Source organism: Periplaneta americana, chromosome 13 (assembly GCF_040183065.1).
Source record: "Periplaneta americana isolate PAMFEO1 chromosome 13, P.americana_PAMFEO1_priV1, whole genome shotgun sequence".
In the NCBI taxonomy this organism is placed as follows: domain Eukaryota; kingdom Metazoa; phylum Arthropoda; class Insecta; order Blattodea; family Blattidae; genus Periplaneta; species Periplaneta americana.
Window position 1 is genome coordinate 111,363,290 of NC_091129.1, and position 72,089 is coordinate 111,435,378.

Below are 72,089 nucleotides of genomic sequence, written 5' to 3' on the forward strand. Positions count from 1 at the left end.
AGAATGATGTATGTCATTTGGAATACATTTTTCAGGAGAAGCAATTGAAAGTTTGAAATGCTTAGCGCTCAAAGCTTAACTTTGATTTTCCGATCATTACTGGACAATGACTATCAGTGTTAATGCTATGTAGGCCTAACTCTCTATGTACATTCTATGGGTGCTATTCATAGATATTTCGCAGCACGCGCTACGAGCGTACTAAGCTAGCCCCGGCTATCCACTGGTTACTTGTACAGAATTCAAATCATATCCTATCGCTAACACTGGTTTATGAATACGAAAAACGCTGATCATTCACCGGAAGCCCGCGCTAAAAATGTCTATGAATACGGCCCTGAATGTCTTAAGCTATGCATTGACAGTCTTGGTTCATTTTCGACAAGAAAGTGACATCCATCATTCTTGCAGTGGACTCTTCATTTGTTCTTTTATGTAGTTTTGTTTGTCTCGTATTTTTTTGGAGTAGTTTTCTCTTCGCTTCTCGTAAAATTGAGCGTTCAGTTTAGAGTGGAATGCCTCACAGCAGTTGGAGTCCGTTCAGAATAGTATTGACGTCGGCCGAAAGTGAGCGGAATCAACACTGATGTTATTGTTCGGTGAACAAGTCGTTCACCGTTCGATCGCAGGGGGACGCAAAACGGCAGCAGCGATTTTAGCAGCTTAAAATTAAAAACTTAGCATTTTATGGCACTTAAAATTTTAGAATTTAGCATTTGTAGCGTTTTGCAACGGAACATTTTTTGTGGAAAATTTGTTGGTGGTACAAATTCAATGTCGTCAATGTGTTAACAGATCCTAGGTTCTAGATTTTCCAGTTAAAATTCCTTTCAAATAAGAAATAAGTGACTGGGCGTATAAAATTATAGTTGAATTTTGAATACTAAGAAACATATAAAAAAATTTTATCCCGACCCATCGTATTAGCCTACTCGACCATAATCACCCACTGTCACATACCTACAATTTGTTTGTGAGTGAACACTGAACCTAAACAGATCGCATAGGCAGCCAGTATTCTATCACCAGCAACAAACAGATTAGTTGAAAACTCGAGATACAAGTAGCAAAGAGGGTATCAGATAGGTCACATTCCTGTGCTGTAAAAGCTGCATGGAGTGGTGACAACTATTTAAAAAAAGTTTAAGAATCTGTATGTGATGGGGCCTTCAGATACATTCTGATTTTTTTTTTCAAAACACAAAAAGTCTCACATAAAGTAATATCGCTCTCATTTCGCATGAATACGTAGGTCTACATTTCGCATTTTGTCGATGATTAAAGCACTATACAGAGTGTACCTATATATATATATATATATATATATATATATATACACATATATATGTATATATATATGTATGTATATATATATATATATATATATCCATAAATGTATTCCTGACACCAAATCATAACAAGAAGTTCATATGAACATGGGTTCGCAAACCCGTCGTCAGGGAATTATGGGTTTATTGGTAATAGTACATGTGATACATTTAACAACACACATTAAAAAAATTGCTCAAAGTGACCTCCTCCTGCTTCGATGCATGCCCTAAGCCTGCGTTCCATGCTTTGCCGTACTCTGTGCAAATGTCTTGGGGTGTTAGGGATTTGATCAAATTTGCTACCGTATTTCCATCTGCTAGGCCATAAATGTAGTGCATATCCGTCATTTCTCTCGCTGAATATAACTTGTGATGTGATGAATGTTACTGTGAATAACACAAAACAGAACAAAAGGCAATCAGACAAAACAAAACAAAACAAATGTCATGACCAACTGTAATGAAGAAAGTAGGAAAAATGCAAGTTTGAGGTGAGTTACATAATCAGGAGTCACTACAGGAAATTCCTTTCATAACACCCCAACGAAGGGTTTGCAGACCCATGTTCATATGAACTTTTTGTTATGTTTTGGTGTCAGGAATATGCCCCCACATTTATGGACACATATATAGATACACCCTGTATACTAGGGATAATATAGGCTAATCAGTGGCACACCCAGAAATATCGTTTGGAGATGCTATTTATAATCACTGTCATAGAGCAACATTTAAAATATACCCTTACGTATAACTTGAATGGTTTGAATAAACAATGCGTTATTGATAGTGAGATGTAATTGGCTGGCGTGAATGGCTGGAACTACAAGCTACCAGACACGCTCCGAATAAAAGTCACAGAGCCTTGAATATTATCGAAAGTTCGGACATTTTAAAATAAAAGTAGATACCGTATGTTGTAAAAAAAAAGTCCATTCACATACAGACATAGCGTATTTAAAAATAAATGTTTCAATGTTATAAAATAATATGATAGATACAGACACGGGAAGCTTTCTGCTTTCATTTTTTTTTTCTCATTTGTTGGGGGTTTGAGCCCTCTGAGCCCTACCCCACGGATGCGTCACTGAATATATTAAACAAGCTTTTAAACATAAAATTACTTATTTTGACATAATTTGAGCACATTTCGCATGCGAAAATCTACCAACTGTAATCATGAAGTATGTAAGGACCGACGACTGCCAATACAGAACACGGCATCGTCTGACCACAAAATTTGTTGCAAACTGTTTCCTCTTCTATTCACGATAGTAGGGACTGAGCAAACTCCATCCTGATAAAGTTCATTTCATATGATGGAATGCAGTTTCACAAAATGTACTTCTTCATCATCATCATCATCATCATCATTATCATCATCATCATCATCATCTATTAGGTCATATGGCCTGTTACTGTCTCAAAGAGGACATCATTTCTTTGGAAGAACTAGTGTTCTCTTCCCGAGTGGCTAATAATAGAGAATGGCTTTTGATATTCTGTGAGATCGCATACGCCGCAGTAAGTAAGCCTACTTATAACATGAGCCGCATCCAGGAAGTCAAAAGGAAGACAGCAATGGCAAAGGAAGCTTTTAAGGAAAAGGAAAAGAAACCTCAGGAAAAATAACTAAGGAAGAAATCAGTGGAGTGTTTAGTGTGGAGTGTGAAGAAAAAAGACTTGAATATAGGGAAGAATAGAGAGTATGAAATGGACAGACAGAATAAGTTGTGTTAGAAGGAGTGAGTGAAGAAAGAATAATGTTGGAACTAATCAGGAAGAGAAAAAGGAATTGGTTGGGTCACTGGCTGAGACGAAACTGTCTAGAGAATGCACTGGAAGGAATGGTGAACGGGGCAAAAGAAGATAGCAATAACATATGGGTCTATGGATCGCATATGGTAATGCGGAGAGAGGAAGGAGGAAAAGAGGGAAGATTGGAGAACGATGGGTTTTCAGTGAAAGATCTGCCCTTGGACAGGAAAATATGAATGAAATGAATGCATATGTCGTAGATGATCCTTCAATCTTCATCAAGTTATTTTGACAGGCCTATTGGTGTATATAATGCAGAAATGGTTCAACTGAAAGTTCTGTCATTTATATCTCATCTTGTCCTGCTGTTGCTCGCATGAACCTCATTTCGTTAGCTGTTGCTTTGCTTTCGTATTTTTTTTCCAATTGTCTATGCCTCAATTCCATAACAAACTAAGGATTTTGCCAAAGTGTTGTACAGGCGTATTCTCCGTATATGACGTTGTACTAAGGAAGCGCTTCTGAACATGTGCTGTAAAATGCTGCTACCAAGCTCTGCGATTTCATGTCTACAGATTCGAACGCTACCATTTTGTACCGCAGGCAGCATTCGCTCTTCCAAATCGAACGTTGCAGGAATCTTAGAAGTAATCATGATAACAAAGTAGTTTAACTTGTGTTGAGCAAAACGATCAATTACCTTAGATAAGAAATCACGTGTTCCACTTTAAAATATCATGTTGAAGTTGGTACTAAAAACAATTAGCAGTGCCTACTTGTATTGCCGGTCATAGATATATATTAAAAATCTGTAAACCGAAGCGGTCTACATACAGATAGGCCTAACTGATTTCTGTGCTTAACAAAAGTCTTCAAGGTACGCTGTATCACGTAAGACAACTGAATAAATAGGCTCACTCTACATTATTTGATTGAAAGGAGCATCAACATGCTTGACATTAATGATCCGTACTGAAATTTTTGAAAAAAAAAAAAAAAATTATTATTATTATTATTATTATTATTATTACACTGCTTCGTCGATTTAGTAGAAAGTCAATGCTCCCCTGCTTAGATATAACACGCAGAGCAAATCTCCTGCAATCGGCAAGTGTAATCTTTTGGTAGGTAGAATAAGAAATATTATGGACAGTAAAAAATCGACCATACGAGAATGGATATTTAAGAGTTGTTAATTCATTATAAAAAGCAAATCTGATTCAACATTAATAAAAATTAATTTTGTTTACCAGAATAGCCTATATCTTACACTTATCTCTGACACGCTAAGTATACCTCTTCATAGAACATCTTGTTATTCATCATCTTTTACAGTATCCACCTCGCGACAGTGGATTTCCTTGTCACAAAGTATTAGGGGCTGCAAGACAATCAACATTTTAAAAAATAGCTTAAAGGATAATCTTCTTAGCAATTCACTCTAATTATACTGACTTAACGGTCACAGACTATAAGGTAACTTCTTTCTTTAGACATGCATCCTGATAGCGCTGTATTTTCAAAATTGTCTCAATAATCTCTTCCTATTATTTAACATTATTTGAAATATGTTAACATTCTATGTATTTTAGTTTAATTGTGCTACACAGTTTGTATTTCATTGTTTAATTAATAGTTTATAGTATTTTACTGTTTAATTCATAAGTAAATCTTGTATAGGCTACACGTAACTTTTATCTAAATGAAATTGTTCTATTCTTTGTAACTTTTAAGTTCATACATATGTATGTACATACTTTTTGCTGGATCAGTGGAAGAGAAGGCCGTACGGCCTTAACTCTGCCAGCTAAAATAAATAATAATAATAATAATTATTATTATTATTATTATTATTATATCATCTCAAGAAAATACAATAAAAAATGAATGAATATATGAATAAATGAATGAAAGAATAGCCTACATCAATATATATAAGTAATAAATAAATGAGTAAAGAAAAAAAGGAAGGAGTGAGTGAGTGAAGGAAAGAAGGAATGAACGAATTAAGAATGAAGGAATAAATAAAGAAATAAGACAATAAAAAATAAATAAAGGATTAAATAAGGAAAGAAAAAATAAATAATTATTACCTTACTCTCTCCAGCAATATCCTTAACATTTGTGCCGTTTTCAAGGCGTTCAGACTTAAAAGTGTTCGTGACACGATGCCTTATCGGTATGCAGAGACTTGGATTCTCGTTACAACGGCAACCACGTTGTAGCCTACTGTTCTCTGTTTCTTTAAACTGAAACGCATTCTACTAAATCAACGGAGCAAAGTATTATTATTATTGTTGTTGTTGTTGTTGTTATTGTTATTGTTCCATTTGATCGCTCTTGACTACGTTAATACTATGCAATGATGACAAGTTGAAAAACAAGCTTGTCAAATTCATGTAAGCATCAAATAGACTTACTAAATTTGTTAGTAGGTCTACGATTTTAGTTTCCCTTTACAGAACATACAGAATGGAAGTGATATAAATGTGCAGATTGAAGGAGGTAATAGAAAACATTAAAATAAATAAAAAGCTATTATGCTTTTTGTTATCAACTGCATGGTTACTTATTAGGAAATTAGGCTGAAAGTCTGCGTAGTTTGATAACAGCGCATTGCCGTCTCGGCCACCAAGTCACTCAATTGAGTGCGCTCCTTGTATAATGGCAGTTGACTTAATATAATATGTCAACATATAGCCTATGTCGAACTTGAAATCAGGCCACAAAGGGAAAAACACTAGAGGGGAGGGATTCCATCCGGTGTTGTGGATTTAACTTCGACATAGCTCAGTGTTTAGAGCACTTGTTACAGTAAATAGGACCAAGGACCCGGGTTCGACCCCCGGTGCAGGGGAGAATTTTTCTCCTCTAATAGGCCTAATCATTGTTACCATAACAGATATATTATGTAGGACCAAAAATTAATATTTGCGTAGATAATACATTATTATTGAAAATAAAAATAAATTAAATAATATTAGGCCTAAATCTTTCCGAAATTAGATGCAGACCTAACTTTTCTGAAATTGAATTTCTTTTTCTGAAATTAACTTTGCATCTTCCGAAATTATATACACTTTTCCTGAATATAATTGAACTTTTTGCAAAATTGAGATTGAAGAGATATTATTGGAAACCATGGTAATCATTATGCGCAACATGTTTCTCTCAAGACTCGAACCAAGAGCGCCGTGGCTTCAGAGAATGCTAGAAAGAGCCTTATCTCTCGGCTACACCCTCATTCTGGGAACCTGTACACAGTAAATATACCTGTCGGCAGCCTCTAATGCTGAATCCCAGAGCCCAAAACAAGTGGCGGGAAGACAGGCTGCGGCTGAAGCGGAGGAATGCGAACGACGGACGTCTGGCCGGCATCTGGATAGTGTCTCACCTCGCTCCCGAGTGCCTGTTGACAACTGGAGCTGCGTGTGCTCCCTGCTTCCAGAAACCACTCGCGAGTAATGTGTGGTCCCTGAATCCGGCGCTCATTAGCCTGCACTGGATACTCATTGCCAGGACCGCTACTATCAGCAACACCAACATGATCACCTTTTTCAATCCTGACCAACCATCTCCATTCCAGTCGTCGTCGCCTTGTTCCTCTTCTTATTTCTCTTCCCATTATCCGTCTTGTTTCTCATTGCTGTACTTTGGATTTTTAGGGTAAAAAAATCAGATTTTGGATGTATAAAAGAGGCTCAATAAAACTATGCAATAAGCTCTAGAAAGAGACTCTAAAAAGCATATCTAAAATAGCTTTTCGTCGCATCTCACTCAACACTAATAAATAGAGACCGGCAAAAGATGTATAGAAGTCTGCCAAAACACAAATTTTATTTTGGTAAAATATGAAAATGTGAAATAAATATTCAGTGCTAAAATATCTTCGTTCTAAACCATTTGGAGCAGATTCACATAATTATTTATATGACGAAAACTAAGTCTAATTGGGTAAAGGAATTAGAAAATAACGTAAGCAGTTTATGACTATATTGGTTATGACAAGAAATTGATGCTATTAATATAAATTTGGTAGGTAAAATTATAATGGAGAGGAGTAATGAGATAGCGATACAGAAAATGTCTAGTAGTTTAATTAGTTCAAAATTATTAATAGATTACAAAGAAATGAACATCATTGGTAGTAAGAATAAAGCTTAAGTACTTTCTCAATGTTTATATTTATGAGTATGAGCACTTCCTGTGAGTATATACTGATAACCACTAGATTTAGAACATACTCATTTTCGTAAGGATAAAGACATTGCACAGCGATGCTCAGTTTCTTTTGATAGACTTTCACGTGCTATCGGCATGCTGTAGTGGTTTGTCTTTTGCTTTTTGTAAATTTTGATAATGGATAAAAAAAAAGTAAATAAATAAATAAATCGTGAAAGAGAGAGTAAATCAGATAGGTGACGTTAATAAAACAGGAAACAAGAAAATAATACTGGGAAATTGTCATTATGGGATGTTGGATGGAGATTAGGGCCTACAATCCATTTCTAGAATTCCAGCTATGCTGATTGTTTTTTATTAGGGAGCAGTTTTAGAGATACAAGTAATTGCATTTTGCAATTCAAATTTTACAAAATGAACTGTAATTGTTAATTACATTTAACAATACAATCTAACCTTAAAATTTGATAGCCATTCATATTTTATAGGTCATGTTTTTTATGAATAACAAATACGTGTTTAACCAATTTCACATTCACTTTTGTGAACCGTTAAAGGTTTCTGAAGTTCACATCTTTTTCTATATTTTTCCATGAGGCACTACGCCGTTCATAAATTCTGTCATTTTTTAAATTTAATTTTAAACTGAACACAAATCAACAAATACTCAGAATTGAGCCTGCTACAAACCATACTCAGAATAACATGAGAACACGAACTTACCCATAAAAATGAGAATATACTAGCTTTTATTCTTATCAAGCATGAGTATAATTATATTCTATACAAGATGGACACTTGAGTATATTCTACTATGCTTCCATGTTATGAGTATGTAATCAGAAATGAGTAGGTACTCAAATGTTTTTACTCTTACTAACAAGAGGATTTACTAAAAGGAATCCAATATATACTTTATACTAATGTTAATTCTTACCACCCCATGTGGGGACAGGAGGAGTATATAATGACATGTAACATTGAATAATTTAAGTTGCATAATAATATTATAACATTTTACACAAACCCTTGGGATTTTTGTTTGATTTTTACAAAATCTACTGCGTACGAAGGTAAAGAGAGCCATAAACCCGAGTGCATGTACAGGTTTGCAGTCCATCGGTTTCCTTGAATTACGGTAGCGTTTCTTTTCGCCCACTCTTTATAACCTTATTCTAATTTTGTATTTTTACATTTAAATAACTAGCAATATAAATTACTATTTTTGTCAATGTCATCAAATCGAATTTCAACTTTTTTAAATGTTGGTCACAGAATAGTGTCATGAAAAAATATGATATGTGTAGGGCGGTACGATCTCAAAAAGTTTGGGAACTCCTGTCCCTGCCAATTTTTAAGTATAAATGGTAGATGAAAGGAAAAAAAATGTGAAGAGAGTTGGTGGGATGTTAGAGGGAAACGGTAGTACCTGAGAAGAACCCTCTGCAACGCTTGCCTTTTCCACCTCATATTCGATCACAACCTGGGAATCGAACCCAGGCCGCCTGCTGGAGGACCAGCTTGAGATTCGGGCTCGGAGTAGAACTTACTATTCTACCCAGTGTCTTATTTTTCTCTCCACTTCAGTTATAACTATACCTGTAACGTCACATAGGCCCTAAGCACGCTTTTCATTTCAGCATTTATGAGTAATGAAGATCCCTCACATACACTCAGATTCCCAATACAGTAATTTGATCAATTAGACCGAAATACATTTGTCTACTTAAAAACATATTGCCTCAAAGACGAAAACGACACAGAAATAGGCTATACTGCGAAACAGTGACAAGGAACCGAGCGTCTCCACTCAGCCGACAGGTTCCGCGAAGATAATGTTTACCATTGTCCCCACAGTTTTCTTTGATCTTACCGCTTCTTTGTGAAAACACACAACTTGTATCAACAGTGTGTTTCTGTTTCTCGTGACAATGAAGGTCATGGAGTAAAATAAGGGAAAAATGGAATTTTAAGCCTCCAATGCGATTGTGTTTAGAAGAAAAGAAAGTCATGGGTTTTACACACTGTAGTTCACTTGGACTTAATATCTCCAACTCTGCTCAGTGCTTGGCTAAGATCATAAATCTGACGAACGCTTCTAAAACCGACAGATGATCGTAAAGACTGTAAGAACTATTAATTAGGTAGTACTTCCATTAAAAATTTGGAAATTAAAACTTTACCGGTAGCATGAGAAAATGTTCAAATACACGATGCTTTCATTGATTTCAAGAAAGCTTTTGATCGAGTCTAAATACGAACATATATACCGCTTCCAGCTTAAATTATCAATAATAGAAATGGTTATAACTGAAAATGTATACGATAAACAGAACTAAAGCTACAGAGATTTCTTAGTGCACCTGTTGCAACTTATGTAACAATGATGAGGTTGCCATGGAGTCGTAACTAGGTTTTAAAATAAACAAACTGTAAATTCTACGAAACTGTAGCTATGTGGACGCTCCAGGAGAAATTGTCATTTGTTCTTTGGATAGCAGAAACAAAGCTTCCTCGTTAGAGAAACACAGACGATCTAAGACAATAATCAGTGTATTCAATCTGTGGTACGCGTACCCCCAGGGTTACACGGGGTTGTCTCAAGGAGTGCGTATCCCACGGAGTAGGTATGTGAAAATGCTGACACATTAATTTTATTATACTTGTTGATAACACGTGCCTGCGATGAAAAAAACTTACTACATTTTAGCCTTCCTTTATGTAGGCTATTTTTATGTGCTGAAGCCAGAAATGGCACATCACGAACGACTTTTACACAAAACTATATTTTATGTTTTATAGTATTAATATATTGATGATTTTGCTGCATCCATAATCCAGTGCTCTAATGTAAAATTTTGTACTAACCTGTTGATGTGCATCAGAAATACAAACTAGAAGAAGTTTACCAGTTTTAACTCAGTGATTTACTGAGAGATTTAGGATTACTCAAGGAAAAAGCTGAGCTCTTAAGCTTCAGATTAAAAAAAATTGAATTTACTGCTCCAGGAACATTTATTCATTGGCACAGGAGTAGAGAAGAGAAATTTACTCTCTATTTTTCGCAAGGGAGTGTCTTAACATACTGAAATGATATTCCTGGTTTGATGTAAAAGTTTAATGTCTGGTATGAAGTGGATGAATGGAGACTTTTATTGATTCCTCCAAAAGAAGTCTGAAGGCAATGATCTGTGATTATGCACATTGGCAACAACTAGGCCTATGCTTCGCTACTTGTTGGTCATTCGGTACACCTTAAAGGCACTTATGAGAATCTTGAACTGGCTCTTAAAAAGATAAAATATAAAGATCATAACTAGATGATCTGTGTAGATCTGAGAGAGTTGTGCATGCTTCTTGGTCAGTAGGCTGGTTATAGCTACTAAGTTTCTATATTTCCTCTGTGAATGGAACATTAGACCAAGAAGCAGTTATTGGAAACAAAAACACTGGCACAAAGAACATATCTTGATCATCAGATAATTCATTTTTTTGTGCAGATGGAATTGTGTCCCCTGATAACACACAAGTTAAATTATATAAGTGAGCGTGCAAAAATCAAAAGAATACTAGCAGTTGATGTATTTTATTTGTGTAGAAAATTATTGGCAATAAGGGTCCGAAGTTTAATTTTAATTTATCTCGAAACTCATTTGTATGACCTATCTCCCTTTACCCAAAAAACACAGAATTATTGCAGTTTACATATATTTTCAATATCAAATCTTGTTTTTCCTTGCTTCAATAACATTTTACATAATTCATTACTATTATTATTCCATGAATAACTAATGTATGTATGTGTAATAATAATAATAATAATTATTATTATTATTATTATTATTATTATTATTATTATTATTACAAATGGCTTGTAAGGAACCCGGAGGCTCATTGCCGCCCTCACATAAGTCCACCATTGGGCCCTATCCTAAGCAAGACTTATCCAGTCCCTATCATTATATTCTACATCCCTCAAATCCATTTATATATATAATCCTCCCATCTACATCTCGACCTCCCCAAAAGTCTTTTTCCCTTCGGCCTCCCAACTAACGCTCCATATGCATTTCTGGATTCGTCCATATGTGCTACATGCCCTGCCCATCTCAAACGTCTGGATATAATATTACTAATTATGTCGGGTGAATAATACAATGAGTGCAGTTCTGTGTTGTGTAACTTTCTCCATTCTCCTGTAACTTCATCCGTCTTAGTTACAAATAATTCTCTAAGCACCTTATTCTCGAACAGCCTTAGCCTCTGTTCCTCTCCCAAAATGAGAGTCCAAATTTCACAGCCATTCAGAACAACCAGTAATATAACTGTTTTATTAATTCTAACTTTCAGCTCTTTTAAGAGCGGACTGGGTAACAAAAGCTCCTCAACCGAATAATAATAGGCAGTTCCCATATTTATTTTGCGTTTAATTTCCTCCCGAGTCCCATTTATATGTGCTACTGTTTCTCTAAAATATTTAAACTCTTCCACCTTTAATAATAATAATAATAATAATAATAATAATAATAATAATAATAATAATAATAATAATAATAATAATGCTTATATAGCTTACTTAAAAGCCCTTAAACATCGGTTATAATAAATACTTCCAGTCACAGATATTAATAATCAAATTAATATTTTTCTTTCATTTACGTGAATTTACATATGCCTACTATCGATGGTTATTCACTAACTAGTGTGGATGTGCAGGTACTGTGTATACTGGTATCTGTCTTTTTCTGAGAAGGAATTAAAACGTATTTGGTAATAGTGAAATGTTTGTTTTGACTCGCATGTCACTTGGGAAGCAAACATACGATTCGTCCGTGGGGACCAAGGCTATTCCGACAATGCACAGATCCGTCCGTCAATAGAAGAGAGAGCTCTTTGGTTTGCACTGTGACGAAAGTTAAGGGGAAAGCTGTTGGGGGCTTTAACAGTTATGTGCAGTAGTATAATTTACAGCTCCACGCTTATTAACTCATGAAGTTCAAGTAAATGACAATGGGGTATATTCTACGTAAAAAAACAGTAACGGATTTAAGAGCAGGTAGGGTATCGTGCAATATTAAGGCCCGCTTTCTTCAACGTTTGTTAAAATGCACCTAACATAGCGTTAATTAACTGTAAGTTAAAAGTATAAATTGCTATTAAAACATTGCGTTTCTTCAACTTTATATTCCACATTTTAACATTCTGTTTAACTCTCTGTTAGGACCAGAGATCTTAGAGTTTAACCACAACCTATTAGGTTACTAGTAGATGTGTTTAGACTGTCGTTACGTCATGAATGACGTGAAGCCTGAAGTATGGCCAGGTTAAAACTAAAATGTGTTATGTATCGCAGCAATTGAATGAGGACATGTTTCTCGTGCGTAGGGTTCAGCGTTGTTTGTTTACATTGCACCGCGATTCATTGATTGGTTAACCATATAAAGCTACAACCTCACTCTGCTTATACCACGGCAGAGTTTCCTAACAGGTACCCATGCACCTTCATTAGTAGCTACGCCCATTCTCTCTTTCAACAACGAACCTTATATGCATATCTAACCTTGTAGTTTCTGTGGGTAAATTCCTATCTTTACTTACAGTATGAGTAAAGTCCTGAGTTTGATTACCGTACCTAAAGCCTCCGAGCAACCCGTGACAGTGTAGGTACATATGCATGGAGTTTAGCGCGGCGTACACTCTTCAAGTCTGCTGTTCAGTGAACATGTCAAAACAAAACAAAACTAGACTGTTGAAAATGAGTGTTCCAACAGAAGAATTTTGTAGCGAACACTTCATTAGGAAAGAAGAGAACGTGTTTTATCAGAAAGAAGACAAACTTTATTTTGAAACACTTACTTTGTTTACAGTCACTCGTTGTAATGTGTAGAGACTCGCAAAGCAAGTAGTTAGTGTAAATAATTTTGTTTTTACTGTGATTTATTGCATTATTGTAATTTCCGCCATTTATTTATTTATTTATTTATTTATTTATTTATTTATTTATTTATTTATAGATACCTACATAGGCAATGTCCAGTTACAACGTTCACGTGCAAAACAAGTTGGCCTATGCATGATAAATGTCTGTAATCTGGCATTATATACGGTAATACATCGAGACAAAAACAACCTACAAATATTCCTAAATGAAAAAAAGTTGAAACATCAGGTCCAAGACATATCTTATATATTTTACTATTAACTCATTTTTAATTGTGAATATTCAAATTTCAATCCTTTTAATAAATTATCATATTGTCCACTTCTAAACTCATTTTCACTTTGATAAAATATATCTATTTATTTTAAAAAGTTCAATTTCAATATTTAAAACTCTCTGGATAGGAGAAAAATAATGAGCATTGATTTTTATTTTTCGGGTGGAAAATATATTGTAAAACGAAAAAGTAGGTCCATCTAGAATCTAGATGCGTTTTGTTTATTGTGAGAATAATTTTCTGCTGCCCATAAAATAATATTTTATTTGTTATTAAATACGCGTGAGTTGTATTCTCATTGTCCAGTACCTATACAGGCAGACACACGGATAAGCAGATGTAAACACACGAAACGGAGCAGGGAGACGAGTCAGAGCTTACCATTGCAAGCGAAGCTAGTATGATCCATGTACATCTAACTTGTACTCAAAGTAACCAAACGCAGTAGCCTACTCTACTTATGAGCCGACCTAATAGAATCCGTCCGTCGCATGAATGAATATGCTATTTCCACTATCTTTCAGTACCATATTACAACAGCTTTCTTAATATAGGGACATCATTTTATTTTTACTAACATTTTTAATATTAACCTGGCTATACCGTTGGATCAACGCCGTTTATTACCCCCTTCCACGACTGGAGTTCGATGATACTGGCGTAATATACAAACAAATCACTTTACTAGGTATAGGAGGGAAGAAAAGTAGTTCATACATTTACTGTAGGTAAACTAGGAAATATTGTGCTTTTAAGTTTGATCATTTTCATTAGGTTTTTGTTTAATCAAAATACAGTACAGTATTAACAATGAGTGTTTTTACTCACGAACTGAGCTATCTATGTGGACGTATTCATTATGCAGTGTATATTATACTGTCTACAGCACATTAGCGTACAATGTAGAGAATGAAGTTAAATTGAAAAATAATCATAATATGGATATTTAAACACATTTTTGAAAATGGTGGCCGTTCATTTCGATACAGACTTCAGTTGTAATGTGCATATTAACGCACTATAGACTACTGTACCTAATCCCAATTACCAGTTTCGTCCTTCGTACTAGTAACTCATGTTGAAATAATTCCGTACCTATTCTATAAAAGAGTACCTTACGTACTGTAAATTCAATCTTCACTTCTGTCTGATCCGAAAAGATAAAATTACTCAGACATGCTATCTACTGTCCGTCCAAGTGGTTATGTCGTAGGATCGTAGAAAGGGAGAAAATCACGTGGCAGTTAATTACTTAACGAGGCCCTTTTATTTAAGTTATTGTAAACAGTTGTATGATATTACACAGACGTCAGATTCTTAACAGAAATTAATGTTCTCAGAAAAGAGCTAAGACAGTCCAGCCACTAGCTGGCGAATAAAAGCTGGTGGGGGAAACCGAGATACGACGTAGGCAAATGGACGACAGTACCTGTGCGAAAATGATTCAATATTGAAAACTCTTTCGTCATTGGAAAACGCGAACATATTTTTGGAACGTACTGTTTACTATGACCTTAAGGCTACTATGACTGTATATGCGGTCTTGGATCTGTGTGGAGGACGGTTGAACTTCTCTAGTAGAAGGGGTGGGAGTGAAGTACATTCAAAACTCAGGTACAATAAAAATTGAAGTAAAAATAAAATGATGTTCCTGTACAAGGATATTATAATGAATTCACCAAAGTTCCCTGTCTATCTAATTCAGAGAAAATCTTTAAGTGCAATGGTGTTCAGTGGAAATGACTATGACTATTACATAATGTGTAGCAAAACCACGTTAACAAACATTAGGTAATGGAAAATATGCGATCTAGCCAAAGAAGAATGAGAGAGGGTAAGGAGAAAGCGCGTCTAAGAGAGTCACTTTTTCTCTGAAGAGTTGCTGATCGCTGTACACTTGTACAGTCTGTGCAGTTAATTTACTTAGTGTGTGATTCTCTGGAAGCATTAGTGCAATAACGTATGAGTATTTATAGTAGTAGTAGTAGTAGTAGTAGTAGCAGTAGCAGCAGCAGCAGCAGCAGGAGCAGGAGCAGCAGCAGTAGCAGCAGCAGCAGTAGCAGTAGTTGCTTGCAGACGCTCATTCAATCCTGAACAGATGGAAAAACTATTTTGGACAACTACTAAATATACATAGGCCAAATAGAAATGATCGGGACGAAATTGAAATAGAAACTGCTGAGCCATTTATACCGGAACCCACACTTTCTGAAGTAGAAATTGCGATAGAAAATCTGAAAAATTATAAATTTCCAGGTATCGATCAAATTCCAGCAGAATTAATACAAGAGGGTGGAAGCGCATTATCTAACGAAATTTATAAACTTGTACTTGCTATTTGGGAAAAGGAAATTGTACCAGAACAATGGAAGGAGTCCATAATCGTACTTATTTTTAAGAAGGGGGACAAGACTAACTGTAGTAACTTTCGAGGAATATCACTTTTGTTGACGTCATACAAAATGTTGTCCAATATTCTTTTGAGAAGATTAACTCCATATGTAGATGAAATTATTGGGGATCATCAGTGTGGTTTTAGGCGTAATAGATCAACTATTGACCAGATATTTTGTATTCGACAGATAATGGAGAAAAAATGGGAGTATAAGGGTACAGTGCATCAGTTATTCATAAATTTCAAAAAGGCATATGACTCGGTTAAGAGAGAAGTTTTATATGATATTCTTATTGAGTTTGGTATTCCCAAGAAACTAGTTCGATTAATTAAAATGTGTCTCAGTGAAACATACAGCAGAATTCGTATAGGTCAGTTTCTGTCAGATGCGTTTCCAATTCACTGTGGGCTAAAGCAAGGAGCTGCACTATCACCTTTACTTTTTAACTTTGCTCTAGTCTAGAGTGTGCCATTAGGAAAGTCCAGGATAACAGAGAGGGTTTGGAATTGAACGGGTTACATCAGCTGCTTGTCTATGCGGATGACGTGAATATGTTAGGAGAAAATCCACAAACGATTAGGGAAAACACGGGAATTTTACTGGAAGCAAGTAAAGAGATAGGTTTGGAAGTAAATCCCGAAAAGACAAAGTATATGATTATGTCTCGTGACGAGAATATTGTACGAAATGGAAATAGCCTATAAAAATTGGAAATTTATCTTTTGAAGAGGTGGAGAAGTTCAAATATCTGGGAGCAACAGTAACACATATAAATGATACCCGGGGCGAAATTAAACACAGAATAAATATAGGAAATGCCTGTTATTATTCGGTTGAGAAACTTTTATCATCCAGTCTGCTGTCGAAAAATCTGAAAGTTAGAATTTATAAAAAAGTCATACCGGTTGTTCTGTATGGTTGTAAACTTGGACTCTCACTTTGAGAGAGGAACAGAGACTACGGGTGTTTGAGAATAAGATTCTTAGGAAAATATTTGAGGCTAAGAGGGATGAAGTTACAGGAGAATGGAGACAACACAGAACTGCACGCATTGTATTCTTCACCTGACATAATTAGGAACATTAAATCCAGACGTTTGAGATGGGCAGGGCATGTAGCACGTATGGGCGAATCCAGAAATGCATATAGAGTGTTAATTAGGAGGCCGGAGGGAAAAAGACCTTCAGGGAGGCCGAGACGTAGATGGGGAGATAATATTAAAATGGATTTGAGGGAGGTGGGATATGATGATAGAGAATGGATTAATTTTGCTCAGGATAGGGACCAATGGCGGGCTTATGTGAGGGCGGCAATGAACCTCCGGGTTCCTTAAAAGCCAGTAAGTAAGTTAGTAGTAGTAGTAGTAGTAGTAGTAGTAGTAGTAGTAGTAGTAGTAGTAGTAGCAGCAGCAGCAACAATAGCAGCAGCAGCACTTAGTTTTTTAGTGGGTTATTTTCCGACACTGTATCAACATCTCAGGTTATTTAGCGTCTGAATGGAATGAAGTTGATAACGCCGGTGAAATAAGTCCGGGTTCCAGCACCGATAGTTATCCAGCATTTGCTCTTATTGGATTGAGGGAAAACCCCCGAAAAACCTCAACCATACAACTTGTCCCGACCGGGAATCGAACCCGGACCGCCTGCGTGACAGACTGAAGTTCTAGTCATTCAGCCACCGCAGAGGACATGTGATAGGTTTAGACGGTTATTTAAAGACGCTGTATCAACAGCTAAGATATTTAGTCTCGATGGGATTAGAGTTAGCAAGATGTTATTTGGCGAGATGAGGTTGAGGTCGCCATGGATTACTTGATATTCGCCTTACAGTTGGATTAATCTTCGGAAAAACTAACCATGTAGGCCTAATAATTCCAAGCGAGAATCGAATCCACGCTCAAGCGCAGCTCCGAATCGGCAGACAAACACTCTATGTCCTGAGCTACGCCGGTAACTGTGTAATCGGTACTACGAGTATTTATACAGTTTTCTGAATAGACTGGGGAAACTATGCAAACACAAATCAGGATGGAACCCAGACCACCTAAACACATGCTACTCACGACACCACGTTTCTCGGTTTCATTTATTGATTTCACGACGGTTGGATCCGGGACGGATCCTTACACTTAGGCCGTTTATGCCCATGGTGTGCCCTATATGCTATACGTTTCTCGATTTACATTCGTAATAAAAGTTACTAAATGGTTCTTCCTTAATTGCAACAGTTTAAACAAAAACAGTTTGTAAAAACTAATTAAACAGCTTCTATAGTTCGAAGATTAGTTTCATATTCCCTCGTAAATATAACGCCTGAGGTTTAAAAATTGTTTCCATCTATAATGCACCGACCCCATTTTACAATTTGCTCGATTCCTGGCTACGTGGGCAGCGAGGCTCAAGGCTTTAGCCGAAACAATGCAAACACAAGACGAGGGAGGGGGATAAATCCATACTTGCTTCGGCGACTCCACAGCCTTTGCAACCAGGAGCTCTACTACCGAGGCACAGGGGAGAATGAGTGCCACGAATATCGTTTTGTTCGGTTATTTTTCGACGACGTATCAAGTACGAAGTTATATAGCTTCGACAGTCCTGGTAATAGCGAGGTGGTGTTTGGCGAGATGATGCCAAGAATCCGCCATGGCATTGCCTGCCATTCTTCTTCCAGTAGCAGAAAATCTCGGAAAAAATACAACCAGTACTCCAAGTGGGGTTCGAACTCATGCCCGATGTAGTCTCGAATCACTAGTTTAGCTTGCTACGACAGCGGCTACATTATAAAGATGACACATACTTTCACATTTCTACGTTTTACTCAATTCACAACGATTCCGTTCTTTATCATGTTGCCAATGATAAGAGCATCACAACAACTTGGGCCCGATTATCGATCGTTAAGGAGTTACAGCTAATTGAAAGTGGCAGTGGTTTTGAGTAGAGATGAGAATTACTCACTTAAAACACATAGAAATATTAATTAACATACTGTAGTAATCATAAAACAGACGTACCTCAATTTGGAAACAGATTTTCAAATATTCTTCCTTGCACTTCAATACACTTCGCCGCACGGATGTGAATGGCACGCTCGTTTCATACCTGAAGAGCGCAGCTGACAATCACCAAACCTATCTTCCCCTTTTCCCCCATACTACACGTCATAGCTCAATTCTCCGTTTAGTTTACCGTCCAAGTAACTCTGAATTACGATGCAAGCAACTCTGAAGCTTGGTTCACAGTATGACGTTTGGATTTTTACGAATAACTTTCAAAGTAATAATAATCGGACACGTACTCATATGACATTTTATGCTCAAAATGGCCTATAGAACTGATTCCTAAAGCGCGGGTATTAGTCGTGAATCACCCTTTATAAACTACTTATTCGATAATATGCAACAACAATTCAAAGTCAGGATAGGATAAAAACTGTGAGAAGGAAGTGAAATATGAAGAGAATTACGACAAGCATATCCTTTATCACCTACCCTGTTCAACATCTAGGCTATTTGGAGGATTTAGTGTCGATTTTGCCAACATGTTACTAATTTACAATTAACTAATTGTAATTTAACTTAAATATGAAATTTAAATCATATTTAATTCATTACATTTCACCAAACTAATAGACTACGCATTTAAAATAAAGTCAATGAATTTAATTCCCAATTAAGTCAACACGGCCTTCGGAATCATAGTAAAATCGTAATTTCGAAGGCCATATGCCTTGTTAATATAGGCAGTGACCTTTATAGTGAGTCCATTTATTATATTACGACATCATCATAAACAGAGGTAACTTCAATATATATTAAACTCATCGAAAACAAAAAGACGGATGGGCAGCCTTTTGATGAAAAGAAGAAAGGTTGGAAATAAATAGTAGGAGATTTCAATGAAAAAAAACCCTCATCCCAATGTCTTCAGCAATATTGAAGAAAAACGGGATAATATGAAAGTAGATGGCAAGAAAATATCGTGTTACAAGCAAAATGGAAAGACTTAATGGATTTGCGCTATTCCAATGTCTTTAAATGTAATATTAGGTCTATATGATAAATTTGTCATTCATAGCCTGTTACTTTAGTTACCGATTTTAGGCAACCGAAGACTGATTAAACATGTCTTCAATAAATGTATAATTTAAATAATGTCAAAGTACCGTACTTAACTAGCTATCATTTGGAAATTCTAAATCACCTTCTGTACTATGCAAAATATCTAATGTAAACTGCATTTGCAAATCTTTTTCGTCCATTGTATTAAAATAATATCTTTTAGAAATTATCCCCGCCTATCTTGATGAGAAATCATCATTTTCAAAGTCCATCATTCTCTTCACCGTGATGAAAATTAATTGTCGTTACTTCAGGATTAAAATTATTTAAATAACTAAATATTGACCAATTACTTTGTAACTTAAATGTAGTTTAATGAGAGTTTAAAGCCCAATTTGTGTCGGTGAAATGCATTGTCTCTTTAAATATCAATTAAAAAAACTTTAAGTAAGAATTAAAGTTAAATAACCTTGGTGAAATCGGCCCATAGTCAAAACTGTTTTCTAAACCTAGGAGAGGTGATAGTAGGAGGAAGAAGAATAAAGTGCATAAGATTTGTTGATAATATGGCGTTGTTAGCAGGGATATGTTACTGCAGTTAAATGACAGCTGTGAACAGTACGAGATGAAGATAAATGCAAACAAGAAGAAGAAGACCATGGTTATATGAAGAAAAATAAAGAAGGTAAACGTGCGAATTCGAAATGACGCAGTACAGTAGAACAAATGGATAGCTTCAAATACTTGGGGTGCGTTATAATTACAACGTGAGCTGCTGCCAGGAAGTCAAAAGGTGGATAGCAATGACAAAGGAAACTTTTAATAGAAAAAAGAGCATCTTCTGCTGACCTCTGGAAAAAGACTAGTGAAGTGCTTTGTGTAGATTTATCGTAGTATGAGGCAGAAATTTGGACATTACGACGCAGTGAAGGAAAAGGCTTAGAAGCGTTTGAAACCTGGATATGCAGAATAATGGAACGTAAGAAATGGACAGACAAAATAAGAAATGAAGCTGTGCTGGAAAGAGTGGATGAAGAAAGAGTAATGCTAAAATTGATGGAGAAGTGAAAAAAAGAATTGAGTGGGTCACAGGTAAAAAAAAAACTGCTTGCTGTGAGGGATGCATTGGAAGGAATGGTGAACGGAAGAAAAATGATCGGCAGAAGAAATCAGATGATAGATAAATTTAAGATATAGACTATAGATCGAATGCGGAGACTAAGAGAAAGGCGGAAATATGGAAGATTGGAGAATGCTGGGTTTGCTGAGAAAGACCTGCCCTTTGGCAAAAAACTATTAATGAATTGTTCAGAAGTGCATTAAAAGCATTAAATATGTTCACTTAAACTGAAATTTAAATTTTTCCATGTTAAATATTATTTTTAAAATAATCTGTATTTTTTTTTCAATATTTGTGGAGAGCTTGAAATATAGCCTACTTACGGAAAATAATTATAATTTTTTGTGGAGGAACACAGATAGGCTTATATGAGAAAACATTTTAAAATAAGTATTTTAACTCTCCAGAGCATTTGTAACACAAATTAATATTACATATCTATAAAAAAATATATTGTGACAGTCAGAGGTGGAAGAAGACACATCTTCACTTAACCGACTATTTGTGAATGAAACATTTAAAATACTTCAATTGTTACTGCACTGTTTATAATGTACTGTGTTACCTCTTACGAACTATAAGCAATATAACATTTTACCACAGTCTCGAGAGGGGCAGAGAAGGCCTGACGGCCTTATCTCTACCAGGTTAAATAAATAAATACTAAATACTATATACAGTCACGAAGCTCAATACATAGTAAATATGCAAACATTAGATAGTTGCTCACCACTAGGATCGCTAATATCGCCTCATTACAGGCAATGAAAAATAGTACCGGCACAGTCTATTGTTTCTAGCACCCTCAAAACTCAGCTTCGTGACTGTATATAGTAGACTGTGATTTTACAGTGTATTATGCGATAGCGGAGGGTGTTGAATTAAGACAAATAGGCTGAGAAAGCATTTTACATTTCAAATTAATCCATAAAAAGATAATAATTATTTCTCGCTCATTTATCAGAGTGACTTCACGTCATGTGGTATTTTGTGAATTCTTGATGTCATTTGTGTGGACTTCAGAGTTGTTGGTCTAGAAACTGTTTAAACAGAGCTCTCAGGCGGAGTTATGGGTACTGTTTATTAAGAAGGAATCACGTTCGAGATAGTCTGGCTCCTAAAATCACTTTTGTGCGTGTTCAGAACAACATTTTCTAACTCAATTTCACGGTAGACTGTTTTCACTTTGATGAGGATGACTCGTTGTAACCTTGGTGACGAGAGGTCGCGACACCAATATAATACATCAACTTATGGTTTAATCTAGCCTAACTGTTGAAGACATTCATTACTGTATGCAGTAATTTTCAATTAGGGTAAGAGGGTTGCTTAGATAGACGGTTTTGAGTTGTGGGCCATAATGTTATAAATTTATAAGTTTGAAATTTAGGTTCAATAGATACGAAGACAGTGTTCATTAAAGTAGTTTATTGCTACAAACTTTTCTTATGAAAGGCAAATCGTTAGAAACAATTAAATTTAGTGAATATAAAGTGTTTCGTTTAAAAACTGAAATATGAGGTTTACAACTTATTAATTATTATCACAATCTTCAATCAAATCTTAAATAAAACAAAATTAACCTAATTGTTAAATATTCATAAATACGATTTCTCAAAATTGAAAAAAAAAAAAACTCCTTAATAGCTATAGGCCCAATGGCCAATGCAAGGAGAAATGCTCTTATCCAATCACATTCATGTCCAGAAACTAGTAAAAAATTTCGGAATGGTTCCCCGTGCCCACCAATCCCGTATAAGTACATTTTACTTTGTAATAATCGATTCATTCATTCCATTTAATTTCATTTCATTTCATTCATTCATTCATAGTTTCCTGCCCAAAGGCAGATCATGCACTGAAATCCCAGTATTCTCCAATCATTTGGAGAGCTTTACCACTGATGTCTTCATGCATTACTCTCCAAGACAAAATGTGGTTTATGAATTACTGTAACACATTCTATTAAGTCACAAGTGTGAAAGGAGAATGATACAAATAGAAGCGGCTACACAACATCAAAGGTCAGTTTAGAGTAATAATGCAGAAAATAAAAGCTCTACCGAAGTGTTAAATGTTGCGTTTGCCCACATGTGAGGCTTTTACATTGGATCTCCGACAAAGAGAATGAAATAATTAGTATTTATACCAATCATATTCACGACCCCGTGTGATTATTTTCCTCGATCAACCCTAAAACCTTTCGTGTCTCTCGTCACAGACTGTTGCAAGGGGTGGTTGGTTTGGAGAGAGGTGAAGTCACTCATCCACATGCTCGGTGGCAGTGGAATGTTAAGTACAATATGGCTGAAATAAAGTGGACCACTGAACGCTATGCAGACATAGCTTTATCATAAATGAAACTTGATGGTAACGAATCTGACAGTGCTTTGACTGGAGGAGGAAAAAAAAAACCCATATTTTCTATACCGATATGTCGCAAGTAGGATTGAGGATACCATATCAATCGGACCCTTCCAACCCCTATATAACATCTTACAGATGCAAATTCACACAATGAAGCGAAGTCGTTCAATTTCAAACAATAATTAAAATGAAGTCAAATGCTTAATGTGATGCATGTTTCGATATCTAACAAGCAAACATTCTGATGGGGGCAGGTAAGAAAGTTAAATTTTTTTCTTCCACCATGTTAATAATATCAAAAGAAGTGCTTATACAAATTTTGGCCACTCGACCGCAATTACGAAGCCATCCAGAAAGTGATTTTCTCTGGGGCCATTTACAGATAAAAGGCACAATTTCATGGAAAGATTTATTGAAACAGCTACAGAAATTGTTGCGCTATTTGTCAACATACCTCCCATTGGAATTGAGACATTTGTCATACCATGGGATCAATTTTTGTATTCCTGTGTCGTAGAAGTCAGCCGTCTGGGTTCAGAACCAGCGTTTGACAGCCGTCTGCATCTCTCTGGCGATCCCATGATATGACAAATGTCTCAATTCCGGTGGGGAATATGTTGAAAAATAGCTCAATAATTGTCTGTCAATAAATTTTTCGAATTAAATTGTGTTTTCTTTCTGTTAACGGCCCCTGGCGAATTAATTTTTTTACGGACCTAGTAATTGCGGTCGAGTGGCCAAAAATTGTATAAGCAATTCTTTTGACATTATTAACATGGTGAAAGAAAACATTTTAACTTTTTTATCTGTCCCCATCAGAATGTTTGCTTGTAAGTTAGTTCTTAAATTATTACCGGTATAATCTGAGTATGCATAATATAAAAATACACAAAAACTACAAGAATAAACTTCAATGTTCAATCAGATGTTAGTCAGTTGTGTTCCAATAGAAGGTAACTTCATTTAGACTGCCCATGAATATTTCTCTTTTCATCAATTTTTTTTAAAATATCAGGAATTCTTAACAAGTCCGGATGAAATGCTACGCAACTGAAATGATGAAAGTTGTACTTTATTATAGTCAGACCTTTTGATTTCATTTCATTTCATTTATTGCATTCCATAGTAGATCTTACATTAGCAATGAAACTTTAAGATGTGGAAAAAGTCCAAATTTTACGAGATTACAAGATTACAAGTGAGATGTACGTAGTGAGATGAGGAGAGGCCGAGGATTCGCCAACAGATTACCTGGCATTTGCCTTGGGGAAAACCTCGGAAAAAACCCAACCAGGTTATTAGACCACTGATTCTCCACAAGATGATTCATCTCCTTAGACCACTGTATTTGGACTAAATGAATGGCAAAATGCTTGTCGAACATGACAAAGAACTCGCAACTGAAAGCTGGTGTGAACAAATTACATAGGTAGGCCTACATTGAGGTGACAGGACATACAGAACCTCGTGTGAGTTGTGTGTGAACCGACCAGTAAAGTAATAAGAAAAAAGTAAAAGGAAATGTAATGAGCTCTGTATTTCAAAACTTAAAAAAGTGTCGAGTGTCATTCTGAGCTCCTGACTCATAAATAAAACAAAGATGCTAGGTATGTTGAGAATCTTAGCTTCCGCTGTTTAAAAGCCAAGCACTTAAAAAAAATCAAATCACAGCCCAAATTTCCGGTCATACGCGTTGATTTCGAAAATTCCTCGCGGACGGTAATTTAACCCTTGAAAATGAGAACGCATGGTAAAATAACCCTAGTCGCAAGATTAGGGTACCACGATTTGTCATTATATACGGGTTAAAACACCAGTGCCAAAAGCACTATGAATCGATATCAGCTTGATCATATCTGATAAATGTGGGCAACTGGGATGTGTTCCACGTGACGACAACTCATCAACTACCGCGGCCTGCAGCTCGTCTGTCAGCGTGAGGGCGCTGGGCTGGAAGGAATGTAATGTTTACAGTGTGACGAATGCGCGAGGGGCAATATAACCATAAAATGTACTACTGTCCGTGTGTCCCACGGCCGGGGTTGTTGTGGTTCCTGCTGATTTATGGGGCCGCTTTCACCGTGTGACAGGTGACAGACAGTGACCAAATAGCAGGCCAACCTTGTACGAAATCTGCGGCCACAAAATAGAAGCCCGGTCCCTCCGGTGCTTGCTACCGCCATAACGCAATAACTCAGACAATACTTTCTTCAGACTATAAACCTCAGTGCCTTCCTTCCATACTTCATTTCCTTGTCAATTTACAGTTGCCACTATTCTTCCTCCGGCTTTCTATGTTTTGTTTTCATTTCCCTCGAATCCATATCGTTCCAGGGGTGCACAAGAAAGAAGAAAGGGGGAAAAAAGTTATTATGCTGAAGAGGAGCAGGCTGAAGAGAGTTTATCAAAGAATTCAATAATCTCTCATTTAAGATCAAGACAAGTTTGACACTTGAATCTGAAAAGTACATTTCTAGCACTATTGCAAAGGCTCTGAAAACTTCTGCACAATCTGCCATTAGAGCTGAAATACTGAGGAGAGTTCATATTGTTGTAAGAGTAGTGAAATTTTGACGAAAATCATAGAAATTTATTTATTTATTTATTTATTTATTTATTTATTTATTTATTTATTTATTTATTTATTTATTTGCTTGTTTGCTTGCTTCTTTATTTATTTATTTATTTACTTATTTATTTTACTTATTTATTTATTTAATTATTTCTTTATTTGTTTGCTTGGTTCCTTATTTATTTATTTGTTCATTTATTTACTTATTTATTTATTTATTCATTTATTTACTTAGGCTATTTATTTATTTACTTATATATATATTTATTTATTTATTTATTCATTCATTTATTTATTTATTCATTTATTTATTTATTAATTTATTTGTTTATTCATTTATTTATTTACTTATTTATTTACGTATTTATTTATTTATTTACTTATTTACTTTATTTATTTATTTATTTATTTATTCAATTTATTTATTTATTTACTTACTTACTTATTTACTTATTTATTTACTTAGTTACTTATTTATCTATTTATTTATTAGTAGTAGTACGCCTACTTATTTATTAATAGTCTAGTTTAATCTTTTGTGACTAATGGATCACAAAATTAACCGAGTGCAAGTAGATCGCAAGATCATTGGTCGGGTGTGGAGTGTTTTACTATGTTAAGTAGTAAAAACCTGAACATCACTAATACAGTAGATTATTAGGCTCTAATTTTATGTTTAGTGAGTCATTCAACTTGGCTACTAAAAGGCACTGACATTTTACCAAGAAGCTGCTATTATGATATGCATTACGTTAGTTAGGCGAAAGAACAGCAAAAACTACTTTGAAGCAGCCTACGTTTAAAATTATTAATCTTAGCCAAAGAAGAGAAAGGAAGAAAGTCTCGGTGTGTAAACTTTATCTTAGCATTGAACATTGGATCTCCCTAATGCTGAACCATTTCTGTGTTACAAGAATAGAATAAAAGAAAACGAGGGAATAAGTGACTGTATCTTGTAATAAAACTTTAACCATTATTTTCCTAGTGGGAATGAAGAAATATCTCGATCAATAAGCTGACGGCCTCCTGAAATATCCACGAACTGCCTGTTTATGGCCACACTAGTCAAATTTTTCGGTCAGCAGTTTGTATAGCCTTACTTTAGAGCAATATTTCTTAAACTTTACGAGACTACAAGACTCGAAAACATTTTTTTTCCCACGTGGGACGCTAACCGGCGTTGTTTTTGTCGTGTGGTAGACCCGTGAAATCTTTATTTTCTGCTTTAAAAAGAATGTGCAGTAGGAAATACAGTAATAACAGAAATATAATTAAAAACGAGACTCTAATATTAAATTAATTACTCGTCGCCATAGCAATCAATATGTATAAACTGTATTATGAAGGAAACTGCGAATCGAACGTCATGTGGCGTCGTTTGAAAAACTGTTTTGAATGTCTGGAATGAATTTTTTTTAAAGTCTTTGTTAAGAGAACCGTTGAACCTATTCCGATACTTGGTCTCAATTGTGGTTATTGCTTACGGTCCTCTTCCTTACAGGTACGTTCTTTTTACAGTCTTTCTTCTCTAGTTTAACAACTCCCTTGCGCCAGATATCTTTGTTCAAATCTTATAAAGTTTCGAATTGTTGACAGGCACAACCTTTATAGAGTCAAGGTTTCAGAATTTTTCTGAATTGTTCAGAAACCCTTTCAAGATAAGTATTCTTCACTTCCGAAACATTTTTATAGTCCTCTGTTATGTCTTCTACAATAATATCGCCAAGAAAACTACTCAGACAATAAAATTCTCCGCAGTGTTGTCAAAGCATCAACCAGCGGCAATTGCGATCGTTGAAAACTTAACCCTCGCAACTTAGCTACCGGTACTCTACAATTCCGTGCTACTTATCTGGGGTATTTTTTGACCCCAAGACGATTTAGCTCTGGTGGCATCCCCAGAAGATGAATTACAACGTTCAATTTTTAATTTTAACAAAATTGGAATTAAATATGATATGAAAATCAATAAAGAAAAAACGAAAATTATGGCCTCCTGCGGAAAATACCCTGTGCCTAGGAAAATATGTTTAGATTCAAAAATATTAGAAAGAGTAAATTATTTTACATATCTCGGATACACATTATCTTTTTTCGATGAAGTAGACATTTCACAGAAAATTTCTAAATACACCAAAACAATGGGAATAATTAACAACATTATGAAACCTTCCCTAGTACAAAGGCATATTAGAATTCGCCTGTACAAGACCTTGGCGAGACCTGTACTTTGTTACGACAGTGAGGCATGGACATTGAGGAAGAAAGACGAAAGCAGAATAACGGCTAATGAAATAAAATTTATGAGATATACAGAGGGATGTACGAAATGGGATCACAAACGCAATGAAGATGTAATGGAAGAATTACAACTAGAACCTGTAATTAATCACGTAAAACATTATCAGAACAACTGGATAAATTATCTGCATCGCATGCATAGAGATAGAATCCCAAAAGTCACGCTCCACTATCGTCCAAACGGGAAGAGATCTCTCGGTCGTCCAAAGAAGCGCTGGATTGAAAATTCAACTGTGAGATCGTAACAGGCCATTTGGCCTAATACTTGAAGGGAAGAAGAAGAAGAAGAAGAAGAAGAAGAAGAGTGTTTGTTGTTAATAATTAGGATATTTTATAGCTTAATGCATTTTTACATACAGTACAAGCAAATTGAAAGTACTTTTGCACCTAGATTTCCTCACTATGTTTAAATAATGAACTAATTAAATTAGTTACTGACAGACTATTTGAAAGATTAAAAAAAAAGACATAGTTCACAAACATACATTTTCAGGAGAAACAAAAACTTATTAGTCATGGTGTTGTTGACAATATTCAAATATGAAATTCTTCATGCTATTTCTTAAGGTGTTGTAGAAACTTGGGAAAACTGAAGTAGCCTATATTTATAACTTAAACTGTCTAATAGAAATACATGTGTAAATGCAGGTGGACAATGGTTGTGGCTGAAGTGTGCCTTTCCTTTAATCTTCTTTTTCTTCATTAGATACTGTTTCTTCTCCGTTCGATGCTTACGTTTCTTCCATGGGGTTACTTCTGCACGTAAAGATGACTCCATTAACTAATACAACAAATCACGTGTTAAAGTAATTTTCTTTGAGATGGCTTTCCCCGCTTACATAAAAAGCAGTACTGCCAATTTACTACAGTTTAAAATTGTATGGATAAATGTTTCAAGATGATATGAATGGGATAATTTGTAAATACTACCATCATTCTGGATAATGGCTGTTTTTACAAAAAAAAAAAAAAAAAAAAAAAGAGTCTTTGGACTATGGTTATTTTTATGAAAACCACTGAAAATTTCCACTCCAAAAACATAGGACGATGTTTTTTTTTTCACTAACAACTAATTCAGTAGGCCTAGATGGCCGCTACAAGACGCTCAACACATGCTTAATAGCTCAAATTTGCATTTTTTGAACCATGGTTCTTTTTTTAACCTTCATTTATTCTTCTGTATTTGTGTTTTTATATTAGAGAATGTTTTCACTTTCTTTGAAATAAAATACAAGAAAAAATTATTAATGCATCAAGTGTTAATAATTATTATGTTTAGACAATTAATTAATTTAGTCATATCACCTGCTACAGTAGAAGGAACAAGAAGATAATTTTACAAATACTGTACAAATCATTACTTTCAAACCTACACAATTTATCTATAGCCTACATGGCAGTTTATGCTATATTTGTTTCATTTGTTCACTTTTCGAAGTACATAAATGTTTGTCCACGAACCAAGCAGTAAACATGAAAAAATAATCATTATAGGCCTATAATTATGAAATAATAATTTTAATTGTAAATGAAACTAAAATAATCAAGGACAGCATATCTAGGTTACTGGAACATTTCTGAGTATATGGATGTAGATATTAATAATAAAATATGGTGTGGGGTCAGAAAAGAGGGTGCCTTATACCTTATCATGCCTATAGGTCAGCGATAGCGCGCTGATTTTCCGTCTAGGCAGTTCTGGTCGGGATAGAATTAGTGATGGATAAAACAGATGGATGTGCAGTGGTTTTCTCGGGGTACTCCTGTTTCCCTCTTTCAGTCTACCAACACTTTTATTCTCTCCTTCATTTCGTCTATCATCTTCAATAGTTAAAAATAAGCTGTTGTAAGTCTTGGGAGTCGTATAAAATTTAAGGGCTTGAACTTAGAGCTCTTGGGTTTATCAGGTTCTCGTTTGAGGATAGGACTTGGGTCTATCAGAGCTTAGGCATGATGGCTCGCGTGTCAGTATCGGATTCATGAATTCCACCTGCGCCAAGTAGAGGACTGGAACAATGACAGCAATAGAAGGTGACTGAAATGGTGACTCTCAAAATGAAGAAGCTTACAGAGGGGTTGGAATGAAATAATTTTACAATAAGAACTTATGAGCTAGGAAATAATCCTGAGTTAGAATAAGACTGTGAATTCAGGAATTACATGAATGATAACATAGCCTTGCTAATCCAACTCCTAGCCTTTCTTCCTCGTTGCAATACCGGGAAGGTTGAGCCAGAGACAGAGAACCCAGAATCAGGCTGTCTGATTGTGAGAAACTGACTGTGAGCGACATTTCAAAACCTGCTTGCATTTTTAGAATTACCGCACAAACTTTATGACAGCAGAATATACACAAAATATAGGCCTGTTACCTTGGTAACTATACCCAATCCATTCCCCATCATAATGAATTCTACCAATCGAGATCGAGATCCAATAAAATAATTGATTTTCCTATACGATTCTCATTCTGCTTAATTTTCACATTTTTTTCTTATGTCTGTTTTTACGTTAAAGTACAGTCTGATCCGTTTGGGAAGACATGAACTAAAATGACTAGCTATAACATTTAAAATGGGGGTGCTGTAGACCTGACTCCACCCGATTTCTTTCTCTGGAGCTTCATGAAAAATGATGTGTATGACAACGACCCAGGGATCTCAGAGCAAAATTTTCTTAGCTTTTGAGAAAGTTATCCCTGAGAAATTAGACCACACATGGGAGGAATTAGCCTCGTGTTCGTAATGGTGGGCACGTTGAGGTCTAATTTGGACAAAACTCCCATTCTTCTAGAATGCATGTACAAATTATTTAACAATAAATAGCAGCAGTTCTCATTTTATCACGTTTTTATTTTGTCTTCCCAAACGGATAACCCTGTATTGTGTAAATGTTTACAGTGCAAATGTAAGTTAGCATTACGATTTTAATATTTTTTCTTCGATATTTTCAAAGAAATTGTATAGACTTATCTGTAATTTTTTATTTCAGATATCTTACGAAGAGGACTTCTAGGAATGAGATCTATATGTCTTCGCGACTTCGCCTGTTAACACAGTGGGGTAGTACATAAGTAGACCAAACAAGAAACCAGCATAGAATTTCAAGAACCGCAATTATATGGTGAGTAGAAAATAATTAATTTTAATAAATTCTTAGCAGTCAGTAAGCTTTGTTATGATCTATGATATGAAAACATAAAAAAATTACATTTGTGCTGCAAAGGGTTAAACATTTTTCTGGACTACCTAATAAAAAAACTATGTAGCCTAAGTAACGAAGCTACATTTCCTTTGATATTTTGGACTAATAGTCAATCAGGTGAAACACAAACTACAAACGATATTGAGTAATTTTGTAGACATTTTTAAAAGCCAACCGCCCGTGATCTTATAAAAGTATTGAAATCTGTGAATCTGTATTGAATCTGTGAAATCTGTGCAAAGCGAGAAATATTTGACTTTAACACAGTTAATTGTAAAAGAAGAATTATAAAGAACTGAGGAAAACAATAATCGGATATCCACGAAATGTGGAAAATATTTCAGTGCGGTGAATTGTCTCTACTTGAATATGCTAACGAATGGGTTACCGCTCTCGACCTAGCCCATTTTAAGTCAACATCAGAGGAATAACTATATGAAACGTTGCCAGTTTTAAAGGTAAGTTTATTTCTTTCAACTATCAAGTCTTATATTTATTCGCGGTATCTAATGATAGTAGATAGTTTTGCGGTAAATATAGCCTACGCTTGGAGTTTTTAACGTGCCGAAAAACTCGACACGGGACACATGACTTAAAGTTCCTCCCGTAGGACTTCCGCTCCGGATTTTTGCGTCGTGAAAAATCCATCGAACAGAGCCAGATTTGAACCTCAACCCCTGGGTCTAGAGGAGAGCGCTTCACCCCTAGATCAATGGGGGCGACTCACTTCGTTTGGATACATACTAAATGATATTAGCGATAAGGGACAGCCCTGTCTGAATCCATTACTGAACGATCTTTGGAGATGAAAATTAAAAGTAGAAAAGTTCGTGGAACACATAATATCTTATCAACAGACACAGAAAATAAAGGCAATAAAGAGATTTAAGAAATTGGAACTCGATGAGGTGTAAAAAAAATTAAGGTATTGATTCTGCAGACCTCTGGAAAAAGAACTAAGGAAGAGACTAGTGAAGTGCTTAGTGCGGAGTGTGGCATTGTATGGCGGCAAAAACATGGACATTACGACGACGTGAAGAGAAGTGAATGGAAGCATTTGAAATGTGGATATGGAGCAGAATGGAACGTGTGAAGTGGACAGACAGAATAAGAAATGAAGCTGTGTTGGAAAGAGGGATGAAGAAAGAATGATGCTGAAACTGATCAGGAAGAGGAAAAAGAATTGGCTGGGTCATTGGCTGAGAAGAAACTGCCTACTGAAGGATGCACTGGAAGGAATAGTGAACGGGAGAAGAGTTCGAGGCAGAAGAAGATATCGGAAGATAGACGACATTAAGATATAGGCCTATAAATCATATGCGGAGACTAAGAGGAAGGCAGAAATAGGAAAGATTGGAGAAAGGTGGGTTTGCAGTGAAAGACCTATCCTTGGGCAGAATACTATGAATGAATGACAACTCCTTGAATCTTGATGGAACAGATTGTAAGATCTTCATCTGTAGTTAATTCACGATAAAGATAGACCTAATCAATATTTCTATGACGTCTCGAAACTTTGATTTGAAGTGAAATTTATAAATGGTTGAGTGTCCCGCGCCAGCCCCGGTCTGCGCTCCCCAGATGCACACACACCTACCGCCCCAGGCCCGGCAAAAAGCCGTCGTTTCCCCTGGAAATTAGATTTACCGGCGTAGCGATGAAGTTTCAAACGGACTGCTCAGGGCTCCTGCATAGCAATATGGAGCCTCCTTCCCCAGCCAATGGCAGCGCGACCCGCGAAATAACGTCGCTGTTTGTTATTCAGAGCGGCTCAAAGCAGCAAGAAATCTAATTTCCCGCGCGGAGATGAGGCCCGGCCCGGACACGCAATTAGAAAGACGCAGTGACGGACCGCCAAGAACAAGATGGCTTCGCAATCACACATGGCACCCCACGTCGAGGGGCGGGGCGCGCCCTTTGACTGCCGACTCCGGCAGAAGCATTGTCTCTGTTATAACCCTTTGATTGAATGATTATTGGATATAAAACACTTATCTTGGGAGGGGCGCAAACTGCCGTCAAAGAGAGGGTTGGGAATGGGTCGAGCTGGCATCCAGTGGCAGATTGTACTGCGTTCTTGTCCCACCGTCGTCTGACAAGTTCAAGAAATCTATGTTACGTGTTATAGCCTTGCAAATTTTTTTTATTTCTGGGTCGATATCCTACTAGAAAGAGGAGATTTGAGTGGTGTGTTGGGAAAACTTGACAACCCACGTGAAGTTCATTCTGGGGAAAAAAGTTTTAGGGCCTACATATATCTATAAAAACGTTTCGCAGCTTATACACAGATATTTGTTTATTTATCTTTGTTTAACCGTCTTTCTGGGTCTTACAAGCCATTGCCCGTGGAGGAGGGTTAATTCTTTTGGATCACACACAAGACGTGGACAGTGAGGGACTTCCTTGGTGAGGAATCAGCTCGACGCAGGGACCACCTCCTAAAGATAACACGATCACATAGTTAGACATCAGATGAAACTTTCAGGGTAGATGAAAAGTAAGTTTCAACCCGGCATTCGTCTTTCCGATTGACGAAAACCTCGAAAAAAACCACAGATTGGCTGGCCTCAGGATTGTAACTCGAGCTTGCCGAATGCGAGTTCGAAAGGATACCGCCTCGACCACACTGCTCGGTTATAGATAATTGAATTAGCTTAATTTTTGTAGATGTATTAAATACGTCACGAAATTCTTCAACCATGTGTGTTGATGTGAGACAGGCGTATTCAGTTTAATCATTCTTACCTTGAGGATTGTATTTGTAGCTTTTGAAATAAATGCAAAATATTGATATCTCAATTACATTCAACTTACTTCCTTTCCACTTATTGTATGGTGACCATGTTGAAAATAGTTAGGGGAGAGTCGGGTAGTATCCGACATCGGGTAATATCGGACAGTGAGTTTCTTTCATCTACCACACGATGATAGTACCTGATTGACATGGTTACGTTTCTGTGATGTCGCATAGAGAAACGTAACCATGTCATTCAGGTACTACCATATGGTGGTAGATGAAAGAAACGAACTGTCCGATACTATCCGATGTCCGATACTACCAGACTCTCCCCTATGACTAGATCTCGGAAGTTGAAGACCTATAAATTGCCTAAAAGGCCTTTAAAAATACCTAAAGATATCCTAAAAAGGACCTAAAGACTGGTAAAAGAGACGTAAAAAGGTGATCCAAATTAATTAATAATTTTAGTTTTAATTACATATTTAATGAATATAATGTTTCAAAACTACAAAATTCTGGTGGTATGCAACATGCAGTGCGAAAAACACTATATGAATGAATTGCTTCTTCTTTCAGACATTATATATTTTTAGATCAACATAATTTGAAGAAGAAATTCCGTGTTTGTTAAAAAAATACCTGTAGAATTTAGAATGAAAGATTTTTGCCACCTAGAATGAATTCAGCGAATCTCCAATGGACATCCTGGAGAAAGAAATTGAAATTAGTATAAATAGAATCATATTCAGCTTAACCACACTAGGGTTACAGAAATTGGGCTTCGGAAACCTTACGTCAGTTAGCATTGCAGCATATCACAATAATCATCCCCAGCTTCTTAGGTGTAAAGGATCGTCGGTTTTCTGAGAGCAGGTTGCGAAACATCGAGAAACTTCTTTCCAAATCAACGTATGCCATTGGTGCATATTTGAAGCAAGTGAGATCTCGTGGTGAATTCTTAAATTGTAAAAATGTAGTCGAACTAAGCTGAAGTTGCAAAAAAAATCATTAAGATAAAAAAAGTAAAAAAAAACCGCCGAAAAAGGCAAAAAAGGACAAATGAAACGCACCATTTTCTGGCCTACAATGACCCAAAATGAATATATATTATGTTGGGCCTCGTCTTCGGACACTCGAGAAAAAGTATTTTTCCTCAACTTCCAAGCCCGAGTTATGACATTTTCCATATGCTACAGTCATATGTGTTGTTCAACAACATGGGCATAACTCCGCTATCGACTGTGAAATTGAGACATATTTCCATTTTTCAGGTAAGAATACTTCAAGATAGAATGAGAGTAGACCTGGTGTTGTCAAACTTAAAGACAGATGCGGATTATCAACTTATATCTTATATTCTTCACTTGTCTTCCTTTCTTTCTGTTCTGCATTCTTTGAATTTCGGCGTCGTGCTGATCATAGGACAGAATCATGCTAGTCTGTCTCTTCCTCAGTTCTTTTTCCAGAGGTCCGCAGAATAAGCTTCTTTTTATGTTAAAAGTTTATTTTGCAATTTCTATCCTCCTTTTGACTTTCTGGCAGCAGCTCATATTACTGTTTATAGTTCATCCTAAGTATCTAAGCTGTCTACTCGTTCTACTGCCTCATTTAGAATCAGCACGTTTACCTTCTCTATTTTCCTTGATAACCATGGTCTTCGTCTTGTTTGCATCTATGTTCATCGCATACTGCTCAGGTGTCATATTATCCGTTTTTCTTGAGAAATATAATTGCGGTAGCTTACGGATCAAATCAATGAGTACAAATAAAGCATTTCGCAATATTTTTTTGTAATAATTAGTTTATAAATCGCCAAAATCGTAATTCTTGTATTCCGATTAATTGTAAAACGAGAAACTTGACAACCCTATCTAAATTGGGAAGTAGGTAGGCCTACCAGTTGGTAGAGCAGCTGGCTACGGACTGGAAGGTCCGGGGTTCGATCCCAGGTGGTGACAGGGTTTTTTCTCGTTGCCAAACTTTCAGAACGGCCCCGAGGTTCACTCAGCCTCCTATAAAATTGAGTACCGGGTCTTTCCCGGGGGTAAAAGGCGGTCAGAGCGTGGTGCCGACCACACCACCTCATTCTAGTGCCGAGGTCATGGAAAGCATGGGGCTCTACCTCTATGCCCCCCAAGTGCCTTCATGGCATGTTACGGGGATACCTTTTATTTTATACCTTTTAGGTTGTTTAAGAGGACTTTTTTTAACTTTTATGTTAACTATGACTACTGAACAAGATGTCCATGTCGTTTATATGACCCGAAAGTAGTATTTGTAGCAACAAAACGGAAACTTATCACTTCATGTGAAGCCACTTATACTGTACGTTTAAACTGACAGTTGTTGGATATAATAGGCCTACATATAAAACAATTGACTTTATCACTATAAGGGGATTCAGAATTACAGTGGAATATTTTGTTAGATTATTCTATATATACCTATATACACAAATATTTTATGATAGGAAATGAGTGGTCGTTCAAGCTCCGATTTCTCGATAAAATGAACAAAAATTTACCTACCCCCTGAAATAGATCAAACATTTTCTCTGCAGTGATCTTCATTTATTTTGTCGATTGTTTTTGTGATGTTTAATTTATTTATCAGTATGTTTGTTTACCATTTGGAAGTCGTTGAAAGTAGTGTAATAGTCAGAGGTAGCTGTTTCTAAATATTGATTTTATTATTTGCATTTTTTTAAATATCGGTATCAGCAGAGATTATTGGAGATTGTTTATACACATGGCGGAGATTAATGGAATTTGTGGAAAATATAATTGAGGCGTTCAGAAGCAAGAGGGTGTAAGTGCACTTATTTTCCATAAAATTTCATTAACAGTTACTAAGAATTCGTAAATTCCGTGAAGCTTTGATTTTAATTTCAATGTGCGATGTGGTTAAAAGATAAGTTATATCTCTTTGAAATTTTGAATGCTATAGTTTACTCTGGATATACTTAAATCATTGTTCTATAAATGTCACTTACATCCCTTTGCTTCTAAACGCCTCAATTATTTTGTAATTGGAGTACTAATTCAATAATTATTATTCTTCCTTTCCACTATCATAATTAATATTAAATGTTCATAGAGTTATAGTGAAGGTGTGGTACAGTTAAGAAAAGGATGATTGACCGCATAACTGTAACTATTTTATTACAGTAACAGCGTGAGAATCATTATTATAAATTAACTTCTTATATTTTGCCGATATTATTTTACATTAATACCGCCACTCAGCTTGATTTACAAAATATTTTCATTCCAGTAGTGTGGTCAAATATGTTTTCCTTTTCCAAATATAATTGCTATGGAGAAAATACTAATAACTCTACTGTTCAATGTCTATAAAATATATTATTTATTTAATGTAAAAGGAAATTTTAGATTTTTTAAACGGAACCCTTTATTAGATTACATTTTACTTGCAGTTAGACTTAGGAAACCTTATTTTATTCTTAATAAGCATCCGGAGCATCCTCAAACAGTAGAACTTAAAATGTTTCAATAGTATTTTCTAACGTCCCAAAGCGCGTGTCTGTTGTAATAAAATTATAGGCCTACCTTGAAAAAATATTTTCAGCATCTGCATTAAGATACCGGCAGTTGAAATTCACTACAAATCAACACAATAGTGATAATTTGTGATTGTATTTAATATTTCGTTCTTGGGATCCCATTTCGCAATTTATCGCAATGCAGTAGTTTTATCTATACATTATGAATTATAACAGCCTAGTTTCTTAATATTAACACAAATATAAACTGCTTCGCCTGTTTAGTAGAATGCGTTTGAGTCTAAAGAAAGCAGCATAACATTGAAATCTGGTCTGTTGTGACGAGAATCTAAGCCCCCACATACCGGTAAGCCATCATGTTACAAACACGTTCACTTCAGAGTAATTTCTGACAAAGTAAATATTATTCAACGCCTTGAAAACGGCGCAAATTTGAGCGTTTAAGGGTATTGCTGGAGAGTTTGAGGCAATTATTTATTTATTTATTTATTTATTTATCTATCTATCTATTTATTTATATATTTGTTTGTTTGTTTATTTATTTAATTATTTATTTATTTATTTATTATATATTTATTTATTTATTTATTTATTTATTTATTTATTTATTTATTTATTTATTTATTTATTTATTTATTTATTTATTTATTTATTTATTTATTTATTTATTTTATAGATAGATATATTGTAGGAAATAAAATTAATTTGTATTAACGTTGTATCAGATTCACTTTTTATAATGAATTAACAAGTCTTTGTGTAGAGTGTAGCATTTTATGGGGCAGAAGACATTACAATGAAGTGAAGAGAAGCGAATACAAGTATTTGAAATGTGAATATGGAGAAGAATGGAACGTGTGAAGTGAAGAGACAGAATAAGAAATGAAGCTGTGTTGGAAAGAGTGGGTGAAGAGATAATAATGCTGAAACTGATGAGGAAGAGAAAAGGGAATTGGCTAGGTCACTGGCTGAGAAGAAACTGCGTACTGAAGGATGCACTGAAAGAAATGGTGAACGGGAGAATAGTTCGGGGCAGAAGAAATCAAATAATAGACAACATTAATATATATGGATCATAAACGGAGACTAAAAGGATGGCCGAAAATAGGAAGACTGGACAATGCTGGGTTTGCAGTGAAAGACTTGCCCTTGGTTAGAACACTATGAGTGAAAAGAATGAAATACTCATTCCCGTATGATCGATTTTTGTTATTGTCCATAATATTCTTTGACTTTCATGCTCTACCTAAACATGATGCTTGCCGATCGCAGGGTACTTGCTCCGCGTGTTATACTCCATCGATTTCCAAAGGGACAGACTGTTCGTGACAGACTGGCTCAGAAAGGAATTGCATTTTTGTTTTTCTAATTATGCGACAAATATAATAGAGGGCGTTGCAACACTGTTTTCTGGCGGGTGAAGTGGACTTGGAAATTCAGTAGAGATGGTTCGCTTCAGCGGTGCAGAGCGTGCTTTCTGTGTGCGGTCGTATTACCAAAAAAAAAAAAAAATTACCCAAACAATTCCTACAAAACGTCTTAACATTTATTTCATGCACATTTTCGCCTGCACGGCATCAAACAATGTCAAAATGCAAATGTGATTAAGCAATGGGTAACAAAATTCGAGGCAACTGGTAACACAACAAACAGACGACCTGTAGGTCGCCGCAGGAGCATCAGGAGCGAAAATTACATTGAACGTGTTCAGCAATCAGTAAAGCCCATTTTCATCTAGATGGGTATGTTAATAAGCATAATTGTCGGTACTGGTCGATGGAAAACCCTCAAGAGAAACATCAGCGACCTCTGCACAGCGCTAGTCACAGTATGGGCTGCATTGTCATCTCAAGGCATCATAGGGCCGTCCTTCTTTGAAGATGGGCGTGGCTGTATCGTAACAGTGAATGCAGACCGATATTCCAGGATAATGGAAAGGTTCTTAGGTCCTGTACTTCAGAACTTCGTACGTTTCAACGATGAAACGTGGTTCCAGCAAGATGGGGCTACGAACCATACCGCAAATGTGTCCTTATGAACTGTCGGAGCACTGTTCCCAGAGAAACTCATCTCAGGGAGGGTTGACATTAACTGGTCTCCTAGGCGTCCCAAATTAACCTCTTCGACTACTTCTTCTGGGGCTACCTGAAAAGTCGGATCTACAGCACAACTACAACCACTCTGCAAGAGCTGAAGGTCAACATTCAGGAGGAAATCGCAGCTATTCCACAACAAATGTTACACGTTGTCATTGGTAATTTCAGGACACGCCTGGAGGAGTGTCAGCGTCGTGAGGGTAGATATTTGAATGATGTAATTTACCACACATGATTCTCCAAGGTCTGTATTTTGAGTTTATTTCAATTGAAACTGTGCATAGATACAAACAACCGAGTTATAATTTAAAGAAAAAAATGCATTCCTTTCTGAGCCACCCAGTATCTGAGTAGATAAACATTGGCTTTTTCCTATATCGACGGAGCAGTGTATGTTTAATTTTCCTAATTATCGCAATCTCCACTCTGCAATAGTGCATATAGTGCATAATCAAAACTGTAGAAGAAAAGTGACTATTCCAGAACGGTGAATTACTGTCGTAGGTGAGCTGAGCGCTGGCCTTAGACACGCGTTGTGAGGCTGGAATGTCGCGTGCTGCACATGCTGTGTGCTGCAGGCCGGACAAGGGCGTGGAGCCCATTTAAACGGTGTGCAGACACTGATCTCCTTAATCCTTCTCTTCCCCACGGAACAATTCACGATTTATTTGCATCGTGGGAGTCGTACCAGCACGGCATAATGTAACGTTTCCTTAGTACACTTAATGGTGCTTTTTGTTTAGTTAAGTGCCCTGCTTGAATCAGGTCTTGGCGCCTAGACCACGGACCCCCGTTGGGTACTTGTCCCCTAGGAAGTATTTCATCGTAGGAACCCCGGTCATGGTATCCTCGGGAGATGATATGTGCGGCAGCTCCCCATTGTCTTCTGTATCATTTATAGGCCTATAATACGTATGATTAGAGCTCGGATGTATATGCAAAATACATACCCCATGCAAACTAATTTAACCTAAGGAAACGTGGTTTTCTTCGATTATCATGATTGTAGTAATCACTTAATATATACAGGGTGGAAGTGAAATAGCCTTGCAGATTTCCAGAGCGAATAGCTCATGTTGTACGTAACAAAAAACTATAAAACTATAATATCATAATGGCGGAAAGTTCATAATTTTTTCAGAAAAAAAAAAATGTTTTTTTTTTTCCTAAATGTTTAACAATCACTTATTCGTTTACTATTGCAAGTATGATCGTGATTTTTGCCCATATCGATAGGAGATCTAATAAAGAATAATTTATCCCTTTGGTGTATTTCAATAGCGTGCACGGTTTTCGTGTAAATTTAACTTTAAAACCCCCTAAATTCAAGCCATTCCACAAAGAGTGCGATGTCTTGGCCGAGAGAGCAATTTACTTACGGAGACTCGCCGAGTTCCTTGGCGTATCACTCTGTATCACGAGTAGAGTGTATTAGCGACGATGTTGCCGGACTGCTGAAACGTCAAACTTAACCCCTTTCCGCCTACTGGGACAGATATGGCACATACCGGTTTTATATTCATATAACTTATAATAAAAGCATATAATATTTCAAACTGCATACTGGGACAGATATGGCACACTGTCAAGAATTGGATTTGATCATATGTGACATCAGTTGAGAAAGAAAGAACTACTTACGTTATTTGAATATAAAACTGATGTGTACAAGACTGTCCCATGCGGTAAGGGTAATTAACCGTGCATTTAACCACAAAACGTAATATAGATTTTCTATTTACATGTACCCTATCGTCCCTTTCAATCTGCAAGGTTATTTCACTTCTACTCTATATTTATTAGTGCATATGATGGCATATTTTAAGATTTATTTACTTTGCATGTATATTTCTCTATTTAAATATAAAAATTGGCATATTATAGACATATTCCAATGTATATTTAATACAAAAAATAGCATATTCGGCAATTCTCTGGAGCTTAACGAATAAGGAATTAGCTATTATTTATGCCCTGTGGAAACGTGGCATTATGCTTAGTCTTTTGTTTCAGTACCACGTGAGTCAGTCTCCCTGAAGCAATAAGAAAAATGGAAGGACAGTGTTTTCCACTGCAAGAGACCTTGTCCTTAGTTCAAAATATATTTATGCTTTGACCCCTGAAACAGACGGAATTGAAAAAAAAAAAAAATTCTGAAAAACTTTGATCAGTGCTTGAAAAAAATTCTGGATACCATTCCGTTTGCAGGTTAGCAAAATTGTTACGTGGTGCAGTAGCAAAATTTATTTTATTTTATTCAGTTATTTTACGACGCTGTATCAACATCTAGGTTATTTAGCGTCTGAATGAAATGAAGGTGATAATGCCAGTGAAATGAGTCCGGGGTCCAGCACAGAAAGTTACCCAGCATTCGCTCGTATTGGGTTGAGGGAAAACCCCGGAAAAAACCTCAACCAGGTAACTTGCCCCGACCAGGATTCGAAACCGGGCCACCTGGTTTCGCGGCCAGACGCGCTGACCGTTACTCCACAGGTGTGGACAGTAGCAAAATTAGAAGAGGAGTTGACACAAGAATAAATATCGAGTAATATAGTGAAACTCAAGTTAGTTGTTTAACTGTGTTTTATATTAATTAATGTACAAGTTTAGTTTATTCACAACTTTCAGCAAACTATTCATGTATTGAGGTTTAAAAACTGCCATACCTATTCTTACTCCATTGAAAAGTAAAAACATTCACGAGGTGTTATTTTTCGAAATTGATATTGCATATTATACAGTGCATTTTTTTAAGATTTCTATAGGGCATAATTGCATGCATATTTCAAGCTTGTAAATGCATATAAATCAGGGCTCTAATTATGATTATGAAGAAAAGTTATATGATAGCCCATGGAAAAGTGGTACAAGGCCATCTCATTTAGACAACTGATATTTGATGTGGGCGAAAGATAAGCGGAAAATTCCATATTGATGCGTGCTCTCAGATCAGTCACTATCAGTTACAACATTTCCTCCTTCCCTTTGTTTGTGTTTAGTGCCGTGTAGTTTTTCTTCCGTTATGGGTTTTGTATAGTGCGAGTCATTAGGCAGGTGATTTTGATAATCATGGAATTAAATTAATTTTAGTCGTTTTAATGAATAGTTAGAATAGGTACAGCCTAGAAAGTTTTCATTGTTGGTGACGAATATGGTTTTATAGAGTTTCGAAGGTTGGCATTGAAGACAAATAAGCCTATGGTACCTACTTTAAAACGATTATACTTTCTCCTATAATATTGGAGAGCAAGAGAGTTAAGACACAATAGTTATAGGGTCAGAGTGGTCTGAAACTACTCACAGAGATCAATAACCGGTAAATGTTGATAAATAAAATTTAAATAACATTTATATGAAATATTAATATTGAGATTCTTTTGAGCAAATATGAACTAAAAGTTTTGAAAACTTTGACGCAACGAGCCTTTTTAGTGATGTCAATATAAAATATATTTAAAAATATGTCAAAATTATTAGCCCTAATGATACCAAATTTTGTACAGAAGATAGCATTGTAGGCCCGTTTATGTACGGTTATTTAAATTTCACAAATTTTGGATGAAAATTGTGAAAGTTTTAAAAATCATGTAAGTGTCTCCTTAATGGCTTTATTGTCAAGAACTCAGAATTAATTAACAACATTAACAGAAATTCACACTTTTCTAATCTGTGGAATTATATTCATTAAATAATTATAGTCTGCAGAAATCGGTTTCCAACCCCCCTCCTTGTTACGTATGTGGCTCAAAAACACTTTCTTACTTGTCGTATTAATAGTACATTATGTCTTAATGAATTATTCATTCATTCTTTTAGTGTTCTGCCGAAGGTCAGGTTTTTCACTGCAAACCTAGCTTTCTCCTATCTTTCCTATTTTCTGCTTTTCTCTTCGTTACGTCATAAGATCCATATATCTCAATATAGTCTATGATCTGATATCTTCTTCTGCCCCGAACTCATCTCCCATTCACCATTCTTTCCAGTGCGTCCTTCAGTAGGCACTTTCTTCTCAGCCAGTGACCCAACCAATTCCTTTTCCTCTTCCTGATCAGTTTCAGCATCATTCTTTGTTCACCCACTCTTTCAAACACAGCTTCATTTCTTATTCTGTCTGTCCATTTCACATGTTCCATTCTTCTCCATATCCACATTTCAAATACTTGTATTCGCTTCTCTTCACTTCGTCGTAGTCCACACCTGTGGAATAACGGTCAGCGCGTCTGGCTGCGAAACCAGGGAAACCAGGTGGCCCGGGTTCGAATCCCAGTCGGGGCAAGTTACCTGGTTGAGGTATTTTCCGGAGTTTTCCATCAACCCAATACTTTCGGTGCTGGCATTATCACCTTCATGTCATTCACACGCTAAATAAACTAGATGTTGGTACAGCGTCGTAAAATAACCCAATAAAATAAAAAAAAACTTCGTCGTAATGTCCACATTTCTGCTCCATACAATGCCACACTCTATACAAAGCACTTCACTAGTCTCTTCGTTATTTCTTTTTCCACAGGTTCCCAAAAATTATTATTATTATTATTATTATTATTATTATTATTATTATTATTATTACTATTACTGGAAGATTGCCTGTTCATAGCTTGTTTCATTCCGTTCATTAGATACACTTAAATCATACAGTAAATTGTATGTATTTAATATTCTAATTTCATTAAGACCTACCCTATTTTCTGTACAGATGTTACACGCAGTCTTTTGGAGTCAGTCACCTGTCTTTCTGACTCGCTTTTTATGTAATAATTTTTTTTAATATTATAGCGAACAATTTTTAAGATTTTGGAGTAGAATTTTGTAACGATGCCTGAGTGTATTTTCATATGAACCGTTAAAAGGATTTCATTCATATTTAGTGTTCACGTCATATCTCTACGTCTCAAACACAAAGCTGCTCTAGCGATTGTCATTAAATTTCGTGCCCGATGGCCCCAAATAATAGGTGTTACTTTTATAAAATACGAGAGCGGTGACATCAATGCGGGCGGGTGGCAGGGTATTCGCAGCCGCTACGGCTCATCCTCGTGGAAATTGCAGAAAACTTTGAATTTCAGAACCCATATTGATCCGGCCTGTGAGAAGCACTTTGCAACGTTACGCGGTCTCATTGGCGGACTGTAAGTCTCTGCCACGGAATCCTTGCTGGCGGTGCTCCCGACTCCAGTCTTCAGCGAGCAAGTGACTGGTTTAACCCTCAGATGACATGGAAAACGTTTACTCCCATTAATGTCATGTCTATATAGTAATAACTAATGTCAGGCCTACTTACTCGTGACCACAGCTGCATATCTGTATCAAGATTATGTTCGCTTCTCCCGTGATATTACGTTTTTTTGGTTGCTAAACTGCTTCATGGATGAATATATAATAGGATGCGAAACTACGGTCAGCACCATCTGACGGAAGGGGGTTCTAATAAGATGATCAGCGCCCGACGTCATGGGCGGTCAACATGAACTACTGTCCGTTACTCAGGAGAAGACGAGGGGCAAGAATGTGACCTTCTTGACTATCGCTGTTGATTATTATAAACATCGCTCAGATAAGCATCCCAGTATCCAGGTTATTTACTCCTGCAGGAAACATGAGTAACAATGCGTATGGAAATTAAAGCTAAGTTGAACAGAAGGAGACCTAATGTTTCCGTTTACTGCAGTACAAATATTGACGTGTTGTCGTACGTTATCTGTTCACATCCCTTCCCCCTCAGTCCGCTCTCGTCTTCTCCTGAGTCACCGACAGTAGGTACGTGTTGGGTAGATTACCCAGAGTTCTCTATTTATCCGTTCTTTCGAGACAAACAGACGATCCTCGAGAAGACAAGATGGCAGCCAGAAAGTTGCTAATGAGTGGACATAAAGTAATACTAAAAGTGTGTCTATAAGCAGTGCATGTTAAACATTGATGTTTATGGGCGTTGTAAAATAGTGTTGTTGATTGAACTGTAAAGTAATAGTAATATAATAAATTGAACTATCTAAGTAGCTTTTGCAGTCTTTTCCATTGCGTTGTACTCTAATACCCAAAGAATACAATCCCAATTACCTAACCTTTTGCTTTATTTTCTGTCTGTTTAGTTATATTTCAATTGGGTAGTGTAAAATAGATCGTCTCTTCTATCTTCCTGTTGGCTCCGGTAAGAATTTTCGGTGGAAGATGGTGTGAGAAATAAAAATGTAAATGTTTTATTTTAAATTGGGTTAGTTGAGACTATCGATAAGGGTGGGAGGAAGGAATATTTTCTGCATAGTTTAACATTTTCGTCACCAGGTGTGCTGCTAAATGCATGGAGTAATTAGTTTTTGTTTTTGCTACTTGGTGCGCTGCTAGATGTAAGTTCTCCACCGTCCAACAGATGGCAGCAAGCTCAGTTTCTACATTAGCGCTTCTAGCATGTGTTACGTGAAATTCAATAAATTTCGCATCCTATTATATATTCATCCATGACTGCTTACTGAAGGATGCATTGGAAGGAATGGTGAACGGGAGAAGAGTTCGGGGCAGAAGGAGATATCAGATGATAGACGACATTAAGATATAGACCTACAGATCATATGTGGAGATTAAGAGGAAGACAGAAAATAGGAAAGATTGAAGAATGCTGGGTTTGCAGTGAAAGACCTGCTCTTGGGCAGAAAACTATGTATGAATGAATGAATGAATGACGCCTTAAGTCCTTAAGTTTTTTTTATTCTTCCGTGCAACATTTTCTTCCTTTTCTACAAATTTGGCGCTGGGTATTAGGCCTGGTATTTTTTCATTGCTCTCTCAGTATTAAAATATTCGGAAAACAAAGATCTCAGTATACTTGAACCACATCCTAATCTGTGCATGATCCATTGTAAGATCACACAAAGAAAAAATAATAAAAATCTATGGAAGCAGAACTAAGAAATATTAATGGGAGAGGTTTCTCCAGCAACTCTTAACAAGATTTATTGTGAATTTAATGGTTAAATGACACATTGCTGAGATATCTTCAGACCCATTATGATTTTTTAACTTGAAATAAATGTGAAAAGTTGGAAGCTCTTTCTTTGAAAGGGAAGATAACTCGAACATACGGCTGAAATTCTCAACTTAGAAGATCAAGTCAATATGGACCAGTTGTATGAAGAATTTTGTGAAATAAAAGATAATTTTACTGACTATTTAGCTACATGGGAGATGTGTCTAAGCGGGTAAAACTCTTCACATTAGTGCCTCAGCAAAAATGTCTAAATATTAGCAAATTAACCTTCTACTCCCATGCATAGCTTTATGCATAGATATACAGAGCGTTAAATGTGACAGGCTCATGTCAGAGATTTACTGGCATGTAAAAGAACTCCTGCGGGACAAAATTCCGGCACATCCGGCGAGCGTCGTTAAATAAAACCTAACATTTTATACAGAGCGTTCGCCAAGAAACAGGTTTGGCTCAAGTAAATGTCTTCGGCCTGTTATGGATTTAATGCTACTGTAGAGGAAATTGTGCGTACGTTTCCCCTGGATACCGCATGTGAGGGTTTTGTCTTACGTAGTATTGACAGATAATCCAGGCTGAAGGGACTTCAATGTTAGACCATTACTATACAGCTGACTTCCATTCAATGCAGTTCAGTTTAGTTCGTGTCAATGCAGTATAGGGTAAAGGTTGGTAATATTGTGATATGAGTAATATTGTGTTAGTTCGTTTTGAGAATTTATTACAATTTTAGTGAGGGAGAGGAATATCGGTTCTTTGCATCAACGTATTAAGGGAATGTTCGTGGACAAGTTTCTGCACAAAACCGGTCTTTCTCTCGCTCAGTAAAATTGTACTAAATTCTCAAAATAACTATCACAATATTACTCTTATCACAATTTACCAACCTTTACCCTACGTTAGAACAGCAAATAATCTTCATGTATGATACAGTATATAGCCCATAATTTTATTACGAGGAAATCATGGTATAACTATCTCAGATGATGAGAGTTCCAGCACTTATAGAGGGTGTTTAAAAATACGGGGCATAATTTCAGGTATGTATTTCCCACATGTAGACAATCAAAATAGTTCATTACAACATGTGTCCGGAAATGCTTTATTTCCGAGTTATGGCTTTCACAACATTGAAATTCACCGGAACGTTTTTCTTTCCGCAGGTCGTTGCCGTCAAAGGAGACATTAAGAGGGCACTCTGACAGTTCATTCCGAGGCGAAGGTTACATTCAGTGTTGTGTAGGCGTTAGACTGTGCGACATGTATTCAAATCAAGAGCTGGCAGAGATACACTTCATGTACGGTAAGGCGGACGGCAATGCTGCGCTGGCTCGTCGCTTGTACCAGGAGAGGTACCCACAGCGACAATGTCCAGATCGGAAGACATTTGTACGTCTCCATTACCGTCTGTGCGAGTATGGAAAATTTAACTCTCCTGGTTTGGGAAGGGGACGACCAAGATCTACAACTCCAGAAGTACAGGAGGAGATTCTGGAGGCTGTGAACATGACTCCTTCTATCAGCACACGAAGGGTAGCGTTGCAAGTCAATGTTCCTCATACGACTGTCTGGAGACTGTTGAAAGAGTATCAATTGTATCCTTATCATTTGCAACGTGTACAGGCCCTGTCACCAGCAGATTACCCTGCACGAGTTAGGTTCTGTCAATGGTTCTTGCAGCAGTGTGGTGTAAATTCGAACTTTCCTGCCTTAGTATTATTTACAGATGAAGCACAGTTCACACGAGATGGCATAACAAATTTCCACAATCAGCATGTATGGGCGTATGAAAACCCACGTGCAATTGTTCCATCTCATCATCAGGTGCGGTTCTCCCTCAACATGTGTGCCGATATCATTGGTGATCGATTAGTTGGACCCCATGTACTTGTAAACAGACTTACGGGGCAGGCGTACACAAACTTCCTGGAAAACACCATACCTCATGTTTTAGAAGACACTCCACTGATCAATCGTCAACACATTCACTTCTTGCATGATGGCGCTCCTGCACACTTCAGTCGTACGGCTCGCCGGTACTTGGATCGAAGGTTTCCTGATCGATGGATAGGTAGAGGTGGCCCAATTGCTTGGCCTCCACGCTCACCTGATCTGAACCCTCTCGATTTCTACTTGTGGGGCCATTTAAAATCATTGGTTTATTCGTCTCCGGTGCCTGATTTGGAATCCCTTCGGAATCGAATTGTGGCATGTTCTGAGGACATACGCAATACTCCTGGAGTTTGGGATCGTGTTCGCAGGTCAATGAGACATCGATGTGAGGTCTGTATTCAAGCAGGAGGTGGACATTTTGAACATCTTCTGTAATGACAACGACCTGCGGAAAGAAAAACGTTCCGGTGAATTTCAATGTTGTGAAGGCCATAACTCGGAAATGAAGCATTTCCGGACACATGTTGTAATGAACTATTTTAATTGTCTACATGTGGGAAATACATACCTGAAATTATGCCCCGTATTTTTGAAACACCCTATATATTACGTGCGTACTATAATGTACGAGGGAAAGTAATTAATTTACAAATTGAAGTAGGGACCTACATTTTTTTAAGAAACGTCTGAAGCTATCACCACTAGATAGTAATATTCATTGCTTAATAGTAATATTATCGGTGTGCGCACAAGTGAAAGAAAGAAGCAGCAGTTGCAAGATGGTGGCACCTTTGCACGAATGTACCAATAGTGAACATTGATGCATTCTTTGTCTCAGGCTTGTAATGATGCACCTAAGATTCATCACTTATAACTATTCGTGCTAGCGTAATTGTCGTTCCCTTCAACCTCTCTGATCGAATCAAGTAGCCAACCCGTTCCACATTTCCTGCTGTAGTAATCGCCCTTCAGAGAACTTCTATATTATTGTACACAGTTTCTCGTGACAGATATACGGGCAGCATTTCTTCATGATAATCCTTTGTTGCCTGATCTTCTGCCCAGAAACTTTCATAACCGAGTGCTGGTCGACACTGGTACACCTGTGCAGAGATGTAGCCATCATGCAAGTAATGCTTCTTTGTTTCGATTGTGCCGCATGTGCGCACATCGATCAGCTTGAGACCTGGAAAATACTGTCATCTAGCGGTGATAGTTTCAGGCATCTTATTAAAAAGATGTAGGGCGCTACTTCAATTTGTAATATAGCCTACTTACTGACTCGCCTGTGCATAATTGGAGAGAATTTATTGTCTAAAGCTGACATGTTGAAACTTCACTAAACTGGTTATTATTGCCCATGTCATTTTTCGAACGGCGTCGTGCTAAGCGAAATCTCTTACTAGTCGCACATTCTTTATTTGTCAGGCTCTCTTTTAAATCGAAACAGATGCTTGCAGGAAGTCTAGTGAATACGCCTATGCCTTTCTGCTAAAATGATACCAGGTCATTATCTATTATGTGAATGAGGAAGAAAGCATATCTGTATTTCACGTAGATAGGAGATCACTCCTTCTATCAGGTGGACATATAAACTGCGATTGGTTAGGTGCAAGATTTACGATACTGATAAACAAAGTTTAAAAACATGATGTTGTACAGTACCAGTGTTCGCGTACTCTCCAGAGCAGTGGTTACCAAAGTGGGGGTCGCGACCCATTGGGAGCTCGTGTAAAGAGCTGAGAGGGTTCGCGAGATCGTTTACAAAATAAAACAAACAAAATAACACACATTCATGTTCTATTTAGAAACATAAACGTTGAACATTGTGCATTTAAGAAAACTAAAAAATAATTAGTGCAATACATGTGCATCTTTTTATAAAGTAGCCCTCAAATATGGACTCTACATCGATACACATGCACTGGTATCAATGTTTCTATATCAATCATAGGTGAGAAGCTTATTTTATACATAAATACGAGTTCACAACTCTGTAAAAAATTTAAGGGCTTCTTTTGCAAGCTCGAAGTATTCTTGCACTCTTTGATCCAGAACTACTGTACGCTCTGCAAAAAAAAGTATGGTTTCAACATTTCATCAGTAGGCACATATTTCAATTAGGTTTTCTAAATTTATTCTTAAATTTCAGCCAGTTAAACGCAACTGTCTAAAAATGGATTCGGTATCCTTCTGTGACTGCGGTAATTGTTTTCAGTTTCTTTCAGAGATGTTCGCGAAAACAAACTCAGTACCTATTTGTCGTATAATACGTAGCTAAATTTTCCATTAGTTCCTTAATACACTGGAATGTATTTTTTTCTTGCGACCAGAAATTAGGTTTCCGTATAGATCAGTCGATTTTTATCTCTGGTTATTATGTTAATGTCTTTGTTTCGTAAACTATTACTGAAATTCAAAGTGTTTAAGTGTTCGAAAAATACATCAGCAAGAAAGGCCACTCTAAAAAGTCAAAGAGAATTGGAAAATGCAGTAGGTTCTCGCAGGTATTAGATTAGTATAGCTATTGGAAGTTGAATGGAATCCACTGGTTCTTGAGTAAAATAATCTAATGATCGTTGTTTTCGATTTTATAGGGATTTGTATTTTTATTTTTCGAATGGGGTTAAGTACCGGCACGGTAGTTTGACGGTGGGTTCATGAACAAATGTCTCGCCCAAAAGTGGGTCGTGCCATCAAAAAGTTTGGGAACCACTGCTCTAGAGCAAATCATTACCATTAGTTTTAGGACTGTGACAAGCTTAGTTATTTTATTTTTCGGTTATTACATCCCCCCTTTTTTTAATTCATCGTTAACTTCCTAGCATCTCTTAGTATTTTCTGGTGGTTGTGCTAATTTATGGTGTTGTTTGTCAACAATATGGCGTCGAAACTTGTGTTCAGTTTTCTGTCTTGCTATATTGTATTTTTTAAATTGAATATTGGTTAATGAATAACCCGGCACACTCGCACTCACACTCACATACAAATTTTCAGACTCTAAACACTTAGGAAACTTTTCTTCTTAAAGGAAAAATTCCCCGAGAGTTTCCCGGAAATAGAACCCAGGTTCTCCAGATCTGAAAGCCAACATGTTGACCACTAGAACACGGAGGAAGTCTCCTCTTATTTTGTGGTCATATTTGAGGACTATTACGCATGGTATGTACACTAAATTCTATCAATGCTGTCTCTTTCATTAGTCGTATTATAACTTACTGACAACGAAACTCTATATTTCACCGTGCACGTGCGGCTGACTCGTCTGTCTTTTGTATTCCGGTTTTCAGTGGTGTTCATGCTAGAGTAATAGCTACACAATTGGAACTCGTCTGCGATGTATGCCAACATTTCAGAGATGCAGCGGCACGCCACTGCTCGTAGGAATGGCTATCTGAGTGTCATACATAACAGTGGGAGGGAGTGAAGTACTGAATGTAAACACAATTTCAAAACGTGGCTGCATTAATGGAATTGATTGTACAAGTCAATTCCTTTTCATTGTTTAGGAATTTTATTAGGTTAAAATATTCGATATCTCTGAGATGAATAGGCCTATGTGTTCTGGACTATCATCTTGCCAAGTAGACGGTCCAGGTTCGAGTCCCGATCAGACCTGAGATTTTTCATTGTGACCAACAAGTTCACAGTTAGGATTTTCCTCGATGTTCTCCCATTACACCACATTATACATCAGTCCGATTTCCATTCCAGCATCAGCAATTCGTTTCTAGAACTCGTTACATAGCTCTTAATTTAAAAGTGAATTATTCAAACACGTAATCAGTGGTAAGTCATTTAACTCCTAGCTTCAGACTTAATTTTCCAATACCTTAGTATATCTTACCACGATGGTTTTATGTACTTTTATCATTGAAATTATAAATCTTCATTTTAATCGTACAAATTGTTAGTACCGTATATATTTTATTCACTATTTCTTTATTCCTCATTCATGCTTAATTGTCGCTTGTGTATATGTAATATTCCTCAGTGTTTTATAGTTATAATTTATATCTAAATTTGTAATTCTTTATGTGTAATATTGGTTCTCTTACTTTTGCATGTTCATTGAGTGTAACTTCTAAGCCTTATATTATTTTGTAATAAATTCTCAAAAAGAACTATATTTAATATGTTTGCATCATTTTACTCAACTTGTGCTTTTATAATTACATCATCTTTAAAAATTAGTCTGTAATTATTAACTTGTGCAGTATCATTGCAAATTGTATATGATTCTTTTGTTACTGGCTTAGTGGAAGAGAAGGCCTGATGACCTTAACTTCGCCAGAATAAATATTATTATTATTATTATTATTATTATTATTATTATTATTATTGTTATTCCATGATAATTTCATTGCATTCTTCGATCACGGAGGAGACTGGTTCAAGGACTAGCGCCGTTACCTGCTTCGAAGTCTAGATACTCAGCGAACCTTAGCGTATTTAGCCGTGTGGATTGGGAATGAGCCTAATTGAAGGCCAGCATATCGCAGACAGACATAGCGCTAAGGTTTGCTCTCGATCTTCAGGCCAATAAATACATTAATAATAATAATAATAATAATAATAATAATAATAATAATATTAATAATAATAATAATAATAATAATAATAATAAACTATATGACAATTTTACGACAGTTTATAAGAAAGAAGTTTGCATCCCTGATTTGTGAAATAGCACAGAAACTACAAAAGTATAGATGAACTACCGCTACGTCTATGATTACAGTGCTAGCACGTTGGCCTTCAATCGGGGAGCCCAAGTTCGACCCTCGGTCAAATCTGAGTAGGCCTAGAACTTGTGGTGGACAAAACACACGTAGCAAAGAGGTTTTCTCAGGGTATTCCCGTTTCCCTCTCTCATTCCCCCTCATGTCTCCTGTCATTTGTAACAGTAAAAATAGGCTGGGGTGATGCCTGAGGATAATAGGCCTACGGATTTCCTTTCTGATCTAGGTTGTAAGTGCTTGGAGCTCTAGGTTTGGGTTCGTCAGTAGATGGTGGGATATTACCTATTAGGGCCCAGGAAGGATGGCCGTCTGTCAGCGTCGGATTCACGAATGCCACCTGGGCCATACGTCGGACTTAGACAATCACTGTATATATGGCGCACAATGCGCCTAAACTGCCTGAGTGCAAGGATCCTTACCAGATCCAGCCTTCGTGATAACCAATCAATCAAACGGTAGCAGGTCTATTTCATTTAACAATACTCTCAACTGCAGATGTTATTCAACGTCGAAATTCAAATTGAGCAAGAAATGACAAGTTTTGTCTGGACTTCTCTGTGAGAGAAAGAGTTTTTATTTACATCTATTGCACGGGCCTTCCAACCGAGAGAGATGGTTCATACGTTAAGCACGGGACTCTCATTCGGGAAGTCCGCGGTTTAAATCCCCGGACTAACCTGACTGTGGTTTTTCCGTGGTTTTCCACAATTACTCAGGCAAATGCCGGGTTGGAAACTTCATTGCCACGTTCCATTTCCCTTCGTCTTCCATGTAGAAAAAGAATTTAAATTTCATACGTTTTCACCATCTTATTCCATAGGCATATTCAGGTCATGACGCATGTCTTCGTCCGCTTGCAGGAGGGGCGTTCTCTACGAAACGTCTCTAGGTTCCGAGATTTTCGCAATATCTCTGCCAGGATTCATTCCTTAAGAACACTTCCGAGGTGGCTTCAACACTTTAGAAGGGCTGTCGGAATGGATTATGTACTGCTTGGTCACTTTGGTATGAACTTAAGGCGGGATGGTGTAGGGGGCCCCTTGGGTGAGCGGGTGAGTGATCTCATGCGGCTGGTGGGCTGGTACACCTCATTCTCATTAATTCTATAATTCGGGGTGCACAAATACCACTGACGAGCAGACATGCTGAAGGGTCGTCCCTAACCTGCCTGCAGCCACTCAATACTATTACTGCTGCTGCTACTACTACTACTACTACTACTACTACTACTACTACTACTACTACTGCTACTACTACGGGTCTTCCAGCATTAATTTCCTCTAGGAGGAAGCCATCACTAACAGCCGGGTTTGAATCCGCGTACCTTTCATCAAGCGGTTTGCACGATATCCATTAGAGGCAGACTACCGAGGACGACTTTTATGGATGCAGAATCATTAATAGAGTGCGATAGGCGATAACTACCTGGCATCCAAGGACTCGTCAATCGTACATGCCGTTCTGCGAAAAAGAATATTTCAGAAACTGGGATCTTTTCTTCAAAGATGTAGCTGACGCAGCACATTTCAATCCAGGGGATTCCCCCTCTCTGTTTTCCGGCTCCGGACTGTACCGAGTTAATTAAATGACTCTCCGCCAGATGGGGAAGGGGATTAGCTTGTCAGCTGTCTCCGAGATTTCGCCTGATTACACTCATTTGCTGCGAGTTTGCACAGCATCGAAATAAAACACGATGCTTCCTAACAGCTATACTACCTTGACCCACCCCCAGACCATCGCCCCGGGAGTGGCGTCGTTGCCTCGCAACCGATACGCGACAAGTGACAGTCGTAAAGCAGTCAGGGGTGGCACAAATCCCTCAATCTCTACTGCCCACGCACTTGATAAGTTAATCCGCCAACAGCTCTGATCTAGGCCTATTATCAAAGTGGAGCGGGAAGCTTGAGGCAGATTTAGTAAAATCGGCTCTCACTCATCATACCCATCCAAATCTACGTAGTCCAATTTTAATATCACATAATCTTACTGTACGTATACAATTATCTTTTGGTAGTAGGCCTATCCTTACTACGAATGATTAATCGTGTAGTTAATTCCCAAAAGAAAGTGAACTCAAAGTTGTGTAGGCCTATTCTTATTTGTTTGTCTTATACAGGGTGTCTCTAAATTAGACCGACAAAATTAGGGAGCAGATAGATAACCTCCGTGCAAGCATATTTTGTTAAGGAACCCAAGGGCTGCGATGCTTCGTTTCATTGCAAGAAGGTGAGAAAAGATAATCACTTTTTTCAGTCCGAGAGGGTGTGTCATTACTACTATCACTCGGTTTGTTTACGTCCGGAGCCCAGTATCATTTGGTATCGATTACAGCACGTTTGTTTACTTCCATTGGTACGGCCTCTTGTTATCCGTGTTATCCGTCTACGTAGTTTAGTACTTGTACTGCACTCATTTTGTTGTAATGTGCAGTACAGTTTAATGCGTCGTTGGTTTCGTTTTTATGTATGTATTTTCTCTTTGTTTGGATTAACACACAGAATCGCTTGTTATTTGCACATACCTACTTACTTTATCCCGACCTGTAATTTTCTTCTTGCACTGAAACGAAGCGTCGCAGCCCATGAATTTCTTAACAAAATATGCTTCCACGAAGGTTATCTATCTGCTCCCTAATTTTGTCGGTCTAATTTAGAGACATTCTGTATTTATACTGTATTATCTTGTCAAGTCCCCACTATTTGAGAGTAGAATAATAATCCGAGGCACGTCAGCCCATGAAGGACCATGACCGACCAGCCGGCTGCTGGCCTCATGTCCACATGCCGAAGCAGAGGGGGACGATCATCCAACCAGAATGGAGGTATCGTGTGGTCAGCACGATGATCCTCCAGCCGTTATAGCTGGCTTTTATAACAGGATTTCGCTAACTATCGTAACTCCCCAAGTGCATCACGATGCCGGATGAGTACTGGTCCCATACACTGGACGAAATTTCATGACAAAATTTCTTCCCCTATGAGGATCGCGCCATGGCGTCGTGGTCTATGGCATCTTGCCTAGGACACGTGTTACGGAATGCGCGCAACACTTGAGAGTATAAATGGGATATAAAACTGTGTAACTTTATCTTGAAATAGTTGAAACTGTTGCTATCTACATGGCCGGACGTCGTGGTTTCAATTCCCAATGATATCATGGATTTCCTCCGGCCACATTATGGCTCTGGGTTTTACTCCGTCTCTAACAGAAATGAGTACCGCGAGTTTAACTGCGAAAATATTGTTGCTTACCCTCCTGGAGCATACATTCCGCGTCCTGTGAACTCCATGAGGCGCTCATGTTTCATAGATAATCCGCTCATCTAAGTACGTCATCTTTTACTTATGTGCTCTGTATAAGACTTTGATCATTTTTCAATGACGTTTAATATGTTGTGAAAATCCTGGATATAATTTTTCTTTGTATAGTATTCTTTGAACTTGTTTTATTCTCTGTTATCATTATCATTATCATTATTATTATTATTACTATTATTATTACTATTATTAGTATTATTATTATTATTATTATTATTATTATTATTATTATGTAAATGATTGTACGTAGACGTAGATGGGAGGATAATATTAAAATGGACTTGAGGGAGGTGGAATATGATGATAGGGACTGGATTAAACTTGCTCAGGATAGGGACCGATGGCGGGCTTATGTGAGGACGGCAATGAACCTCCGAGTTCCTTAAAAGCCATTTATAAGTAAGTATTATCTATGTATTGTGGGTCCCTATCACCACGGCATGGCGCGTCCTCAGGTTGCGGATAGAGGAGACGGCCTCCAGATATGGAGGGTAGCTGCGAATATATTGAATAAGCAGTCGTGGACAGCCGATAAGGGGTGGTCCTCCAGCTTGGGGGTTGGGCGAAGGGCTAACAACTCATCACCGTAAATAGCAGCTTGTTAGGAATCCTTCAAATAAGCCTCGGAATGGGACTGATTCTTTGGCACGACCACAGCAAAGGAATAAGGTTTTGAGATTTGGTACATGGAAAAATTCAAATATCTTGGAGCAACAGTAACAAATATAAATGACACTCAGGAGAAAATTAAACGCAGAATAAATATGGGAAATGCCTGTTATTATTCGGTTGAGAAGCTTTTGTCATCTAGTCTGCTGTCAAAAAATCTGAAAGTTAGAATTTATAAAACAGTTATATTACCGGTTGTTCTATATGGTTGTGAAGCTTGAACTCTCACTTTGAGAGAGGAACAGAGATTAAGGGTGTTTGAGAATAAGGTTCTTAGGAAAATATTTGGGGCTAAGAGGGATGAAGTTACCGGAGAATGGAGAAAGTTACACAACGCAGAGCTGCACGCATTGTATTCTTCACCTGACATAATTAGGAACATAAAATCCAGACGTTTGAGATGGGCAGGATATGTAGCACGTATGGGCGAATCCAGAAATGCATATAGAGTGTTAGTTGGGAGGCCGGAGGGAAAAAGACCTTTGGGGAGGCCGAGACGTAGATGGGAAGATAATATTAAAATGGATTTGAGGGAGGTGGGATATGATGGTAGAGACTGGATTAATCTTGCTCAGGATAGGGACCAATGGCGGGCTTATGTGAGGGCAGCAATGAACCTCTGGGGTCCTTAAAAGCCAGTAAGTAAGTGAGCATAATTACTTTGATGGTTTTTACTCCAGTGATTACTATCTTTATCGCTCTAGATCTGTGACTTCTGCATCATGTGAACTTGGAAAAGATTGACGTGAAACGTTTCAATTTTAATGTAATAAAAAATTATTGTTCGTACACAAATTGGCGTGATTCATAGATACGAAGAGTTTAACGACAGATATAATTTATTTAATGTATCCCTAATTAGTCTAATTCTAAAGTACTTAACTGTGGCAATAATTTCCAAATTAAATTAATTCTCTGTAATGATATATAATTATTCATTACAATCAAGATATATAGGACATTTCAATTGCAAACAACTCATTGATGTCAATGATGTGTGAATAGTTTAGACTATTAGCACAGTCTAGTATATAGAGTCTCGAAGCTTGAGTTGTGAGGGTGCTAGGAACAATAGACTGTGCCGGTACTATTTCGTATTAGCGATCCTAGTGGTTAGCAATAATCTATGGATGCATATTTACAACGTATTGAGCTTCGTGACTGTATATAGTAGACTGTGCTACCAGTTTATTCCATTGTTACCTGGAGACTAGGCCTCATGGAACGAGGAAGTGATTATGCAGTAATAATTGACGAAAACATTCCAACCAGCCAAACGGCGTAGCTCAGTCGTCTAAGCCACTTGCCTGCCGATCCGGAGTTGCGCTCGGGCGCGGGTTCGATTCCCGCATGGGCTGATTAACCTGTTGGGTTTTTTCCGAGCTTTCCCCAACGGAAAGGCAAATATCAGGTAATCTATGGCGAATCCTCGACCTCATCTCGCTATCACCAAACCCATCGACGCTAAGTAACTTCGTAGTTGATACTGCGTCGTTAAATAACCAAGTAAAAAATCCTAACCATGCTCACAATAATAATCATGAGCAGCATAAGCGTTCCACGCAATTATAGAGATTAGATTAATCTCCTGTAACTTTTTCACACTGTATCCTATAAGAGCCAATTTGTTGATCGCATTTTGTAATAGGCCTATAGGGTACCCGGCAATCTAATGTATTCAAATTTGTCTCGAACGCATTGGTGTAATTTCTATAACTGCAATTGTTGTATTCGGTGTTGCTAACAGTGCTGGTGTAACACCAGCCTTCCTATGGTACGCTTCGTTACGCTAAGCTCTCCGTGAGCAGTTGGCACCCCTGCGGTGCGGATACACATGTACCCACACGCGCTGCAATTTTATTTATGTTGTTTAACAACGCACTTGATGTACGTGAGATCAATAGATCACCGCCTTGTGGGAACCATTCGCCTCGTGGACTCCTTCCCGATCTACATTCCCACAACACAGTCTGCGTAAAATGAAGTCAACTAACGACTAAATTTCCCTCATCCAGCACGTAGAAACAATAGCGATATTTTACATGTCTGCCAACCTCAGATATTTATAGACTACTGTCGCCTTCGGTGGTCTAACGGTGTCTGCAATTTCTAATGAATTCGAGTTTCATGGGTTCAAACTATACCGAGAAAGATGGAGTTTTAAAAGATACAAAAAATCCAGAGACATCTTTACGAATGTATGTCATACAACATTTTTTTAGGATAGCATAAATTTATATTAAATAAATATTTCCAGTTGGAGAGGTTATAAGATCACAACGGCATGGCCCTCTAAACTCAGAACCATTAAGAAGTATCCATGAAACGCCAACCTGTTTAATCCATGTTCACGATTTCATGGCCGTCTAAACAGGCCATATAATCAACAAAGCGGTTAGGAACAGTTGAATGATAAATCTTGTTATAATGAGTAGGTCTACTACATTTAATTTCATAATAATAAGGACTAAAATGTAGATATGAATGTTAAATTGGTTACCTATTTGTGTTACGTGAAATATTTAAGTAAGAAAAGATCGAGGTACCTGTAATGCATTAATCTCTTACCGAATTAAGTTTGTACAGAATATAGTTATTCAGAATTGCCAACAATTACTAGTTAATATATTCTTATTCTAATATGGCAGATAAGTGCAATGGATTTAAGCTCCATATATAAACTAATTCTAAAACTTTTAATAGAAAATATGACATCAGCCAATACAAATTTACAAGATAGAGCATATTACATTTTCTTTGGCAATGCGTAAAATGAATAGCAGTGCCTAAAGTGATTACTTACTTTTTTTACGTACTAGTGCTTCAAAGCCTCACTTTACACACTGATAACAGTGGGTAAAGTCCTAGATCATATATACCCAGACTGCTCGGCCTTATAGGCTTTGACGGTAACAACTTTTGTCAGGTTTGCTATGTTGCCATCTAGTTGTTACATAAGGAGTCACATCATAACTCCCATTTGAATTGCATTAGCGACTGTACTGCCACCTCGCGTTCGTTTACGGCGGACGGGTGGCGATCCTGGCGGTTGTTCTCATAAAAGTGCTACCGATTTTAACATTGAGATGAACAAGCTGTTATATATGTGATCTGGGGTAAAATGTAACTTCACGCGTTATCGTAGAAAAAAAAATGTTGGCTAAGTTAATGAATAGGTTTAATAATAAAAATGTATGTTATATACAGCGAATACTAAACGTCACCTGCCAACACCAGGAAATAAACTTATGCCTTAAATACCGTCTGTGGCTTAAACACTATCACGCTATTCTTACGTCCAGATCATGATAGAATTAGTGGTGAATAAAGCAGACGTTGAAGATGGCTTTTGTCGGGGTACTCCCGTTTCCCCCTATCATTCCATCAACACACTACACTTATCCTTCATTTTATCTATCATTTGCAGTAGTTAAAACTAGACTGCGATAGTATTGTTTTGGGAGTATTACGAGTTTCTGTTTCTGATACAGTAAGGACATGGGGTTCCGGGCTCCGGGGGCTTATCAGGAAGTGAGAATAAACTGCAGGAAGGTGCCCAAAAGTTTTATTAATTATTAAGGTTGTACTCAATTTCCACCAAAACCAACGAAACAAAATTTCTTCCACTGAACCTGATGTGGTTAAAAATTGTTTGGTTTTACACAGTTCATAATTCTTTGCAACTCTTGGTTGCTTCGTAATTGAAATTACCAAAACTACGAACTATTGCATGCAATTATAAAATTTGTGAGATGCTAGTTTCACCACATCCATTTTTTGAGCAGTGCCATTTTTATATTGCTAAATTTAATGTGAAGTACGCCGTGGTTGCAAATTATTGAACGATTTCAGAAGGCTATATTTTCACCAATATTGGACATAAATACATGATCTTACCACCATTTGAAAGAGGGAAGTTTGAAGGTTTATACTGATCTTAGATGCACTCGATGTATTAGAGCCAGAGGGTAGAAGATGCGTAACTATTTTGTATACGAACTACCTTTACCTGTGCTGTGTTGTTTCATCACGACAATGCACCTGCTCACATATCTGCAATCGCGGGTACTAAACTACACGAACTATGGTTCAAATTGTTGCCGCACTCCCCCTACTTACCAGATCTCCTACCTCCAGACTTCTTTATTTTTCTCAAAGCTCATAACTCACTTAGCTGGGAAGAAATTTTTGTCTAACGAAGTGGTTATCGCAGCAGCGTACAAGAAAGGTATAACAACATTGCATCACCGGTGGATGAAGTGTGTGAATCTCAAGGTGATTAATTATATTGAGAATAAAGATTGTTTCAGAATAATCCTAGTTTAATTTCTTTATCAGGCCATGAACTTTACAAATAATCCCCATAGGTGCAAGGATTCGTCCCCTGTTTCGGCCCTCGATGAGTCAAACCAAGTCATGAGAGACTAAATAGTACAACAGAGCAAGAAACTTCACGACTCGAAAATTGTTATACACCAGCAGTATTGTTAACATAGTGGGTGTTTCGGGCAAATCTGTAAGGAGAATATTCACACCTGACTAGTGAAATGCGAGGGAATGGGGAAAATTTACACAAGGAGGAAGTTCGCGTTTATTTCGCAGCGACAACTGTTTACAAAGCGGGCGTTTTATTACTAAGCACCTACGAGTATGCTCACACACGAGAAATTAACTAACTGCGAGGCACTGGTAGAGTTGACAAACTGTCGTTTTGAAGAACTACGTATGATTAAAAGAGCAATTTCGTTGAATTTAATTGAAGTCATTAAAATACAGATAACGATTACAAAATAGATATACACGGAGCTAACCAAGCTGATAGAGAGCAAATGTATTCAGGAGTGAGACATTACCGCTGTTCTTTTTAATATACAGAGTGTTCGGAAAACTCCACCCAATATGCGCAAGGTCATCATCATCATCATGAACCAGATTAATAGGATCTTTGTCCTGTTTCTTGTAAATCACAAATATGTTCCTGGTCTCGCTATCTTCTTCTTGGTCTTCCCAAATCTCGCTTACCTCTTCGTCGATACTGAAAAACCAAGCTGGTGATGCGTTCTGGATCTATTTGATTGATGTGCTCTCTTCAATGGAACTGATAATTGTCAACAACAATGTTGCTAACACCTAATTTTTACCTAATAGTTATGTTTCTCTGGCTATCTATCTTGTTAAGCCCAATAAAGTACCTTTTAATTTACTTTTATCTATCTTACTTAAGACCTAACTCTCACAGCCATAGGCCTATACTGTAAAAGGGAAGGTTTCGATACTAGACTATTTTATGCAATCTCAATTTTTTAGTCACTAGCTTTTTTTTAACCAAAATGTATTTTAATAACACCATTTAACTGGTTGTATTTCTGTTGTTTTCTACCAACGTCCCTCGTAGAGTCAGGAGTTACATAGCCAAGGTAGTTCAGTTAAGATAGGCATACTCTTCAAAATTTTCTAGAGCTCCTTCAGTGGAGCAGCAAATCTCGGAGTGAGGCAAGTGGCGAACAGGCTTGGAGCTCACATATTTAGTTCCTCTTAGCCCCGAACTCCTTTTGAAAGGACGCGATTTAGCGTAGGCTATCTTTTAAATTTCTAGTTCCATTTCCCCTCTCTTTCAGTTCAATTCAATTCAGGACCCTTCAATTTCAATTTTCACTCTGCTTATATTTTTCCCATAAAATCACATGGATTTTGTTCTTTAGCACTCAGATTCAAATATCATACTTTCTGCAATGCTATTTAATTTAAATGTAGCCATTTATGGGTTAATTTATCTTCTGAGCTTGCGATCAGTATTTGGTCATCCGTAGACAGCAGTGTTTGTAGTACCGGTAGTCTAGTTTATTTTTATTCCAAATGTTTCCTTAAGTTCTTTCACAATTATATATATATATACTGTATATATGTATGTATATATATGTATATATGTATGTATATATATGTATATATGTATGTATGTATATATATATATATATATATATATATATATATATATATATATATATATATATATTCGATTTTATTTCGCCAAAATACAATCTTGCTGTCACCAATTACACGGATGCTAAGATGACCTCGCAACTCATAAGGCGTCATTAAATAACCGATTAAAATAAGGAGTTATTCAGGCATGCAGAAAGAAAGCAAAGAGGTATTCACCAGCGTGCAGCAAGTAGTCCGGTTGCAGCGTTTCGCAACAGTTCTCCTCTCGCGTGTCAAGCCCAAATTTTCCGAGACTCTCAGCGGCACATCATAAAATTTCGCCCCACGAAGAAAGGTAACATTATGTAGTGTATAAGTCAATGTTAACATATACAAGACATGAATCATAATAACCTTCAAATAAACGCACTTCCCGAGAGAAAACTGGTGGAAGACGAGGGAAGAGGGGGCTTCAGATCTGTTCAAAATGTAATTGTAAAAAAAAAAGATACCTCTCCTTCAGATCAAAAGTGTTACAAGTAAAAAAAATCACATTTTCACGAGAAGAATTTTAAAATGTTGAGCGCTTATAAAACGCAAACGAATCTATATCTATGTCTATCTGTCGGTCCGTCCGTCCGTCTGTCTGTCAGCCTATCTGTCTCTCTATATGTTTGTCTGTCTGTCCGTCAGTCTCTCCGTTTGTCTGTCCATCCGTCTGTCTGTCCGCTAGCTCGCCCGCTCGCAAGCAAACATTCTGATGGGGGCAGATAAAAAGGTTATTTTTTTTTCTTCCACTATGTTAATAATGTCAAAAGAAGTGCTTATACAAATTTTGGCCACTCGACCGCAATTACGAGGTTGTCCAGAAAGTGATTTTCCCTGCGGCCGTTTATAGAAAAAAGCACAATTGCATGGAAATATTTATTGAAACAGATACAGCAATTGTTGCGCTATTTGTCAACATATCCCCCGCTGGAATTGAGACATTTGTCATACCATGGCGTCAATTTTTTGTCGTAGAAGTAACCGCCTCAGACCGGAACCAGCGTTTGACTGCGTCTGCACCTGTCTCTGTCGAGCCCATGATATGATAAATGTCTGAATTCCGATGGAAAATATGTTGGAAAAATAGCTCAACAATTGGTGTGTCCGTTCCAATAAATTTGTCCAATGAAATTGTATTTTTTTTTTTCTGTTAGCGGCCCCTGGCCTTCGTAATTGCGGTCGAGTGGCCAAAATTTGTACAAGCACTTCTTTTGACATTATTAACATGGTGGAAGAAAAAAAATTAACTTTTTTTATCTGCCCCCATCAGAACGTTTGCTTGTCAGTTATCTGTGTCTGCCTGCCCCAGCCTGTCTGTCTCAGCCTGCCTCTTTTCTATTTGTCCCTTCGTCCGCACGTCCTTCCGTCTCTCCGTCTGTCCGTATATCCATCCATCGATCCATCCATTCACCCACCCATCCAATCAATCATTTGTCCATCATGCATCCATCCGTCCATCCATCCAACAATCACACATCTATTCATCTATCTTATTCTGTCCGTCTGTCTCTCTATCTGTCGTCCGTTCCGTGTCGTGTCTATCCTGTTGTGTCTCACGTGTCGTGTCGTGTCTAATAGGGTTTATCTGCTTGTCTAGATAATCTACGTCTTTCTGTAGGCCTATGTTTGTCAATAGGTCTTTGTCTTCCTATACATCTATCCTTATCCCTATCCTTCTACCTGAGACTTATAGGCTACGTGTACCTGTCTACTTGTCTGACTGAATTTACTAATCTATTTATTTATTTAGCTACTGTGTAATTATTATTAATATAAATTTCGAGATTCCCTTGTAAATTTAGGGTACTTAAGCATTCTCTTCCTGAATTAGAGGACTTTGAGGAAAATTGCCGGCCAAGTTACCTGCTAAGGGAGCAGTTGTCTTTGCATGTCTCTGATGCTCAAATCAGGAAAGCAGAATGTTGAAAATAGAAACATTGAGGAACTCAATGGGAATGACTTGCTAACTGTTAATCTAACCAGCCAATAGTCAATTCTAACATCCTCTTATTGCTTTAAAATAAGTTGAGAAGTTGAGAAAATCGATAATATTTGAACAGAACTAATAACGACAACACTCTTAGGCCTGCGTTTTTTTAATGTGCTCGGAAATGAAACTATTATCTATGAGGTTAAAGTAATATAGAGGTCATATTAATTTTAATGATACTGTACAACTTAACTTACTACACGCTATGATGTAGGACTACTTCTTGATAATAATGTAAAAATATGGCGTTACTGAAATAATTTCCCAATAATTGTATTCATTAAAATGGACAGCAACATACAGTAGTGAAATGTTCACCTTGGTGCGTGACAACAGCTTATGTGGCGTAAACTGGTCTCGGAAAATTGAGGTAAACGCAAATGATTATTTGTGACAACGTTGAACTAAGCCACCGTTATATTTTAACATTTCCATGAAATTATGCACCTTAAGTCTATCATCCATGCAATGTAATCCCTTCGTAGTTTTTACGTTTATCTTCTCACAAAGGACATTACGCCTACTGCATTGCGTAATTGTGATATCACTGTTCATCTTTACAGATATTTTCCTGTTAAGTTATTTATTCATTCGATGTTGATTCCTTTTATCTAATTCTTTCATTTTCATTTTTTGTCATTTTCTTCCTTTTTCCTTATTTCTTTGTTGGTTAAATTATACAGGGTGTTTCAAAAATACGGGGCATAATTTCAGGTATGTATTTCCCACATGTAGACAATCAAAATAGTTCATTACAACATGTGTCCGGAAATGCTTCATTTCCGAGTTATGGCCTTCACAACATTGAAATTCACCGGAACGTTTTTCTTTCCGCAGGTCGTTGTCATTACAGAAGATGTTCAAAATGTCCACTTCCTGCTTGAATACAGACCTCACATCGATGTCTCATTGACCTGCGAACACGATCCCAAACTCCAGGAGTATTGCGTATGTCCTCAGAACATGCCACAATTCGATTCCGAAGGGATTCCAAATCAGGCACCGGAGACGAATAAACCAATGATTTTAAATGGCCCCACAAGTAGAAATCGAGAGGGTTCAGATCAGGTGAGCGTGGAGGCCAAGCAATTGGGCCACCTCTACCTATCCATCGATCAGGAAACCTTCGATCCAAGTACCGGCGAGCCGTACGACTGAAGTGTGCAGAAGCGCCATCATGCAAGAAGTGAATGTGTTGACGATTGATCAGTGGAGTGTCTTCTAAAACATGAGGTATGGTGTTTTCCAGGAAGTTTGTGTACGCCTGCCCCATAAGTCTGTTTACAAGTACATGGGGTCCAACTAATCGATCACCAATGATACCGGCCCACATGTTGAGGGAGAACCGCACCTGGTGATGAGATGGAACAGTTGCACGTGGGTTTTCATACGCCCATACATGCTGATTGTGGAAATTTGTTATGCCATCTCGTGTGAACTGTGCTTCATCTGTAAATAATACTGAGGCAGGAACGTTCGAATTTACACCACACTGCTGCAAGAACCATTGACAGAACCTAACTCGTGCAGGGTAATCTGCTGGTGACAGGGCCTGTACACGTTGCAAATGATAAGGATACAATTGATACTCTTTCAACAGTCTTCAGACAGTCGTATGAGGAACATTGACTTGCAACGCTACCCTTCGTGTGCTGATAGAAGGAGTCATGTTCACAGACTCCAGAATCTCCTCCTGTACTTCTGGAGTTGTAGATCTTGGTCGTCCCCTTCCCAAACCAGGAGAGTTAAATTTTCCATACTCGCACAGACGGTAATGGAGACGTACAAATGTCTTCCGATCTGGACATTGTCGCTGTGGGTACCTCTCCTGGTACAAACGACGAGCCAGCGCAGCATTGCCGTCCGCCTTACCGTACATGAAGTGTATCTCTGCCAGCTCTTGATTTGAATACATGTCGCACAGTCTAACGCCTACACAACACTGAATGTAACCTTCGCCTCGGAATGAACTGTCAGAGTGCCCTCTTAATGTCTCCTTTGACGGCAACGACCTGCGGAAAGAAAAACGTTCCGGTGAATTTCAATGTTGTGAAGGCCATAACTCGGAAATAAAGCGTTTCCGGAGACATGCTGTAATGAACTATTTTGATTGTCTACATGTGGGAAATACATACCTGAAATTATGCCCCGTATTTTTTAAACACTCTGTATATATTTCCTTCTTTCATTATATTTCTGTATTTTTGTCTATTCTCATTTTCTAACCTATTGAACGGGAGAAGAGTTCGGGACAGAAGAAGATATCAGATGATAGACGACATTAAGAAATATGGATCATATGAGGAGACAAAGAGGAAGGAAGAAAATAGGAAAGATTGGAGAAAGCTAGGTTTGCAGTGAAAGAAATGCCTTTGGGCAGAACAGTAAATGAATTAATTCTCTTTATCTTTGTTTTGTGTCGTTATTGCAGGCGTTCTATCAGCCTGACTACAGTCTATCTTATCCCTTTGTTTTTGTGTTGTGTTTTTCCGCTCATCGCGTATTTGTCATTTTACACGTGTATTTCTTACTCGCAAAACCAATATTGTTATTTACACACAGAGTCTTTCGAACCAGTGAAAGGAAAGGTCTGGGTCAGCATTCAGATCTTGTATTCACCTTAGAAGCGTGTCGCATATCGGATAACATGTAGTAAACAAGACAGACAGAGTTGCAACTCATAACCTCTTACCTCACCTCGGGGTCATGAATTGCGATTGGGCAAGATAATACCGAGTTTCCATACATGTGAGAACGCCCATGCAATGTCAATCACAACCTTATTTCTCTCCCAGTATAGTGGTTGTTTGTGTTACAGCAGACATTAGCTCTTTGATTTGCCGACGTTAACTATTTGAGTGAGACGATAATATTTCCCATGTTCTCTTTGTCTTCCCCTTGTTCTCCTTTTGCTTTCCTGTCGTCCTTGTATTCCTCTTGTTTTCTTTGTGTTCCCATGATTTCCTTGTGTTCAGCTTGATCTTCTTATCTTTTCCTTATCCTCCTTGTCTTTCCCTTTTTCTCCTTGTAAACCCTTTGTTCTTCTTGGATACTACTTGTATTCTATTGTTTTCCTTGTATTTCCTTTGTTCTCCTTTTATTCCTCTTTTTCTCCTATTATTCTTCTTGTTTGCCTTGTGTTACCCTTGTTACCTTGCATTCCTCTTGATTTTCTTGTATTACCCTTGTATTCCCCTTGATTTCCTTGCATTTCGTTTGTTCTCCTTTTATACCTCATGTTCTCCTTTTATTCTTCCTGTTCTCTTTGTCTTCAACTTGTTCTGCTTATATTCTACATGTACTCCTTGTGTTCTTCTTGTAATCTCAGAATTCTCCTTCTACTCAGTGTATTATTCTCCTTGTTCTCCTTACACAGTGCTGTTAGCCAACCCTTCTATGTAAAGATATGCAGCACCTGTCGACAGATGATCGCATTCTTACGTAGTTCTATATAAAGGATGCAGCATAGTAAAACTATGTACCTGTCGATTTGTTCCTTCCATCCTTCCCTTCTTCATCCTGTCTTTCTTTCAACGTTCATTTCGTGCTAGTCTTCCTGTTTGCTTTTTCTGCTTTTTTTTTCTCCATTAATCCTTCTTCCTTTCTTTATTAAATTATTTTCCGTCATTTGGGGCCCTATTCATAGACATTCTTAGCGCGGGCTTTCGGTGGATGATCGGCGAACTAACGTTTTTCGTATTCATAAACCAGTGTTAGCTATATAATATGATATGAATCCTGTTGAGCACGCTCGTAGCGCGGGTTAGGGAAATGTGTATGAATAGCACCCTAAGTCTTTAAGCTGCACGCATTGTATTCTTCACGCGACATAATTAGGAACATTAAATCCAGATGAGCAGGGCATGTAGCACGTATGGGCGAATAAAAAATGCATATAGCGTGTTAGTTGGGAGGCCGGAGGGAAAAAGGGGCAAATCGCAATATAGCGAACGTAGAAGCTCCGCCCACGAGCCCTTCCACTTTTCTCCTACTAGCTCAATAGACACTCTACGTGATAGGCGAGTGTTGTGTCGAATGCACATTTCATGTGAGTGGGGATAACTTCCCCTACTTGCGTTCGCTATATTGCAATTTATCCGGAAAAAGACCTTTCGGGAGGCCGAGATGTAGATGGGAATATAATATTAAAATGGATTTGAGGGAGGTGGGATATGATGATAGAGACTGGATTAATCTTGCTCAGGATAGGGACCGATGGCGGGCTTATGTGAGGGCGGCAATGAACCTCCGGATTCCTTAAAAGCCATAAGTAAGTAAGATTAAATCTGAACCCTGCGATGGTTGAGTGATCAGATCTCTGACCTGTCATACAGGCGGCCCGGGTCAGGTCTCGGATTTTTCATTGAAAAATCCATAGTGATACTTGTGGCAGACAAGGTTGCAGTTGGGGATTTTTCTCGGGGTTCTCCCGTTTTTCTCCATATTAGGCATTTACATAATTCCGTCACCACTTCTCCATTTTGTCATCATTCCATAGCATTCCCCGATCGCCGGCTGGCGACGCACGGAGGGGGCTGGCCTAGGGACAAGGGGGGTTGCCTGCTCGACACCTGGGTATGCAGCGAACCTTAGTGCAGTCAGCCGGTGTGGAATACGCCTAGCTTGAGGGTTAGCGCAATTGACCGTAACAGGTCGCAGTGCTGGACCATAGTGCCCCTCTCCCGTAAATTCAATTCAATTCAAGATTAAGTCTTGAAATGGTACATATGAAATGTTAGTAAGATGAGAAAACTGAGTAGACCTAGCCTACGTGAATCAAAATACTTCGCCTATAAGTTATCTTGAAAATTATTTTGCGTTCCCAGGGTCACAGCATTATTCCTTTGGAGTCACGATATCAGCTGTGCACCTGATTCGATTATTTTAATCTGCTATATGCTATGACTACCAAGTTAAAGGGCAATACGAATTTTATTGTGCCGTGTGTAGCCGTGTGTCTCGCCAGTCTGTCCCGGACGCCTCGTAGTTTAGCCCCCCGCAGTCGGAGCTGTCAGCGCCCCGCCGGTAGGTTTACGTGCTCAAGTGGCCGGTGAAATATTCGGATCACCATTATCACCGGCAACTTGGAAGCAAAGCTAACCACCACCTGTGGCGGCGGTACACTCGTGTGAAGCCTACAAACGAGGAGTTGTTTAATCTCCAGACGAAATGGGCTTTAAGAGGGATTCTGTATGAAAACAATTTTCAATTTCCCCAGTAATAAGAAAAAATTTCCGGGGTATATAAAAGTAGATGTAGAACCTTTTATTTTCGCTGGCAGAATTAAGGCCACAAGACCTTCTTTTCCACTCAATCAGTCTTAATCAATACAGTACCGGTAATGAAATACATAATGCATAGCCTTACTTAAATTAATAAATATTTACAATACACTAAGATTCTATAGCAATAGCCTTGAGTTAAGTTTTTAACTACTAGTTTATGTTTATTTAATTAGCTCTGTTTAAGAGATAAAGTCTATAAGGAAAGGTAATAACTTAATGCATGAGCTAATATGATTCATTCAGTCTACAATATATATTGACCTAAATAATTGTAATTAAGTCGAGTCAGCTAGTTAGTTAAATGTTGGAAATTAGTTTAATTATAGTTTACTGCAACTATGCTACAGAAATCTAAATCTAAATAGGCCTATAATGCAGACTGGGCAGAAGTAACTCCCTGTTAGAAATCGCTAATAACTTCCTTAATAATCTGTCTATTGTATTAAAACAAGATCTGTTGTGGAGTGCGAAATGTTAGAAATGATCTGCAATTAAAATTAGAACTCCACATATGCACCGGTATTTTCCACCAGTGATTCTAATCTCTTGGGGATAGCCTCGACTGACTTCAACAGGAACTGTTGTGGTACGTTAGTGAGGACATGGCGAATACGATCCTCCAGTTCATCCAAAGTTCTTGATTTGGTGCGATAAACCTCTTCCTTTATCCAACACCACAGGAAGAAATCACATGGAATGAGGTCGGGATTCCGTGCTGCTCACTCGAGCGGACCACGACGACCCAACCAACGTCCTGGAAAATGTTGATCAAGCTAGGCACAGACGTCGAGTGCAAAATGAGAGGGGACACAATCTTGCATGAAAATGAGGTCATTGATGTTAGCCCAGGTGGAGAAAATAAGTCAAACTTAATTTTCCAGCATGTCTAGGTACCGTTCTGCGTTTATGGTGTTTTGAAGAATGGACGGACTCATAACCTGGTTGAATGTTATGCCACACCACACTGTAACCTTGGGGCGGCTTTGCGACTTCTCAGTCGTGACTCCTGATCCTCTGGTACACCGTAGTGACAGTTGTAAACCCCCGACATGAAAACCAACTTCGTCGCTCCAAATGATGTTGGTGAACAACTGGGGCCAGTCTTCGTACCAACCAAGCAGGTCTCACCATACTCCATCCGATGGTTAAAATCTTCCACGATAGGACTTGATAGTAATGCGGCTTTCACGGACGAAAATTTAATTCGTTCCTCAAAACATTTTGGATTGTGTATTGGGTAAGACCAATTTCACGTGCGACCTGTCGTGTTGACATTTTCAATGTTGCTTCTGTCCTGGATATCGAGGAATGACCACGCCTACGAGTATCCACCACAAATCCTGTGTCCATGAATTTGTAATGGCAATTCTTGATGG